The sequence below is a fragment of the Zingiber officinale genome, chromosome 9A, assembly GCF_018446385.1.
Source record: "Zingiber officinale cultivar Zhangliang chromosome 9A, Zo_v1.1, whole genome shotgun sequence".
NCBI lineage: Eukaryota > Viridiplantae > Streptophyta > Magnoliopsida > Zingiberales > Zingiberaceae > Zingiber > Zingiber officinale.
In genome coordinates this window covers 6036132-6102651 of record NC_056002.1, presented here as the reverse complement: position 1 = coordinate 6102651, position 66520 = coordinate 6036132, and the positions used below count along the sequence as shown (strand labels likewise).

The following is a 66520-nucleotide window of genomic DNA, read 5'->3' as shown; positions in this document are numbered from 1 at the left end:
ATGATTTTTTAAAGAATTTTTTAAATGATTTTAAAAGAATTTTTAAAGTTTTTAAAATGATTTTTAAAATAATTTATAAATGATTTTCAAAATAATTTTTAAAATGATTTTTCAAAGTTTTTTTTTCAAAAAATAATTTTTAAAAGAATTTTTAAAAGTTCTTAAAATAATTTTTAAAAGATTTTTTTTTAAAAAATAATTTTTAAATGTTTTTAAAATGATTTTTACAATAATTTTTAAAAATTTTAAAATAATTTTTAAAATGATTTTTAAAAGGAATTTTTAAAATGATTTTAAAATAATTTTTAAAAGTTTTTAAAATATTTTTAAAAGTTTTTAAAATAATTTTAAAAAGAATTTTTAAATTGATTTTTAAAGTTTTTAAAATAATTTTTAAAATGATGTTTAAAAGTTTTTTTAAAATAATTTTTTATATATTCTTTTAGTTAGGATAATTTTTATGTTAAAATAGTTTTTTAGATAATTTTTAAGTTAAAATAATTTTTAAATAATTTTTTAAATTAAGATAATTTTTAAGTTAAAATAGTTTTTAAAATAATTTTAAGTTAAAAAGATTTTTAAAATAATTTTAAGTTAAAAAGATTTTTAAAATAATTTTTAATTTCGTTTAGTTTAGTTTAATTTAATTTAGTTTGATTTAATTTTAATTTAGTTTTAATTTATTTTAAATTTAATTAATTTTAATTGGTTTAATTTAATTTAATTTAATTTTAATTTTAATCCTTAGTTATCTCACCTGATCTAAGTTTTCAATTAGGGAATCTTATAATTTTGTGAGATGAATTTGATTCAATTTTTGGGTTTGGTTTAACTTTGTATTAGATTTAGGTTTAACTTTGGGCTCAACAAATAGACATTTTTCGGATAAACTTTGGGCTATGGTGAGTCACCTGGACATTATTAGAGTAATCAAGCCTTCGAGGTTTTCCAAATAGTCCTATCCATGGAACTTAATACAAAACCTTGGTCTAACTAGTTAGGATCCGTAAGGGGTAGCTTTGGCTAGTTCCACTTAGCCAAATGCACCAGGTCGAAGCCATATCTTCCTAGACATGCATTGACTAAGCTTCCCTAACGTACTATCATCCAAAACTTCACCAGTACCGTAGGTCAAGTTAAACCTGGTCCCTTTTTAACTAGTCCTAATTTCCCTGTCGGGTAGGTTTGTTTGGATTACCCTGTCGGGTAGGTTAGTTTTGGAGGTGTCAGCTATTCTGGAGTCTCCCCCTGAATTATTGGCTTTTCTTATAAGATTTTTGTATCTTGAAGTTAGTTTCAGTTAAGATTTAATGTTTAATTTGTAATTTAAATTTAAGTTTTTAATTTTAAATTAATTAAATTGGTCAAATTATCTTTCTTTAGATAAGTATATTTAATATTTAAATTTTCTTTCAATTTTAATTTTATTAAGTTAATTGAATTATCTTTCTTTAATAGATTATTGTTAATGTTTAAGTTTTTATTAATTTTTAAATTTGAATTAATTAAATTATTTGAATTATATTTCCTTAAAGGTTTATCTTTTATCCTTTCATTAATTGTTAATTTTGAATTCTTTATTTAATATGCTATCTTTAACATTTAGTTTTAAGTCTGTTAAATTTAGCTTTGATTTTATCAAAATGTTTGATTTTATCTTTATATTTTCTTTTCCTTTTAAGGTGATATGATTAGTTGAATTTATCAGATAAGTCTTATCTTTAAAACTTAATTTTTTTGTTAATTAAATTATCTTGGGTTTGGATAGGATTTCCGGATTGATATTGTCTAGATTATTAAACAATTTATTAATTTCATCTAGATCATTATTGACCTTATCATCATTATCATTTGAATTTTCAGATAGGTTTAAATTTGAATTTTTAGGGTTATTAATTATTTTCAACTTTTCTGAATTTTCTAAATTAATTAAATTTGTTGTATCAGAAAATATCCTAGGAGTATTTTTACAAGTTTTGTCAGCTACACTATTTTCACAGATATTTTCAGAAATATCCAAATTAGCATGCATATTCTTTAAACTACTATTGGCAGGAGTATTTTGGTAAATATTACTAACCTTGAGCGCAACCCCTAATTCAGTAGGCTTTTCTATTGGATCTGACTCAAGTTTGGATTCGATTTCGACTTGATCCTCTAACTCCAACGACTCCTCGTGAATTTTGATCAACTGGGTCCAAAGCTCATATGCATTCTTGTATTGGAAAAGTCTGCATAAAACATTGTTAGGTAAAATATTACAAATAATTTTACTTACATTTTTGTTCAGTTCCGAGTCCTGAGAAGGTTTTCTCAATATTAGCACATTATCGAAATCTAGGCTTCCTAAGAAACATTCCATTAATCGCTTCCAGTAATTGAAATCTTCTTGATTGTATGGTGGTGGTTCGTGGGGGTTCCGTCCTTCAAGAAGAGTCATTGAATGCTGAAGATAGAAAACTAAAAAGTGGTGCCAAGACTTGGTCTTGGATTAGTAGTGCGGGAGGAAATAGAAATAATAGTAAATGAGTTAAATTGGTGTTGCACCAATTTAGATTAATTACAATGAAAAATATTTTCAAAAAGGTAATAGTACCAGTTTGGAATTATACAAAAAAATTGAAAGCCGAAAAAAATAAGAAAAATCACCCCCTTGTCTGATTGGTGGTTGCACCAAATCAGAGCGGTACCGGCTCTGATACCACTTGTTGGATCGTGACGCACGTGAGATGGGGGGGTGAATCACGTGGTTTAGAGAAACATTTCTTTTTGATATTTAAAACACGAGTGTATGCAGCGGAAAGTAAATACGAAAAGCAACACCAAAAATAACACAAGCGGTTTTTACTTAGTTCGGAGCCTTTGGCGACTCCTACTCCAAGGCCCAGGTCCCGCAGACCTACCGATGTGCAATCCACTAAAAACCTCTTCTGGTATCCCCGGAAGAGAGAATCGAGTACAATAAGAATGAAGCCAAGTGCAACACACTGCACTTGCCTTTTATAATAATTAAGTACAATAAAGGAAATTTTACCAACACTTTTAAGGATCAAAAGATGAAGCACTTCGTATTGATGTCTGTCTGCCGGGCGCGATCGGAACTCCTCGGAGCAGTCGTCGAGTGCAGCAGCTTCGTAGCAGGAGCCCAGAGCAGTCGGAAAGTCATTTGGATACGTTGAAGCATGTATGAGGGTTCTATGTTTGAAGTTTGCTCAACCCCTCCTTTTATAGCCCTTTGGAGGAGTCTCTAGATCTTATCAGATCCCAAAAATTCAGATCAGATGAGAAGAGTTTGAATCTGGCTGATCCCAGGCGCGTCCAACTACTTGTTTGACACAGTAATCTTCCGAGGGCCATAACTTTTAACTCCAAACTCAGAATCAAGCTTTGTCAGTTGCTATGCGTGAAGAATTCGAAGCTCTACATTTGTATCTACAACATAGAGTTATAAAAAATATATGCATAAACAGTTTATATAGATTTATGATTTAGGTCATGTCTTCCCGAGACCAGAATCTAGTCAGGGTCTCAATTTAGGGATCCAAAATGGATCTAAGCTGGACCGACGCCTACTGTCCCTTAACAAGGTGCGTCCTCGCAGTCACTCTCCTCCAGTGACTTACCTTTACTTACCTCTTGCCAGACATCCGGTCAGTCCGTCGACCTGTTTGGACTTCATGCCAGCTATCTAGTCGGTCCGTCGACCTAGCTGGACTTCGTGCCAAATGTCCGGTCAGCCCGTAGACCCATCTGGACTTCGTGCCAGCTATCTGGTTAGCCCGTCGACCTAGCTGGGCTTCGTGCCAAACATCCGATCAGCCCGTTGACCTGTCTGAACTTCTCCTGCACACTCGATCAGAGTGTTAGATAAACAACACAACTAACTTAACCTAATTTGTCATTCATCAAAACCTGAGTTAGACCGTTAGTGCTAATCGCACCAACACATACTAGGTGCTTTGAGTCTTTAGATTCAAAGTTCTCTGGTTGCACAATATATATAGACTCCTCTATATCTCAATTGAGGAATGCTATCTTTACATTCATTTGATATAGCTCCAAATCATAATGAGATACAAGTGATATGATTTCCCTAAGGGAGTTTTCCGTTAACACAGGTGAGAAAGTCTTCTTGTAATCAATGTCTTCTTTTTGAGTGAATCCCTTGGCAACAATGTGAGCCTTATACTTTTTGATATTGTCCCTTGAATTCCCTTGGTTTTAAATATCCATTTACAACCAATGAGCTCCTTTCCTTCAGGCAATTTGACAAGTTCTCAAACGTCATTGTCTGCCATAGACTTCAACTCTTATTGCATGGCGTTAATCCACCTTTCATGGTTAGAGCATTGTTTGACTTCTTAGAAAGATGTAGGATCACTTTCCAACCCTATGTCAAAATCATGCTCTTAGAGATAAACATGATCACGAGAATTCGTGGTTCTCCGTCCTCTTGTGAATCGGCTTAAAGATATTTGTGTTTGAGATGATTGAGGTACTTGCTTATCAATATGAGGCAATACTTCAATTTCGGTGGCAGATTCCTCCAATTGAAGGAATGTTAGGCCTAACTTTAGCTGGACAACCCCAGACGTGTGAATGCCTAATGTTAGGCTTTCTACTCATCCACATCTCGAATAATGTTTTAGTTAGTGTCTTATTAGGTATTCTATTGAGTAGGTAAACTACAGTCTTGAGTGCTTCACCTTACAAATAATCTGGTAGAGAAGTGAAAGCCATTATCCTTCTTACCATGTCTTTTAGAGTTCGATTGCGACGCTCAGTTACACTATTCTGACTGGGTGTACCAGACATGGTATTTTGAGGCACAATCTCACACTCAGTAAGGTAGTTCGCAAAATATCCTAGATGTTGTTCACCTGATTCATTATATTGATCGTAATATTCACCTCCACGGTTGAATCTGACGACTTTAATTTTCTTACCTAGTTGAAGTTCAACTTCTGTTTTGAAAATTTTGAACATGCTTAAAGATTTTGATTTCTCATGAATAAGGTACAGATAGCAAATCTGGAATAGTTGTCTATGAAACTAATAAAATATGTGTGTCCATTCCAAGATGCCTTAGGGAATGATCCATAAATGCCCGTATGTATTAGCTCCAAAACATCACTATAATGGCTAGCCTCATTTCTTTTGTTAGTGGTCTTCCCCTTGATACACTCTATGCAGATATCAAAGTCTCACATGTCAAGAGAATTGAGAATTCCATGTGACATTAACCTTTCTAGGCGTTGTTTGGATATATGTCTTAAACGCCTATGTCACAACATGGAAGAATTCTTGTTAATCAATTTACGTTTCGTACCTATACTATGTATTATCACGTTGTCAACTGTAGGAGTAAAGGTGTTCAATTTATAAAGCTTATCAACCAAGGAACCATTGTCAACTAACACTGAATTAAAGAAAATACTAAAAATTTCATTTCTAAATGAACAAGAATAACCTAATTTGTTTAAACAAGAAATTGAAATTAAATTCCGTCGAAAAGACGGTACAATAAATATATTTTCTAAATCCAGAAAGACATTGGTTCCTAAACAAAGTCTAAAAGGATCAATCGACTCGACTTTAACCTTCTTTCCATTTCCTGTATAGATGTATCTTGCACTATCAAGCAGAAGTCGGCTCCTGAAACAACCCTACATAGTGACACTTATGTGAGTAGTAACACCGGTATTAGTGAGTATAATAGCTAAATTGACTTCCAAACTAACAAAGTTAAGAAAACTCCTAGAATCTACAATTGATTTTCCTTTTCCTTTGTTATTGATCCTCTTTCATTTCTTGCTTGCACTTTAAAAACCAGATGCTAAGTGAGCACTTTCAGATGTTTCAATCTTTAGTCTCCCTTCCTCTTGCACACATTGAGCTATGAACTCATTCAATATCTACTTTTCTTTTGAGTATTATATAATATCTTAAAAGAAGTGAACTGTGCAGGCAGAGACATCAAGACGAAATGCACTAACATACCCTCAGATATATCGAGTTTTAGTGCTTTCAGACTTGTCGCTATATTGGACATCTCCACAATGTACTCCCATATGTTTCCTTTACCATTGTATCATATTCTTACTAAGTTCTTAAGAAGTGTGGTAGTCTCGACCTTTTCATTTGAGATGAATCGGTTTGTCAATTGGTTTAGAAAACTCCTAGCATTTTCTCCCTCAATTATCGACTCTTTAATTGGTACCGGTGTGGATAACCTCATGATACTTAGACTCATGCTATTTGATTTCTCTCATAGTTGAAATTCAGCCCTCTACTCTAAAGTGCTAGCATTGGCCAGAGGTGCGGGATGATCATTCCTTAATGCATAGTCTAAGTCCATACAGCCTAAGACTACGGTCACGTATTTTTTTTCATTCAGCAAAATTCGAACAAGTTAGTGTTGGGATATTATTAATGTGTGCAGCTACAGATTGCACTGAAATTAAAGAGAGAAATTTATTTAAGCTCACGATTTAATTAAAGCCAAGAACATATAACTAATATAAAATTATGCAAATAAAATAAAATTTTAAATGCATATAAATGAGCTCTTTATGAGATATCAAGTACAACATAATATGCTTTCCTTTGGACCGACACATTATTTGTTAGCGATACTGTATAATATAACTCAAACTTTAATTGATTACACAATGTGATTTCCTTTGTACCGACTCATTGTGGGCATAATATGATATTTTATATGAGTTATATTTTGGTCCATAGCTCACAACAACCTTAATTGACCATATAATATGTCTTCCTCTGGGCCGACATATTTTGTGCATGATTTGAACAAAATAATATCTTATTTCATAGTTGTAAGCTTCCATATATCTGGCATAAAAGTAACATTCCTTTGGGTTGATTACTTTTAGCATAGATATACATCTACCAATACAAAATGTGCTAAACCTACCTAAGGTGTCTTCCTTTGAGCCGACATAATAATTCAACTTAGTAGCACGTTGTGTAGATAGACTCAAGAAAATTGTAGGAACTCAATTCGAATAGAAATTACTCAATCAATCTTAACAATATAAAATTAAGATTATTAATTGAGTGATATCTTCTGATAATTGATTGGTATAATTTAATCGATTATTTCAATCGATCCGAAAGTTTATTATATGTGACTACATGATTATATATATATATATATATATATATATATATATAGAACTCTTCCTTAATAAATTAAAATTTCTTTTCAGTTATATAATTAAATAATATTATTTAATACTATTTAATGCTTTAATCATTACATCAAAATTATATATATATATATATATATATGAAACACTGTTTTATTGGAACAGGTTATTTTGAATGACATACTGTTTGACGTTAAAACACTAATGACAATTGTTTCACGAAGAAGAGATTGCATTAATCGAAAAAAAATAATCGACTAAAATAAAAATTTAATCGATTAAGAAAAATTGTTAATCAATTTAATTATATTGATTCGGTTCGATATTTTAGATTTGATAACTGATTGCTTGATCAAACCAATTAATTGAACCAATTTTATCTCAAATTAGGTTAAATAGTGACGATTTTTGTAGTTCGTATTCTCCACATAAACACGAAAAACTAAAAAAAATAAGTTTATCTTAATTTTCTCTTATATGATTTTCAATGATTAAAAATTTATATTAAATAGGAAAACTTGATATAGTATACAAACAATAAATCAACGAAAAACTTAAACTTTACTGCCAATGAAAATGACAAAACAGAAACCTGTGGCTCTGATACCAATTGATAGTTCTCATAAAACCTAAGCCACATGGATTCTAAGAACCGTATAAGAATTCATATATAGGAAATACAAAAACATATGAACATGGATCTTCGTTTCATCAATTAAACATGACATAAGAAAAATAAATATATAAACATAATAGAGAATTTGATTGAAGAGTCATATCTTTGTCTTTAGGATCGTCGGCTTGATTTATATGGAAGAAGATGTAGCGGAAAGGAAAGTGATGACGACGTCGTAAAGCTTCTTGTCAATGTGGAACAAAAAACTATGTCAAGATTCTTCCCTAAATCCTTGGGGACCAATTCTATATATAGTGAGCATCTATTATCAGCCCATAAATAATAATAGATGCGGGACTATAAGTCCATATATATACTGAACATCTATTATCAGTATATAGATGATAATAGATGCAGGACTATATGTTCTACATGTGAGATCCACATTAAATTAACCGAAACCCACTAAACATAAGTTAGATCACTTTAAAGGATTTAAATCTTATTTACATGTGCAACTTGTAAATAAACTCATCTAATAAAGATAATTATATCTAACAATAAATTGTCGAAGTTTCAAACCTTCGGGGAGAGTGAAATCTTGCTTTTCAAGGATCAAAGTATTAATAGCTTTTCAGTAAAATGTTTTTTTTTCACCCAGTGAAATCTTGCTTTTCAAGGATCAAAGTATTAATAGCTTTTCAGTAAAATGTTTTTTTTTCACCCACACATGTATAGTTGAGTTGATATTCAAGTGATAAATTTACATCACAAGATTAAGGGTCGATTCCTGTTGGATTCATTTCCAATAGGATTAAAATGACTCTTCCACCTAAGAGGTCAATCGGTACTATAATTTACCTTCCTTCATCTAATTATGGGTTAGTGATGAGAAACACGTAGGATGAGCATAATTAATTTTTTACACCACAAAGTGTTAATAAGCATATTCAAGACTCTTAAAGTCAAATAGCTTTAAGAGGCTAAAAATTTTGTGGTTGCATAGATCTTAATTTTTTTCGCCCAAGTCAAATAGCTATAGTTTCTTCAACCAGCATACGAGACATTTCTCATCTAATATATCGTTTTCCTCTTCTATCAAAAAAACTTAGGCATTTATGTATCCTTCGAAGCTTTATGTAAAGTCTAACTAATTCAGTAAAAAGAGATAACCAGAGAATAAAATAAGAACTTGTATCTCCTTTACGAAACATCTAAATCTAGATAAAATGAATTATGAAAAAGGCGACAAAATCTAATAAATTTATTAAAACTTGTAAAATTCACAACATTTTTTTTTCAACAAAGACATCCTTGAAAAAAATGTGCCAATTTACAAACTCGTATCATACAGTACCAGTGTCATGGTCTTCAGAAAACATATTAAAAGGATATAAAATTATAGGAGTCAGATCAACAAAATCTGATAAGAAAAGGAACCACTGCCGGGAAACATCCTCCTTATTTGCCCTCCCATTTGACTGTCTTGCAATCACATAATTCAATCATATAAAATAGAATTTTTCCCTTTTGTAGGATAAAATACCAAAAAAACAAAAGTGCTGAAGGTAGAGACTAGAAATCAATGGCCGTTACTTTTATAAATATGCCACAGCATATGCTAAAACGCATTAGAATATTACTTGTTCCAACTCTGAACAACCTTCCCTCTGACTCTCCCAAGAACAGAGAAGGAAGAAAGCCCCCTTCTTTTTTCCTCGAAAAGGATCTAACCTTCTTTGGACAAAAGCATGGCTGCTTGCGGTGAGATCATGAGCTTTTCCGAGACTTCATTCCTCACCATTAGTGGACCTCTTTTGCGCAGGGGGAATCACAACAAGCACTGTCTTGCCTTCCCTGTTCTCTATCCCGATGAACCAGGAAGGGGGAGCAGGCTAAGGCCTGCAAAGACCATGCCAACGCCAGTGAAAGCGGCAACCAATGAGGATGTGGTCAAGATGATGGCTGGGAAGCAGGCTAAGATGGATAAAGTCATGCTCAGGGCTGCGTTGACCGTGAGAAGGAAGCACAAAGAGGACATAAAGGAAGCGGTTGTTAACCAGCTTGATGCTCTTACAGATAGGATTGGCTGGAATGTGGCGTTGGAGCTCATCAGCACTGAGATCAATCCGAGTAAGCCTTGCGAAATCTTAAGATGCTTGTTCCTCAATCATAAACCACAGAGCTGCTTGATCTACTGCCTGATGATTTAACAAACAAAAAAAAAAGACAAAAAAAGTCAGCTCTTTTTCATAGAAAAAGTCAACTTTTTTCACAGTATAAATTTGATAGTAATAGAGATGTTCAGATAGAATTGTATCTCTAGAATAGTTCTTTTACAAACTAGAATATCATCCCTGTCCATAAGTTGTATATGCTTTGCTACCCCTCTAGAACAAACAACCATTCTCTGTATTCCAACCTCATAAATACGGAAGCCTTTTTCCTTTCTGCTTCCTCTTAACTGACAAATCTTGTTTCATGTCTCCCTTCAGATATTTGCTTATTGTCCTTGGACTTGCTTTTGTAACTTAGGAACTAAAAAGCCAAAGACAAGCAGAGAAACAGTGATCAAGGATTGGTATGAGAAGAAGAATGTCAAGGGAGAACGTGTAGTGTATACTGCACACTTCGAGGTGGACTCTGGTTTCGGTGAGCCCGGAGCAATCACAGTGATCAACCGCCACCAGAAAGAGTTCTTCTTGGAGAGCATAGTTGTTGAAGGGGAAGGCTTTGCATTTGGACCAGTTAATTTCCCCTGCAACTCTTGGGTTCAATCCAACAAGGACCTTCCCAGCAAGAGAATTTTCTTCAGCAATAAGGTCAGGAACAATTTTCTTGCTTGCTATTGACAGCCATTTGAAACAGCCTAGGCGTTGGCATGTATATCAACAATGACCTGTTCATATTTACCAGGATTCTCAAAATCACAACAAAATCTTAAAAAGCTATTTTGCCCCTATTTGCCAGGATTTTTCAGATCAGATTGAAGCGCAACTAAATCTTAAAAGCTATTTTTCTAGTGTAGAGCAATTGCTGACATCCATGATTTATAACAGGAAGTATTCTATGAAAATAACAGGAAAATGATAATTTAATAAGCATATCCTCCATGTTTTCCATGCCAAAAAAATGACTGATAAAAAGATGAGATAATGTTGTTAAAGTTCATTAGTACGATCACAATTAAGCAACTATAACTTTGAAATTGAAGAGATTAATCATAAAGAATTATCTTCTTGTGCAGCCATATCTACCGTCCGAGACACCGACAGGACTTAAGGAACTCAGGGAAATGGAACTCAATGAGCTAAGAGGGGATGGAAAAGGCATTCGGAAGTTATCAGACAGAGTATATGACTATGCAACATACAATGACTTGGGCAATCCTGACAGAGGATCTGAGTTTGCCAGGCCGACACTTGGAGGTGAGAAGATCCCATATCCAAGGCGATGCAGGACCGGCCGTTTGCCGACCGACACAAGTGAGTTCTCTCCTGTAACTTATTCTGCAATTTAACCAGAAATTATTCCACAAGACAGGAAAGGAATGACAGCTATTAGTGCTAGTATGATCCTACAATCATTGAGTGTGGTGATCGGTATGACAGAACAAATCGAGAATCCTTCAGGATATTTCTAGGAATGCTAGAGAAGCATATTGATCAATGGATTATTGACTTGATCCACCATGGATGAGTGACTAAATTATTGTCTTAGAAAGCAACCTTTTTATTAGCAAGTGCATATCATCTAGAAACAACCATCACTTTCAGATATGTGGTGGTGGAAGCAACTACTAATGTTGATGCCTAATTCAGCTAGTTTTATAACTTGAGATTCACAAAACCGGGTATTCAGTCACAATGATTTGATTCACTTCCTTCAGAATAAAATGTAGAGTCCAGGAAGAAAATTTCCTTAATATTTTTGCATGTACCAATACTTAGGAAACAACTTACAATGAATCATCTCATGGTCCAGACATGCTAGCTGAGAGTCGAGTTGAGAAGCCACATCCAATCTACGTGCCACGTGATGAGGCATTTGAGGAGCTAAAACAAGGAGCTTTCACTGCTGGAAGGCTAAAAGCCGTGCTGCACAACTTCATTCCATCACTTATTGCATCCATCTCTGCTGATAACCATGACTTCAAAGGATTCCACCACATTGACAACCTCTACAAGGAGGGCCTCATCCTGAAGCTTGGTCTCCAGGAACATCTCTTCAAGAAGCTCCCATTCGTTAAAAAGATACAAGAATCAAGTGAAGGTCTGCTCCGATATGACACCCCAAGCATCCTTACAAGTAAGTGAAATAGCATGCTACTTTTTCTGAACTGATCTCTTTTTGACAGTACTATACTTATAAGATCAAAGTAACTGTTAAATCAATTAAAAATAAGTGAATTGCAATCAATTATAGTAAAAAGATGATTACGTTAACCCCAGGCACCCCTCACAGCCTGTTCCTAGGTTACATAAAGAAGTGAATTGCAATCAAAAACAATCTAAGGATTGTTCATCAGTAGATTTAATGAATTAGAAAAATGATTTTGGTGCATGAATTAAAATTTTCAAATGCCAAACCAGTATGTTTGATCATGGAACAAGAACCAATTCTGATGCTCACTTGTGGTTTACTCTTTAGAGGACAAATTTGCATGGCTCCGAGATGATGAATTTGCTCGGCAGGCAGTTGCAGGGATCAACCCTGTCAGCATAGAAAGGCTTCAGGTAATCCCGTCACCCTCTTCAGTCTCACATAAGTAGGGTTTCTTCATCACTTGTATATTGAACTGAGTTGCAAACAATAACAAGGATCTTATGGCGCAGGCGTTCCCTCCAGTAAGCAAACTTGACCCTGCAGTTTATGGCCCACCTGGATCAGCAATCACAGAAGCCCACATAAGCGGTCAACTCGATGGGTTGACAGTTCAACAGGTGAAAAAACTCGATTACCTGTTTATCCTTCACAGCATTTTGCTCACAGTCGACCCTGTCTCGTTGTTGACGCAAAAAGGCCGTGGAGGAAGACAAGCTGTTCATGTTGGACTTCTACGACATATGCCTGCCATTCGTTGACAGAATCAACGTAATGGATGGCCGAAAAGCGTACGCGACGAGGACCCTCTTCTTTTTGACTCCGATCGGAACGCTTAAGCCGATCGCGATTGAGCTTGGACTCCCTCCCCAGCAACCAGGCGCATCCCGTCCCAGCGTGGTGCTGACGCCGCCTCGTGACGCTACTTCCAATTGGCTGTGGATGCTTGGGAAGGCCCACGTCTGCTCCAACGACGCCGGTGTTCATCAACTGGTCAACCACTGGTATGTCTGCCAACTTAATTATTCAAACAAGCAGCAGCGTCACATTTAACAGGAGTGATACCTGCTCCTGGTGCAGGCTGAGGACGCACGCCACCATGGAGCCTTTCATAATCGCAGCTCACCGACAGCTGAGCGTGATGCACCCGGTGTTCAAGCTTCTGCATCCGCACATGCGGTACACGTTGGAGATCAACGCGCTGGCGCGGCAGAACCTGATCAATGCCGACGGCGTCATAGAGTCCTGCTTCACTCCCGGCCCCATAGGCATGGAGATGAGCGCCGCCTTCTACAAGCACCTTTGGCGATTCGACCTCGAAGGGTTACCGGCTGATCTCATCCGAAGGCACATCCTCTACCTACTATTCTACATCGCCAGATTTTTTCCGATCGGACTTTTGACAAGCATTTGCGCGACATTTCAGGGGCATTGCAGTGGCCGACGCCACGCAGCCGCACGGCCTCCGCGTCATCCTCCCGGATTATCCCTACGCCGACGACGGTCTCCTCCTCTGGTCCGCCATCGCCCGCTTCGTCAGCTCCTACGTCCGGATCTACTACCCGGATTCGGAAGCCAGCCGAGTCCGCTCCGACTCGGAACTCCAGGCGTGGTACCATGAGTGCGTCAACGTGGGTCATGCGGACCACCGCCACGCCTCGTGGTGGCCGCGGCTAGACACCCCGGACGACCTCGTCGCCTTGCTCACCACCCTCATCTGGCTCGCATCTGCCCAGCACGCGGCCCTAAACTTCGGCCAGTATCCCCTCGGCGGCTACGTTCCGAGTCGACCTCCGCTGATGCGGCGACTCATCCCTGATCCCGAGCGCGACGCAGACGAATTCAGAGCCTTCGTCGCCGACCCGCACTGCTTCTTCCTCTCCGCCCTGCCCAGCGTACTGCAGGCGACCAAGTTCATGGCCGTGGTCGACACGCTTTCGACGCACTCGCCAGACGAGGAGTACCTTGGAGAGACAAGGGACGGCACCGCCCCATGGACGGTGGACGAAGAGGCCGCGGCGGCGTATAGGGCGTTCGCAGCGGAGGTGGCGGTCGCGCAGGATGAGATCGATCGACGGAACGCGGACACGAATCGGCGGAATCGGTGCGGGGCCGGAGTGCTGCCCTACGAGTTGATGGCACCGAGTTCAGGACCCGGCGTTACGGGACGTGGTGTACCCAATAGCGTGTCCATATAGTGGAAGGTAACAGTTACCGGCATGTGGCTGGAACATCGGTCTTTGTAATTTGTTGGACAAACCAGTGCGATCTGAGATCGTAAAGCACCGATGTGATCCTATACGTCGAATACCTATAAAAATAATTAAACTAATAAAATTTAATTATTATGAGAATAAATTAAAATCTAATTAATTACCACCTCCTCTGCTCCAGACAGCTCTTGAAGAAATTGTCAAGTTGCAAAAAGTATCATCTTCCAAGTTTATTGACTATTATTACGTGCGAATGGGAAGAGACGGAAGGGAAATAAGATTTTATTACGAATGAGATTTTAATTTTATATTAAAAGTTTTAAGGTATATGGTTAGTTTAAATTAATTTATATATATTGATGATGTTAATAAATATATAGGGAGAGATTTGTTCATCCATGCAAATATAAATATGCAAATTCAGAACTCGGATTATACTAAATTAAGTTAACTCGTGTGTTAGTATGATCTACGTGTGCTGAATACTAGATCGATCAGGGTAAAATTTATGAATAACAAATATTTTATCATATAAACTTTTTTATTATTTATTTAAGTGTGTAATGGATGTATTAAATATTATTACACAATATAAATAACCAAGTGAAACATTGACGTTTCACAACTCGACGAGTAATGATCATTAATCGATCATTAACGTTGACCATTCTGTGCTCACATATAAGGAGTCCATGATCATTAGCAAAAGAGGTTACACACACAGAAAAGAAGCAGTAGCTCTCCATCTCCGTCCCTCTCCTCTCTTGTCGTACAACTCTTGCTCGGTGAAGTGTTCGAGATAGCAGTCGGATACCATTCAGTTCGCTGTGACCATTAGTGTTGGGTGGGAATCACGGTTAACTGTTGTATCATGAGAAATAGACGACTCGAGTAAACCTTGAAGCACATCCAGAGATAGGGCGAATATATTTCAAGAAAACTGCAACCATCGCAGGATTCGATCCATTTGACCGCTCACTCGCACAGCTGCTTGTCTTTTTTGCTCGGTCGACCAATTCTCGCTCGGCCTCTTCACTCGCTCAGCTTCTTTGCCAGCCTGACCGCCTATTCGCTCATTTGTTCAGCCTCTTCCTCTGCTGCACGCCCGTCTGACCACTCGATTTTCTGCTCGACCGACCGAATACTCACTCGACCGCTCGCTCGCTTGACAACTCGGTCACTTGCTAGCTCGGCCGCTCACTCGCTCAGCAACTCAATCGCTCGCTCGCTTGGCCGCTCGCTTGACAACTCGACCGCACATTCGCTCGACCTCTTGGGTTGCTCAGCCCGCTCGACCGATTTACCCGTTCGATCTCTATCGATCTACCCGTTTGATCTCTTTGCCTGCTCAATCAGCCTGTACTCAATATTTGATAAAAATCAGTCTCCACTAATAATTTAAAATTATGCTACGATCATTTCGATAGATAAATTAAATTTATTAAATTTAATTGAATGTAGTTTAAATTGAACTAATTTTTATGTCCGACCTATATTGCATTCTCGAGAATCATCGAACAGATCACTTTTTCTGACAAAAGAAATTTATCTTTCTGGCACATTTTAAAGAAGGGAAAATCATGAAAAAGGCATCTACAGTCTGTAATCTAGCGAGCATGAACCTCCTGTGTCGCACATTCAACTTTTATCTCTGTGTCGACGATCGACTTCTCCCCCACGACGTTCTCTGTAACATGCACATTTGCTTTAATTTCGGCTTCCTTTCGTGTGGGAGATCGCAACGAAATGTGATGTAAGGACTCTTGTATCTTGTTGACACTCTTCTCTACTGGTTCCATTGCTTGCGATATGATTGATGCTACATCCTTCACCACCTGCACGGAAGCTAACATCTCATTTCTAGCTACAAAAGAGTCGAAAGCTACAGCAGTGAACGGATTCTCTTCAAGAAGAAACAATGGCAATCAGATAAAACTCCCTTGTTAGGATTGGAGAACTCACATGCTCACCGCCTCCTAGAACAACGTCCTGAACACTCTCGGCGATTCGTGTTCGAGGAGATACAGCCTGTGCTTCCTTCTGCTCAGCTGCAGATGATCCATTCTTATCTAACGTAACTTCAGTCTTAGAATCTACAGATGCGAATCTGCAATGTTCAGAAACTGGCAGGTATTTGTAAGTTTCTGCAGAGAAAACAAATACATGGGCAACTGCTGCGGTGGCCATCTGCCAAAAAGAAATTCGAACTTTTGTTTGAAGTTAATAAGCTCGAGGATCTTCATCTCATCAAGAAAATGAAAAAAAAAAAGAAACAATTTGCGACTTCAGAACTCACTTCAACACAAATAAGAAAATCCTGGATACCATTTTGAACTTTTCCTTGCTTTGGCAGAATGTCGAAGTCACATATCAAAGCTATGCCGATCCCTTGCCACCAAGTCGCAAACACAATGGCTTTAAAGCTTATGAACTTTGACAATGGTTTAATAGCTTGCAATCTATGATGTGTGACATTGTAGAACTTGATGAGGCAGTAAAGAGCCCACATCTGACTAAAATTGATTACGATTGCAATGTATGGGTACCTGCAAGCATATGAATTAGCAGGTGAAATGATGCATCATCCTGTTGGAGAACAAGTAAAAAACTTGATAAGTTGCTATGTATAGGCGGCGATTAGGCAAGGAAAAATAAGAAAGCTCTTCCAACATGAGCCATACCCATAGTACCACTTGAATTCTCCATCTCCATATGCTCCGAAAATCTCCAGAAGCAATGCCAAGAAGGCGCACAGAGTCTTCAGTATCATCTACAAGTACTTGCACATTTAGATGCCATCGTAAATAGGCAGAGCATGCAATTGCAGCAACTTACATATTGAACAACACCAAACTTTGCTATTGTGTATAAATATTTGCCATACACAGTTGGGCGAAACACAAAATCACCAAGTGAATGCTGGTGCTGAGCTTCTTTATCTTCTTCCTCAAGTAGTTTCTCAGAAATCTCTTTTCTAGCTGCATTGTCGAGTAGTTCAACCACCCTTTTTCCACCACCTACAATCATCACTTATTTAATATACATCTATACATGTATGATAGTGAGCAGAGAGAAATATGGCATGGAATTTCTAAAGTCTGGTCTGTTCAATTTGGTCCAGTTTGCAGAGCCAAATCCAATTTCAGATTTGGCAATATTCCAGTGATGATCCAATGAGGATTTGTCTTCTCGCCTCGCGATGAATATTTGAAGATGTTCTGACCATGATGGTCAATATTCTATCACAGCAGAAAATTGTGAACCAAAAATGCAAGAATACAAAACATTTGGAATAACTAAAATATTAGAATAACAGAGGATCGTATCTTTTCATGTTCTTGTAATCACTCTGCATTTTAAAATCGAGGGTAATTTCGGTGGTTTATAACTTTTTTGGCTGAATAAGCTAATTAAGAATCAGAAAATAACAAAGTAGAAGAAACCTTACCAAGACATGCAACCAAGTAGTGCCAGAAAGAATACAAGGCAAAGGCTTCATAGCAATTCCTCAAGATGTCACAAACTATTGAAAACCTAGAATTCCAAAGTGATATTATCTGGAAAACAGACAGTGTTTCTATGTTATGTAAGAAAGTGAAGCAGCAGAGATGACATAAAGCTCTTTGATGTCTGTAAAATGGACAAACTGCTTGTAAACACATCACCTTGCAGCTTGATAAGCAACAAAAGTGAAATGTACTAGTAATGGCATACTATTCTCAAATGAGTAACTTGGCTTTATTAATTTGATTGACCTAAACCACTAGAGAAAAAAAAACTGAACCCCATGTTATCGAATTTAGCCTTATACCATCCTTTAATTAGCTTGCAACATCAAATGAGGGACTAAATTGGATTGTCTTAATTTCCACCATTGAAGACTAAATATCCTGTGTCAAAGCTAGATGTATAAATCTTTGACAAGAATCAACCTTACAATGTAAGGCTCAATAGTGGCCTTGCCATCACAAATAATCCCCTCTAATTGGATGAACTCTGCAAGCTTAGGATCTATGCTACTCGGACGTGAATGAAAGAGAGGAAAGACAAGTCACACAGGTATGAGAGTGAGGAAAGATGAGTCCAAATAACACAACTTAGGACTAGGCTTATTGGATTCATGCACTTTCCTAAATGTTTTAACTTAACAACAATTCTCTTTTAGTGAGATTAAACTAGCATCACAAGACAAAATAATTGTTTGATCAAGTAATCAACCCATTAACTTATTAAACTTAATCATCGGGCAAAAATATGTTTTAAATCTAAATTAATAGTGACTAATCATTTAAACTTAATCATCAAGCAAAAATATGTTTTTAAATCTATTAGCCCATAACTAACCATGTGCAACTAAATTAAGGTGTTACATTGGTAGTCATTTATATTTTCCATTTGGAACATCAATTTGGTGTCCTAAAAATAAGAGACAGAGACTGCAAGACAAGCCGAATAATAGTGATTTCGAGGACAAGCCAACTGTGCATGAAGATTACCAGTATAAAAACTACGACTTGTTGCAATGGTCAAGTCACCTATTTATTTTAAGTGTTTTGTTCTTCTGTGTTGAACAAGATGCTTAAAACGAGAATTTGTATATTCTTCATTACATGCTACTGCAAGTTGCCACCATTCTTTCTCTGTATACTCAGTGATTCAATAGAATACATGTTGACGAACAGAGGAGTCTATAGAGCAGGTGGATGATAAAATGTTTGATTGAAGATCAGATAACAGGCAAAACAAACATATAGCCACATAAGATCAGGCAATGCACTTGAACAGACCAGAGATATGCGAAGAGAAACACTTACAGATTCAGTGGCATATACAGGAACCATGAACAAGATACCAATGATCCATTTCTGTTCCTAGAAATATCAAATGTAAAAACATAGGCTAATTTGTTTTTTTTTTTGGGAAAAAAGGCTTTGACTAAAGTACAAACGTAAAGGGATAAAACCTTGGCAATTCTAAACGTACATTTGAATTAAAAACAGAATTCAATTACGCTAAATGTCAAGAAAGAGAAAGCATTCAATTGCATGAAATAAATTCTTGAACATACGTAATGAAACATTGATCTCAAATGTCTTGAAGGAAAACATTCATTCTTTAAGGCACTTAACAATTTTAATATACTCCACAACCAATTGTTAATCAAATCTTTCTTGAAAATTTTAGCCCGTCAAAAAAAAAAAAAATTATGCACAAACATATAACTACAAGCCTGAAAGCTTCATTACTACTAATGGGATCAAACAATTTTATGTGTAGGACTGGACTGAAATTTATTAGGCTATTAGTTATGTCAAGTGTTACTAAGAAGAGGGGGAAAAAGAATAGCATTTTCAAGAAAATGAAAATTTGAAACCTGAAACAAAGAAAAGTGTAACTATTTCTTGGGCCAACAATGTGACAACTTACTCTCATATGGTACATATTGTGGGATAGTGATGAGAATTTATAAGCTTACATGGGTGATATACAGTTAACATTGGCTTAATATTTCTATTAACTATTCATTTGCAGTCAATTCCTTGTATACAAAATTATTATCATCTCTGCTCCTTTCTAGCTTGGATTGATTGCTTATTGCTAAAAAATTGATATCTTTCGAGGAGTGACTTTTGCATATGTTCTGATTCTGTCCAAAAACGGTGAAAACAGCTAGCTGGGGATGTGACTCTGTGGTTGAACGTGTGAAGACTCCACTTCATCCTGCAAAACCAAAAACGTCAGTGCCCAGTCAGGAAGGAGTCTCAGCGTAGGTCCTCCGACGCTCAAGTCAGTCATCGACAACAGTAAAGAGTAAAGAAAACTGTAGTGACAATAAGAACATAATCACAAATAATGCATACCTCCGCTGGTACATGGATCCCCCTTTATATAGTGCTCTAGTAGCGGATGTGCACACTTCCCAAAGCACGTGCACACTTTCCCAATTATCCTATAAAAAGACAAGTCAGAAAAGTGTCCTTGACACTTTTCCTTAATAGGGCGTGCAAATCCCTGATATAATAGTAGAAGCTTCCGCCGTACGATATGCCCGCTGACCATGACATGTTGTCAGCTGATACGGATGTGGTCCTCATGGCATGAGAGTAATTAGGGAATGAGTGAAGGACATTTTGGTCTTTGAGGAGGGGGGGTTTAGGTTTTAAGAGGGGAGAAAAGAGGAAGCCGAGGAGTAGTTTTTTTTTCGGACCGCCGCCAGCCAAGGAGGGAGCTGCTCCTTGCGTACTTCGCCGGCGCCTGACGCAGCCACCGGCGCTGCTTTTCTTCTCTCCCCTACCTCCTTTCAGCGCCAGCGCCGACGCTGATCGTCGACCGCCACATATCGCTGGTCTCCATCTCTTCTCCCCTCCACAGAGGGGTGGTTTTTGGTTGAGCATCGCCGTCAAGCACAGGAGGCACTTGGTGTTCTTCAGGTCGCGACCGCCGCGAAACAGCACCGACTTCTTCTCTACCGCGCTCCACAGCGCCGGCGACTCCTTCCTAGCGCTGAGTCCAGCGATCACCGCTGAGTCCAGCAGTCAGCACCGCCGCCTATAGCGGCCGTCGCTGCCCCTTACAGCATCTCCGGCACCCAGCGTCTCAAGGGGTCCAGCACCGTCCCCTCCAGTGGCCGACACATCTGCCGGCCGCTGCCTTAGCCTCCCGTAGCCATCGTCGTTATAGCCATTTCCGGCGAGCCTATAGCAGACTCCGGCACTCCCACAGTTGACTCTGTTGGCTGTATAGTAGTTGTCTCCACTGCTTTTGGCATAGATCCGACCCTCCGCGGTGTCTCCGGACTTCCGTCGTGTTTTCCGGCCATCGAGCCGCGATGCTCTGCTATTTGTATTGTTGCTATGAGGGTGAGACATTTTATCAGCTGGTCTATGAGCAGTCAGTGTGTGTCGTGGCCCAACCTACAAGCCGAGGATATGTTTTGACTTAGAGGCCTCTTTGTGGATACACTGCATACCGGATTCCCCCTCGCTGCTCCTAGATCCAGCTCCGTTGCTGACTCATATCCATCCATCCGACAGGGCCGCTACGACTCGATCAGTGGTCCGACCAGCTCATCTATCCATCCGAGGGCGCCCCCGGGCCAGGGTACGTCATTGCACTCGTTTTATGCTTATTTTATTATCATGTTATTATGCGGCTGCTTATGCATTTGGGGGATCCGCCTCGAGCACCGAGGTACCAGAGACCGGGGCAACCCGGTCACTGGCTGCAGGTACAGTTGCCCGGAGGACTTCAGACGACTCGGTCAACGCAGTGGACAGATCATCAACCGGGTCATGGGGGTGCGGTCAACCTTCCAGATATGTCATATCGACAGGTCCGTTTTCTCAGCTTCCCGACAGGATCAAATTGGCGCCGTCTGTGGGAACGCGCCTGATCTGGAACGTGAAGATGGACGATGCCGGAGAGTTCTGCCATTCTCATGACCCCGGTCAGTTTTCCCGTTATTTATTCTGTCAGTTATATGATTTGCATTAGTTCCTCGGGAGAAGACCCCCGAGCCGATCGGCCGGGCGGATTATATACGAACCACACGCTCGCTGGTGAAGACCCCCGAGCCGATCGGCCGGGCGGATTATATACGAGCCACAGGCTCGATGGCGAAGACCCCCGAGCTGATCGACCGGGCGGATTATATACGAGCCACACGCTCGATGGTGAAGACCCCCGAGCCGATCGGCCGGGCGGATTATATACGAGCCACAGGCTCGATGGCGAAGACCCCCGGGCCGATCGGCCAGGCGGATTATATACGAGCCACACGCTCGATGGTGAAGACCCCCGAGCCGATCGGCCGAGTGGATTATATACGAGCCACACGCTCGATAGCGAAGACCCCCGAGCCGATCGGCCGGGCGGATTATATACGAGCCACACATTCGATAGTGAAGACCCCCGAGTCGATCGGCCGGGCGGATTATATACGAGCCACACGCTCGATGGTGAAGACCCCCGAGCCGATAGGCCAGGCGGATTATATACGAGCCACACGCTCGATGGTGAAGACCCCCGAGCCGATCGACCGGGTGGATTATATACGAGCCACACGCTCGATAGTGAAGACCCATGAGCCGATCGGCCGGACAGATTATATACGAGCCACACGTACGATGCTGAAGACCCCCGAGCCGATCGGCCGGGCGGATTATATACGAGCCACACGCTCGATGGTGAAGACCCCCGAGCCGATCGGCCGGACGGATTATATACGAGCCACAGGCTCGATGGCGAAGACCCCCGAGCCGATCGGCCAGGTGGATTATATACGAGCCACACGCTCGATGGTGAAGACCCCCGAGCCGATCGGCCGGGTGGATTATATACGAGCCACACGCTCGATAGCGAAGACCCCCGAGCCGATCGGCCGGGCGGATTATATACGAGCCACACGTTCGATGGTTGATCCGGCGGTTAGAACAGGGGACCACCATTTTGAAGGGTCAACGCCACATGGAGGTCAAAAGGCCAGGTGGCCCGTCGAAGAAGGGTGAGCCGACCGGACTCATCAGAAAAGGGCAAGCCGATCGGTCTGCCAGTAAACATCTGATAGTAAAAGGCGCCCTGACAGGGATCGGGGTTCCGACGCTCAATGGAACAGTAGCAAAGAGCCGAGCGGAAGGCCTAAGAGAAGGTGATGTACTGCTAACAGTTCTTACATAGCACCCTACCGAAGTTCTCCCCAGCATATCGCTGCAAACGGCAGTCCGGACGTAAGGAGAGTGCCGCCCGGACTGCGCATGAGAGGAGATCCGTCCGGCAGGCGCGTGAACTCCCCGTTCAGCCGGACGGACAGACGTCCCGACCGGCGGTGGGTAAAGGAGAACAAGAACATCCTCTGACAGCCGTCAAGTCCTATGGCTAGGCCATACTCCAAGTCTGACAACAAGGTGTTCTGCTGTCCCATCGAAGACGTGATTGGACTGTAGCAGTATGGCGTCAGGTAAGCATTCTGACAAATACATACCGAGGTATGGGCTGCGGACACGTACGCGCCTCGGTGGGCGTGTAGAGGCTCTTTCACCGCTCTATATAAAGAGCCGCAGACTTCGCCGGAGGTACGCGAAAACAGGCCTTTGGAGCTACTTTTTCCACCATCTGCTTGCCTGACTTGAGCGTCGGAGGGTCGTCGCCGGGGACCCCTCCTCGGCCCGGCTTCTTTGCAGGTTCGCCGGAGCGTCGTCCGACCGGCCTGAGATCCACGTCAGCGACTCAGAGAGCGCCACGTCCCCAGCGTCCGTCGATTCAGCATTCGGACAGGATCAATGGTGAAGACCCCCGAGCCGATCGGCCGGGCGGATTATATACGAGCCACAGGCTCGATGGCGAAGACCCCCCGAGCCGATCGGCCAGGCGGATTATATACGAGCCACACGCTCAATGGTGAAGACCCCCGAGCCGATCGGCCGGGTGGATTATATACGAGCCACACGCTCGATGGTGAAGACCCCCGAGCCGATCGGCCGGGTTTGAATTAGCCCTCAGGGCCGTCTAACCCAGACGTTAAACCGTAGAGTCGAACCGGCGACTATAAAAACCCCGGCTTGAAGACCGTCTAGCTCAGACGTTAAACCGTAGAGTCGAACCGGCGACTATAAAAACCCCGGCTTGAAGACCGTCTAGCCCAGACGTTAAACCGTAGAGTCGAACCGGCGACTATAAAAACCCCGGCTTGAAGACCGCTGCATGGACTAGTTATCAGATATTCTATCTCCCCCGTTCGGGGTCGAGCGGTCGCCACTGGTCTCGGACCAGCTTCAGATATTCTATCTCCCCCGTTCGGGGTTGAACGATTATCACTGGCCTCGGGCCAGCTTATCAGCATATCGTATTTCTTATCTCCCCCGATCGGGGTCGAGCTATCTCCGATGGTCGCGAACAGAGAGTATCTCTATTGGTTTCAAACCAGAATATAGGTTATGCGCCCGTTCGGCTCGTGACTTTCGCCTCCATGAGCCTTCGATTCACGGGCTACACTTCCGATCGACTCACGAGTGATGCGGTCACTTGGCATCATTCCATTTAGTTCACTCGATTGCTGGGTGGCACCTTACGATCACCTGTGGACTATTCTTGAGGCTGCGCAGTCAGCACTTTCATAGCCATCCGATCGGCATCATTTCGATCGCTCGCACGACAGCGTCCGTCTAGCATATATCCATCCGATCGGCATCATTTCGATCGCTCGCACGACAGCGTCCGTCTAGCACCTATCCATCCGATCAGCATCATTTCGATCGCTCGCACGACAGCATCCGTCTAGCATATATCCATCCAATCGGCATCATTTCGATCGCTCGCACGACAGCGTCCATCTAGCACCTATCCATTCGATCGACATCATTTTGATCGCTCGCACGACAACGTCTGTCTAGCATCTATCCATCCGATCGATAGCACTTCGATCGTCCGGTCGGTATCTTCGCGTCTGCGCACTCGGCATTGGTCCAGTTTCTGACTTGGTCTGCTCGGTATCGTTACCATCTCCTGCGACACCATTATTATAGCGACCGCTCGAGGGACATTATATTATCGGTTCAGCGATTTGGCTTTGACATCGAGAGCGGTTCAGCTCTTTGCGATTGACTGTCCAGTCAGTCGGACTAACGCCTCCTTCGACTAGACTTGAAGGGGAGGCTTGTGATACGGATGTGGTCCTCATGGCATGAGAGTAATTAGGGAATGAGTGAAGGACATTTTGGTCTTTGAGGAGGGGGGGTTTAGGTTTTAAGAGGGGAGAAAAGAGGAAGCCGAGGAGTAGTTTTTTTTTCGGACCGCCGCCAGCCAAGGAGGGAGCTGCTCCTTGCGTACTTCGCCGGCGCCGGACGCAGCCGCCGGCGCTGCTTTTCTTCTCTCCCCTACCTCCTTTCAGCGCCAGCGCCGACGCTGATCGTCGACCGCCACATATCGCTGGTCTCCATCTCTTCTCCCCTCCACAGAGGGGTGGTTTTTGGTTGAGCATCGCCGTCAAGCACAGGAGGCACTTAGTGTTCTTCAGGTCGCGACCGCTGCGAAACAGCACCGACTTCTTCTCTACCGCGCTCCACAGCGCCGGCGACTCCTTCCTAGCGCTGAGTCCAGCGATCACCGCTGAGTCCAGCAGTCAGCACCGCCGCCGCTGCCCCTTACAGCATCTCCGACACCCAGCATCTCAAGGGGTCCAGCACCGTCCCCTCCAGTGGCCGACACATCTGCCGGCCGCTGCCTTAGCCTCCCGTAGCCATCGTCGTTATAGCCATTTCCGGCGAGCCTATAGCAGACTCCGGCACTCCCACAGTTGACTTTGTTGGCTGTATAGTAGTTGTCTCCACTGCTTTTGGCATAGATCCGACCCTCCGCGGTGTCTCCGGACTTCCGTCGTGTTTTCCGGCCATCGAGCCGCGATGCTCTGCTATTTGTATTGTTGCTATGAGGGTGAGACATTTTATCAGCTGGTCTATGAGCAGTCAGTGTGTGTCGTGGCCCAACCTACAAGCCGAGGATATGTTTTGACTTAGAGGCCTCTTTGTGGATACACTGCATACCGGATTCCCCCTCGCTGCTCCTAGATCCAGCTCCGTTGCTGACTCATATTCATCCATCCGACAGGGCCGCTACGACTCGATCAGTGGTCCGACCAGCTTATCTATCCATCCGAGGGCGCCCCCTTGGGCCAGGGTACGTCATTGCACTCGTTTTATGCTTATTTTATTATCATGTTATTATGCGGCTGCTTATGCATTTGGGGGATCCGCCTCGAGCACCGAGGTACCAGAGACCGGGGCAACCCGGTCACTGGCTGCAGGTACAGTTGCCCGGAGGACTTCTAACGACTCGGTCAACGCAGTGGACAGATCATCAACCGGGTCATGGGGGTGCGGTCAACCTTCCAGACACGTCATATCGACAGGTCCGTTTTCTCAGCTTCCCGACAGGATCATCAGCGATACTAACTCCCAGAAGGATACGATGAGATAAACGAAGGGGTTCCACTATTTGGCTGAGCGGGTGAGTAGCTCGGGCAGGATTCCTCGCCAAGTCGCTCTAGGCTATTCTTCTTCATGGTCACTCGGCTCAGTCGGTTGTTCCTTGTTCGGCCAGACAGGCGGTCCGGTCGAACTAGCCTTCAGTCGTCTCAGTTGTTCATCTAAACTCCTCGCTTTAGTCGTCCAGCTATCGGGGCGGCCGAGTGGGAGAGCCGTTTGGCTGGAATTCCTCGCTCGACCGGATGAGCGATCCAGTCGACCCGTTGCCACCCGCAAGACCAACTTTGATGACCTAGCGATTCCTTGTCTTTGATCGTCTTGACTTTGACTTCCACGTCGATCGTTCATCCTATCCTTGACCAGCACTTGGTGGGCCCCTCTTTACCGCCGTATCATGCTCCAAAATCCATCCATAAGCTATCCATTTGTAATTACTCACATCCATGTCTGCTTCTTTGTTAGTGCCTTGTTATTGCTAAAAGATTGATATTTGAGGTGATCATGCTCCATCCAAACCCTCAGTGCATAAGTATGATTATGAAATGTTCAACCTCCCAACTAAACTTACATGATGCTATATACATTCTTTAAAGAATATATATATATATATATATATATATATATATATATATATATATATATATATATATATATATATATATATATAATGGAGGACAAATGCACAATGGATCTCATTATCATCATCAAAAAAACAAGGGCGTATATAAACCTGCAAAATGGCATAAAAACATACACATAACTTACTGCAGGTTTTGAATACGATTGCAGGTGTTGCAGGATGAGTATTGTGGACAGCACCAATGCAATAAGAACGCAAACTCCGCCAATAATGACTGCCGGAGTGTGCAGATTTGCATACACTCCTTCGAAGTTGGAGATGCGATCAAATGCCATGCGCCACTAACAAGTAACCTAGCTGAGGCTCCAATATCTATTACCGAATGCCGTCTCTTGAAGAGACAGTCTCCTGCAAAAATCAACACTTATTTTTTCGTTAGCGTGGTGGATTAATACGTGCTTGGTTTTGAGAAAAACATCGATCTTATCAACGTAAAATTTCGACAGGAATGAAATGGGGACGAAAAATACTCACTGCAACAGGGTGTTCATCTGCAGATTAAATAACTCAGAGAGAGAAAATTGCGACTTATGAGGACACTTGTTCTTAAATAGAAACGGGCTCCCCCGCTGTTAACACGTGGAAAAATTGTGGGCTACGTGTCAAGATATGAATGGTGGAGTATAATATGTGCCGCAGGAACCTTGTGCTTAGCGTATTTCAACAGTCGCGACTAACCGTCCATTGTTGTTCTTCCTGGCTCAAATCGACGGTTCTGATCACCTTTCAATTAGACTTCCCATTCGACAGATGCTGTCCCGTGATTCGCATCCAATCAGGACTGATCCCGCGATCTTGCTTATGTATTGGTGGGGGTGGGTCAACTCTCAAACTCGGCTTCCGCTACTCTCGATGGGGCGTCAAATCTCCGTCTTTTACTCGGATCGCAGTGCCAGATCCGCCGATTAGGAGAGTTCAATCAAGGAGCGGCCTAATCCGCCGTCGTTGCGTGCAGTGCCACTTTCCTGTCTCAATTCGATCGATCTCTTCTTTCGAGAGATAAAGAAGCCTCCGTAGCCCCGGCTAGGGTTCTGATTTCTTGGTTGTTGGGAATTGCGATTTGGCTGAAGTTGCGATTGCGGCCGTTGGGTTTCGGAAGGGAAGTGGCGAGCGAGGCTGTTGAGAATACGGGCTGCCGATGCTATTTGCGGAAGTTTTTGAGCGAGCCGGAAGGGTTGGGGCGCAATGTCGTGGGCGGGGCCAGAAGATATCTTCCTCTCTACATCTCTCGCAAGCTATCTTGACAGTGAGTCGTCTTTTATTGCTTCATTGTTGTCTACAAACTGTTTTTAGGGTTTCTCCATTGTGAAATAGTGTCATTCTTCACAAAAGTGTGAGTGCTTAGGCTTCCATAGCTATTTTTCTAAAGAAAAAAAAATGACATTTGGAATATTTAGCTTTGATTGATTTTGGTTGGAATCATTTTACGAAGCAAAACTTTATTCCGGATGATCTAATGAAGACACTGATATGTAAACTCTGCTCTGCATGATTGTATATCGAGGCATCTTATGAAAGTTGTATCCATGAGGCTATGTTCGATGTGTTTTTTTTATATTTCGTATAACTTTCCATTCTGAGGATCCATGTGGTAGTTTTGTTCTCGTTAAATGGATTTGCAAATAATCTTTTCAATGAACAAACTCTTTTGAATTTCAACTCGAAGAGTGAACTTGATCATTCAGTGGATTAACTGCTCAACTAGTGCACTTTAGGATGAGAAGTTGGCATAGAAATTGTCGGGTGAATAATTGGAAAATGGCACATGATGTGGGATGAAGATGAAGCCATGTGGATAAGGGGGTTTGGGGATTTCATTGCTTTGGCTTTTTGAGGGTTTTCTGCCGAAGGAGGTTTTTCTTTTTCCTTTTCTCTCTCACAAGCGCCGCCTCCCTCCTTTTCATTGGGGCTCTCGGGCCTCTCGTCATCTCCTCCAACGGACCACCACCCTCGCTGTTGGCTAGCCCTCCGCCGACCAGTCTACCAGAGCCGACCGACCAGTCTCCCAAGGCTAACCCGCCAGAGCTGACTGACTAGTCCCCAAGGCCAATTTGCCGGAGCCGACCGACTAGTCTCCAAGGCTGACCCGCCAAAGCCGACCGACCAGTCTACCAGAGTCGACCTACCAGTCTTCCAAGGCCGATCCTTTAGAGCCGACCAACCAGTCTTACAAGGCCTATTGGCTACTCTTCCAAGGTTGACTAAACAACACATGGGCCCCATATAGATTGTCAGAACATGTAGGTTGTTAGGACACATGGGTTGTTAGAACACTTGGGTTGTCCAAACACGTGGAGTGGTATGAGTGATATATCGTGATCCCCACAAGATCTACAAGACATGAGCGACATGACGCTTTTGACATATGTGACATGACATTTTCTCTATTACAAATGTGACATCTAATTAATGCGGGGATTACAAAGTGTTATAAAAGGTCTCTCCCCCACAAGTATAGGTATATTGATCATCCACACACAAACTCAACACTCGTCCATTGGCCATTTTTCATTTTTCTCCTCTATTGCACTACCTTGAGTGTTGGAGTGTATGTGCCACGCCCCCCGGCTTGCTTATTGATGTTATTCTTCCTCTCTTCTTTGTGTGTTTGTAGGCGCTTCTTGTTCGAGGTCTTCCTCCAATCAACACACCACCAACACCTCACCGGTAGCCCAGCTTTCACCAATTTCATACAGGATTAAATTTTTTCCATCTATTGGAATGTACGCCTGATCTGAAACGTGAGAATGGATGACATTGGAAGACTCGTTACCATTACCTTATCATGAAAAGACTTTGATATGTTGGTAGCAGCTAAAGTACAAGAGATTATGCAAAAACAACAAGTGACAAATACTTCATCTTTAAAGTGCTCGTGACCTCAACCGAGGAGGCCCAATTCGCCAGAAAAGAATGCACCGACTCCTGTCATCACTTGGACATGACACAAGGCTCTCTGTCCACCCTTGCGAGATGCAAATTGGCATCCGAATCGCCCACATGAGCCAACACGAAGGGAGAAGAGAGCAGTGCAAGAAGTGAAAGGCGTCCTAGATCGGCTGTTGTGCCAAATTGACAACTTCCTGAAGAGCACCAACGTTTTTGTGATTACCATCACTCCCATCATCATTCTACCAATGAATGTCATTAGTATGCTAAGAGGCTCCGTCAAATGACAGAGTTAGGAGAAATGAATAAATGATCACCCTAGCTCCCTTCCCGAAGGTCTCCTTCAAGAACATAGCAGGAAGATCCTAGCTGACGCTTCAGCGAACAAGGAAATTCCAATTAGAAGGAGCATTTTTAGGTGGCTTTAGTTGCGAAACTTTCCAATAAAATTTTGAGTGCCCAAATCTGATCGGCAATGCCCAATCGACAATTCCAACGGAAATGCCAATTAGCATCAATTGGAAAAATCCCAGGAGCAGAAGTCAATCAGTTGACAACGACTTCAAATAGAAAATTTGAATTTGAAACAGCAACTTAGCTTCAATTGGCTGCTCGACATCAATCAAGTACTTAGAAAGCTTCTCAGCAATTTGAAACTCCATTTGGCTGCTCGGCTTCCATCTCCCATTTCCAATGGGAAATGCCAATTGGCAGGAATAATTGGAAAATTCAATTGGCAATGAATTCCAATTCAAAGAGGCAAATTTCGAAGTCAAATGGACAAAATCCGCTCAGCAATTCGAATCCCTCCAAGTGACCAAATTCAACTTGGGCAAAAATTCTAAGTGACCAAATTATTATGGCTTCAAAGTGGTCCAATTCCAATCACATCTAGAATCCGATTGGTTGCAATCCAATTCAAATGTGGCAAAAGATACATTCCATTCGTCACTTTCAAGATTGGCGTCCGATTAGCAACTCAAAGGATTGACTATTCAAGACTGGTCAATTTCAATTGGCAGTCGGGCATGACAGCTTCACTCGGCAGCTAATTGCCAAGTCCAATTGATAAATTCCATTCGGCTAATCCAATCAACAATAGCTGATCGACAATTAAATTCTGAGTGGCAAATTCAATTGGCCGTCTTCAAATTTAATTGGCAACTCTCTATTTGACATCTCCAATTGGACAAATCTAATGGAATTCCAATCTGCTTCAATTGAAAAAGTCAATCTCCATTCGACAATCAGCATTGGCAAATGAAACAACGCTCCAAATTGGTAGCTCCGATCGGCCGTCCAATCGGCAACTCCAATAGGCAGCTCAACCATCCCAAGTAGCTCATTCGTCCCTGCTTGGCAACTTGAAATTATCAGCTCAAGTCATTTCAACAGATAAGTCTAAACTTGACTTTTACAATTTCAATTCAGAATATCTCTCTTTTATCAATGTAGAAAGTTCAGATCATGTCAGCCTTCAGGTCAAATACCATATCGTCCAACTCCAAGGCATTCGCCATGCCTCCAAGCATCGATAGACATTCGGGTTATACACTATGCTTCCACACTCCAAGGTGCCTCCAAGCTTCAAGGCATTTGGGCCATACATCATGCCTCCAAGCTCTAATGCATTCAGATCATACATTGTACCTCCAAGCTCCAACGCATTCGGGCCATACACCTTGTCTCCAAGCACCAAGGTATTTAGGTCATATACCATGACTCCAAACTCCAAGACATTTGGATCATACACCGTGCCTCCAAACTTCCAGGCTCTACTCCCACTGACTCCGAGCTAAGCTCCCACTAACTTCAAGGCTTAGTTCCATTGACTTCAGGGCTTAGCTCCCACTGACTTCAGGTCTTTGCTCCCTTTTTACAGTCGCTCGCTTGGCATTGACATAGTTGCTCGCTCGACATCGACATAGTTGCTCCCTCACGCTATCCTCCCCAGGCCTCTCGTTATCTCCTCCGACGGACCACCACCCTCATTGTTGGCTAACCCTTCGTCGACTAGTCTGCTAGAGCTGACCGATCAGTTTTCCATGGATGGAACTGGCAGGTAGTCTTCCAATGCCAATCCGCTAGAGCTGACCGGCCAGTCAACCAAAGCCAACCCGCCAGTCTCCTATGGTCGGCCTGCCAGAGCCTACTAGCCAAACTAGCCAGTCTTCCAAGGTTGATCCGCCAGAGCCAACCGATCAGCCTCCCAAGGTCGACCCGCCAAAGTTGACCAACCAATCTTCCAAGGCCAACCTACCAAAGCGACCAGTCTTCCCGCCATAGCCGATCGGCCAGTCTTCCAAAGCCGACTCGTAGGTCTGACTAAACAGCACATGGGCCCCATATGGATTGTCAGAGCATGTGGGTTGTTGAGACATGGGTTGTTAAAACACGTGGAGGGTATGAGTGACATAGCGTGATCCCCACAAGATCTCTACAGTACAAGACATGGGTGACATAATCCTTTGACATCTGTGATGTGACATATTCTTTATTACAGATGTGACATCTAATTAATGCAGGGATTGTAAAGTGTTATAAAAGGTCCATCCCCCATAGACACAGGTATGTTGTCCATCCACACAAACTCAACACTCCTCCACTACTCATTTGCCATTTTTCTCCTTTATGTACTGACTTGAGCGTCGGAGTGTTATGCCAAGGGCCCTGGCTTGCTTACTGACGTTCTTCTTCCTCCCTTCTTCGTGTGCTCGCAAGTGTTTCTTGTTTGAGGTATTCTTCTAGTCAACACACCACCAACACCTCACCGGTAGTCCAGCTTTCACCGATTTCAGACGGGATCAGCACTGTTGTATGATTGTTCAGTAGTCAACCAACCTAAGTTGCAACTAAGCAGTTAAATATTTGTTAAACTTGAATGTTACTGCTTTGCCAAAAAAATAAAAGAAGAAAACCCCAAAAGGGAGATGTAATCATTCATTCTATACAATTGAAAGAATTCTTTATTGGGCAGCATACTAGTCCAAATGAACTCTCTAGTTTTGGCAATGATAAGGAGTAATGCAGTTTCTCCAGTAGATTGACAGTTAAAACATTTGTTGAAGATGTTATAATAATACGTTTAGGGGGCTCCAGTTTACATTTGCAACCATGTAGTATTAAGACCACGTCAAGTTCCTTGATACAATTCTATGGCTTGCTTGGCTGATTGAGTTCCTACTTGGATGCCAAATTTGTTGTGTGCTTATTGCTATTGAATGTCATAGGAGCTGACTTAAGCAAAGCTTTCTTATTTCAGATGACAAGAAAAAAAATGATTGTTATGTAGTGCCTAGTCTGTGACTTTGACTGTTACCTGATGGAAGATAATGGTTTTTGTGTTCTTTTAATCTTAGTTTAAACCATTGGGGCACTAAACTAAATATAAATTTCTGATTTTTTTTTTTTTGCAGAAAAACTCCTTGTATTGTTAAGAGATGGGAGAAAACTTCTGGGTATCCTTCGTTCTTTTGACCAATTTGGTATCCATCTATCCTTTGTTGATAAGTATGTGCTAAATTAGCATTCACAAGCTGCAATAATATGCTGATTAATGACTATCTTCATGTTTGCAGCGAATGTAGTTCTTGAAGGTGCTTGTGAACGAGTAATTGTTGGAGACCTATATTGTGATATTCCGCTTGGACTCTATGTGATTCGCGGAGAGAATGTTGTTTTAATAGGAGAGCTGGTAGTGATTTATTTGATTCCTAATTATTTTAACATGTTTGGCCATTGAATGTTGATCCCATTTTGTTTGCTTTTGAACAAGGACTCAGAGAAGGAGGAGCTTCCAACTCATATGGTTTGTGTTTCAGTACCAGAAATTAGAAGGGTAAGAACAAACTTATACCTCATTTCATTCAAAACTCGTGATTCATGAATCCACCATGCACGTATTCAATTCTCATTATCTTTAAATTGTAATATGTGTTGTTTCTAGGTGCTTCTGCATATGTTATTACTCTATTTTTATGGTTTCATGCATTGCTTGTTTTTTTTCTGCTGTTTACTGTCTTTTAGTTGTCGCAGTAGCATAGTTGGGTTAAATACTTCAAATTCCATATTCTTATGTGGTTGTTTCCTCGACAGCTAATTATTGTAGTATTCTCCATTTTCAGACACTTTTCTCATGGCAATGATGCTAATTAACTGACATTAGTTAGGAAAAGAATCTCAAAAAAGGTCATTGCAAGTTCAGATTTCAAATATGTACTATATATTTCTATTTATGCAAGTACGTATTTTGATGAAGAAATTTTTAGTTTTTTATTTGAAAATTTCTCTTTTGGCTCTTGATTCGAATGAAGTTCCCTTATTGCTGGGCAATAACTTGGAGAAGTAAGAATTCGTACTGACAGTTATAAATGACTGCTTACTTTTTTGAATTGCTGTAACTCTCTGTTACTTTTTTGACAGTTATGTTTATTATGAAAATATTTGTGTTCTTTCCTCGAGGTAGATCTTGTGTGCTGGGTGCGCGGAGGCTTTAGATGACATGAGCTCTAGAGTACTCTTGTTGGTCTTAGGAGTTTCTATGATCGTGAATTTATAGTAATTTTTTGTTTCCTACATCTTTTGCTTATATATGTAGTTTAAAATTACTCTAGATGGTTAATGCCAACATCATAGTTATAGCGATCAGGATAACTTTACTTTACTCAAATAACTTGTGCTTTAGGGATTAGGGAAATCATTGTCTTTAAAAGTTAAAACTTTAAAAATGCGAGTTCTTTGGCTAAAATTTATCAGGGATCACAAGTTTTGCCAAAGCTGTAGCTCTTGTATTATCTATCCTATTCCAGTATTGGAGTTACAAAATAGTTTACTTCCCATCTGACTATAAAAAATGTAACTATTTGATAATAAAAAAGCAAACTTGTATAATCAAATTCGATCCTTGAAAATGGTTATAATTGATCTCAGTTCAATTCCTAAAGCTTGGCGACTGTTAGATCAGAACTCATGCCCCATGAGATTAATTTTTGTGACAATGTCTGTGCTGTTGTAAAATGAGTTTTCTCCCAGGTTATTATTTTTGCCATTGTTGTTGTCCATTATTGATGTAAATTGTAGCGAACTTTGCTAGAATAACCACTAAACCTCTTGTTGATGACAAGTTTTTTGCACTTTTTGCAGGCTCAAAGGGCAGAACGGGATGCTACTGATCTGAAAGGCTCCATGAGAAAGAGAATGGAGTTCCTTGATCTGGATTGATAGGGTTGTTTGCCCACCCATATAATCATCGTCATTTATTGTGGTTAGTTTATCTCGCCTGGTACTGACTTGGAGACAACCTTTTTCTCATCCTTCATTTCTTTATTTCTGCTGATAAAATTGAAAACAGGTCTGTAGTACTTTTTTGTTCTCCTCCATTGTTTCTGATCAATGACTAAAGTTTCATTTTCCACCGATCTCTCTCGGATTATATTCCACATTGAAGTTTATAAAAAAAAAAAATTACAAGACAAAAGGATTTCTAAAGGTTACATGCATTTGATTTGGATGATATCAAACATAAGTTATCTCAAAATTCTAAATGGAAATTGATTTAAATAACTGCGAGCTTGCATACTATTTCGTTAGTGCCTGAACGGCCCCATTGATTTAATAAAAGCTGGAATAGTGGATCGACAACTATGATGAGCATGGCCGTTCTGACTCACTGAATTTCTTCAAAGAGCCCACCCACCATAATTAAATACTATTCATGTTTCATTTATGCATTTAACAGATCTTGTCTTTAAAAGTGATACAAGTGGTCCAATTTCATATGCACACAAGTGGCGGTGAAAGAATGGAAGATGGAAAGAACCAAACGAGTCTGTGCCAAGACTGTCAGTCTCGTGGATGCTGATCTTCTTGTTCTGCTCGGCCTTCAACCAAAGGAAAAGGGAAAAAATCTAGCAACTTTTGTGTAGATAAAATTTAAGTCACTGATTGGAAAACAAAATAAAAAATTATTAAGTGGTGGGAGATGATACAGTCTCGATCCAGTTCGGTGTGGTCTGGTTCTCGGTTCCTTTTGGAACTCTAAAATGTTAATCTAGTTCAAAACTGATAAGTGAAAATTTTGAAAACTTTCTCTACAGCTCTCGACGTATTAATTGATGCCGATCTCGCCGCCTGTGTATGATTCTCTTGTGGAGGCGCAGTGTTTGCGCATATAATTTATGTGACGACGATGCCGGTGAAGAAGAGTTGGCCGCCGGAGCAGGGGGAGCTGGCGATCTCCGGCGATCGTTTGCGGGCTTTTGCGCCGTGTTGTTCCTGGTACTCATCGCTCGCCATCTTCTCGTAACGACACTCCATGCTGCAGAATGCCTTCTCTCTGCTCCAAGATCAGATTTTGCATCTCAATTAGTACGAAAATGATGTGCGATGATATGATTTGTCGGAAAAAACACAGTTTTTTGAGTTAATTTTCTCAACCTGTACATGAAGATATCTTTCCCGTGAAGTTTCTTCCTGCAGAGGTAGCAGTTGCTGAGGAAATCAGCAGCGCATGCGCCTCCCGCCGGCAAGTCGCGGCCTTGAGCCCTCGATTCACCGCAGAACCCCACAATGAACCCCGCGCGGCCCGTAGAATGAGAAGAGACGCCGCTCACTCTCGTGGAACAGATAGCAATCGGCGCCGTAGCGTGGAGCTTCCTAGGGCTGGGGACGTCGTCGTTGAGGGCGACGGCGATTCCGAGGCCGACGCGGCCGCGGTCGCGATCCTGCCACCTCCGGCCGATCGGCTCGGGCTGATGCACCATCGCGATCGATCGGGCGACCAAAGGATGGGACGGATTGGGGGGAGGAGGAGGAAGGGGAGGAATTGGGGAGTTGCCTCTCTGCTTCTTTAAAGTCTTCCACTTTGTTGTCGACTGACGTTGTCTTTTTCCCATCCCATCATTTGAGTACCCATTTTTTTACTGTCCACGGGAATCAAAACGGCTGCAACCTGTATTATTGTAAAATAAAAAAATAAAAAATAAAGAAATAATGAATCAGGTAACCTCCGAATTGAGTTCAATTCTATAATTTTTTTTTTATCGAGAATAAATCAGAAAACATGTATATAGAGATTCATCTTCACTATCAATATTTTTAGATTCACTGTCTATGAAAAAAAAATATTAATAATATATCATAGCAATCTCAAACTTTATAATTTTGATATATGACCTAACCATCACACCTAGCCCGTGGGACCGCAACATGCATTATAACGAGTCTATGATTGGGTGCGCAAAACCAGGGTCTTAGCAAAAAATAATGTGGGCGATAGTGTTGGAAAATCTAGGCCGTCAAAGCACCCGATCGACGGTCAAGAATGAAACTGGGTATGGGAAAGCGACGAGGGGGCGTGCCGAGTCATCTCGATGGCGACCGGGTAATGGCGAGATGCTTCGGTGCCGGAAGATCATTGGTGGAGAGGTGGGTCCGCCGTATAGTGACGGACACGCGTCCATCTCACGGCGCTGGAGTGGAATGTGGGGGGCTTTTATGAAAAGTAGCGTGACTAAGTTGCCCTCTATCGAGATGATTGATTTTAATCATTGAAGCTTGATTGAGAAGCAAGAAATGGAGGGCGTTTTGGTCATTTACAAGGGCTCCTTAAGCTAATAATACGAGGACAGGACCAAAACTGTCGTAGTGACGTGTGAGGTTGGAACCACCGGCGTAACACGTGCCGGTCTCTTGGGTCTAGCCCTGCGAAAGCCACGTGACAGTGGTGGGACCAGTGTTCTTCGATGGAGACGCACTATCTGTGGGCCCAGCGACGTCGACCGCTGCGGACCGCGGTTGGGCCCACTCAGTTCATAAATAATCTATTTTAAGATCGAAAAAATATTAAAGCAAAAATTAGAATGGTGCTCACGCTCTTTTTTATTTTATTATAAAAAAATACCTCATCTCTGATTTAGACGCCTCTCCCTAATTTTCTATTTATCCAGGTTTGAGTTGTTTGTAGACCCATGTAAGGCGGGTCCGGATGGGCGGACTGGGAAAAAAATCAATACATTTAAGTTTTGATGACGATTCCGAGAGACGAAAAGTTGGAGCGGAAGCCTATTCGAGAAGATCAAAATTGGATTCGAGTGAGCCTTATTTCGGTTGGTTGAAATCACCCAAACGAGCCAGAGCGGAAGATCTGGACCGAGGCAAACGGAACCGGAGCAGAGGGTCCAGACCAAAGAAAGTCAACTCTGTTGACTTTCTTGGTCCGGGCGTCCGGAGCCATTCCGGGCGCCCGGACCTGGAGTTTATCAAAATCGTGGTCAAATATGATCTATGCGAGAAGGGATAAAGTTTTATCTCCTCCCAGGTGCCTGGAACCCTTCCAGACACCCCGACCAAGGCTATAAATATAACCTTGGTCTAAGAAGCTGTATCAACTCAAGCAATTAGCATTTCCAACACTTGTATGCTTTCTTTAGAGTTTAACTTCTATTTTTCCGTGTGTCATTGCTGTAAAAGGCTTCTTCGCCTGAAGGAGATACTAGTGTGACATATTCCTTGGATTAACAACCTCCCCGGTTGTAACCAAGTAAACCCTTTGTCTCCTCTTTTAGTTTATTGCTTTTATTTACTTTATGCAAGTGTTATTCTGAGAGTTCGAGAATGGTAGTTTTCTTTTACTTTTGCAGGGTTATTCAACCTCCCTTCTAGCCGGCCAACGCGATCCAACAAGTGGTAGTAGAGCAAGGACGCTTCAGGAGGACTAATCGCCGAACGAAGCACCGAATCAATGACTGGACCAAGCATCTACCCGCCAAAATTCGAAGGAGAATTCGCTAGCTAGAAAAAGCGAATACAAGTATTTTTCAAGACAGACTTTGATTTACTTTTAATTATGGAATTCGGTTTTGTAGCACCGGAGGACACAGAAAAATACCAGTGGACGAAAAAAGAGCAGGTCGACTACGTGGCAAATGGCAAGACAGAATTCCATCTGCTGAGCGTTCTTCCGCCACAAGAAGTCAACCGGATCGGCAACTACGACTCAGCAAAGGAATTGTGGGAAAAGTTCCTTGAGTTGTACGAAGGAACGCCCGAAGTCAAACTCGCAAGATGGGATTTACTTCGCAACCAACTCACCAACCTGTGACTTGAAGAAAATGAAACAGTCGCACATCTGCACTCGAAGATTAAGGAAATCATCATCGGACTTTCGAATCTCGAAGAAAAGGTAAGTAACCGAGATTCGACACTCAATTCATTTCCTAGAAATTCAAAATGAGCATCATTAGTAAATGTCTTTTATATTTCGAAAGACTTAGAAAAAATTACATTAGAAGAATTATTTTCCACATTTGAAGTGCATGAATCAAGATGTGCAGGTACGAAGGAGCCCAAGCATATCATCGCCCTCAAAGTATCGAGAGACGAACCTGAGTCAGAGTCTTCTCTCGACGACGAGGAAATGGTTATGATGGTAAGACGCTTTAAGAAGTTATGCAATTCTAGAAAAACTAACAATCTGCAGGATAGAAAGAAAAGGACGATCCGCTGTTACCACTGCAACGAAGAAGGGCACATCAAGGACAACTGTCCCAAGCTAAAGAACAAGGACAAAGACAAAGGCAAGAAGTTGATGTGCGTAAATATTATGATGGTTTATGTATGTTTTTACACACATTCACTTGCTTTATACGTACATATTTTTTGTATGATCACCTCTTTTATCATGTACTCATCATATATACCCTTTTGTATGGATATCTGCTCGCTGTTTAGTTTTGTGTTGACAGGGACAACTTTCGGAGCAAAAACAGTGTTTGTCGATGCACCGGGGCGAGCTAGAGAACACCGTCGTGCAAACCTTGCACGACCGTGTGGCCACACAGAAGAGGAGAAGTGCATGGCCATGCGACCAACCCAGAGGCGGATCAGAACACGGCCGTGTGACCCTGCACGGTCGTGCCCCCCATGACCGAGACCAAGCAGCACACGACTATGCAACCCTGCACGACTGTGCCATCCTTGCACGGCCATGCCACCGCGCCGCATCCTAGCTTATAAAAGGGGGGTTAATCTTTTTTCCGAGGGGGAGAGCCGAGAGGCGAGCCGTCAAGAGGAGAATCATTTTGGTGTCGTTCCACGCCGTCCAGGACATCGATCCAGTGACTTTTCATCACCACATTAACTCCAGAAGCAAAGGATTGGATCCGAAAATCACTCATCGTCGTTGGATAAGCATACTTCTTCTTTCTCTCTTTGTTTTTGAGGATTGTATGTTTAGATTCACTATGTCTTCGGATTTTTCTCCGGCGTCTATAGAGTAGAGTCCTTGTTCTAGGATGAGGGAGTAATTGTGGATTGGATTTGATATAAGACTCATGTTATGCTTATATTCATTGATGATTTCGCTTGCCTTATTTTGACTACTCGATCTCTTTGTCGTGTTGATTGATTGTGTAGGAATTATCAATCTAGTAGAGGGAATGCCTTAGATCGTACACCTGAGGGGCCCTACTGACAGGGGTAACCCGTTCACGGACATCTAGGATATTCCCTTGAAAGGAGAGGTGACTCCTCCACAAGGAAGTAAGAGACCAAACTAAGCTTCTTAATTCTATCCTTGATAATATCAATAAGAGTCGTGTCCTTGTGATCTACCGAGGTGCCCTAGTGACAGGGGTTAACCGTAATAGGATTTCATAGGGATTGTCTTTGTTTGGTGCTCAAGGATAGTTGCTTTAGCTTCCGGCAAATGCATGCTGATGGACAATGAGTATAGGATAGTATGAGACACATCAATACCACCACAATGAAACCGAACTCCTAAAACTCTTCATTAACCAGGTTGATTTCTTCTCGTTGCTAGTTCTCATTCCCCGCTTTCTAATATCTTTTCTTAGATTACTTACAACCATCGGTAGTCTAGTTAATCCTATGTGTGCCATCACTAGTGCTTATAACCAGTCCTTGTGGGTTCGACAATCTTTTATATTACTGACGACGAATCGGTGCACTTACAGAATCGTAATAAGTTTTTGGCACTATTACCGGGGACTGTGTTTATAATATTGGTGATAGTCATATTAGATTAGACTAGACTTTGTTTTCTTTTCCTTTATCTTTCCTTTAATTTGCATTTAGAGATAAATAATTTTATTTTTGTTTTTCTTTATCTTCTGCATTTTTTTTTACATTTTGCATTTTATTCCATGTATTGTTTTTGCATTCAAAGCTAACCTTGCAGGAGATTCAATTACCCTGCACGTCTATTTACTTCGCGCTCCCGGTCTATTCGGATAGGACATGATGTTAAAACCCTTAAAAGATTATGGAGCACCGAAGTCTGCTAAAGAGGTGGGACCCATTGTGTTTCCAGAAATCCCGGCAAAGAATTTTATGCTCAGACCATCATTCATCTCTAAAGTGTAGGAAAATCAGTTTGGGGGATTAGATTCAGAGAATCCTTACTTGCATCTCCTAGATTTCCACAACTATTGCAACACACTGAGAGTTGAGGGGGTTCCGGCTGAATCAATACAACTTATAATTTTTCCATTCAGTCTCAGAAGTAATGCAAAGGTTTGGTTTAATACTTTGCAGCCGAGAAGCATCAGGGCGTGAGATGAATTAGAGAGAAAATTTCTAAACAGATACTTTCCTCCAAAAAGAACTGCTCAGTTAAGAGAACAGATTCTGCACTTCAAGCAACGTGACGAAGAAGCATTGCATCAAGCTTGGGATAAGTACCTGTCAATTCTATATCAGTGCCCACATCACGATATTGAGAGTTGGTTGGTTCTTCACATATTTTACATTGGACTTTCGTTCCAGAACAAGAGCCTTCTAGACATAGTAGCTGGGGGGGGGGGGGGGGGACTCATGAAAATAAGTTTCGATGAAGCACAAGAAATAATCCATATGATGATGTCAAATCTTAGCGAATGGTCAAGACAAGACATGCTAAACTTATCTCTACACCCGATCAAAGCAGAAGAGGATAAGGAAGTGTTGATGGATGAAAATAAATCAAGACACACAGAGAACGAGGTTCAGGTTGAATTAGAGGAGTCCATCAGTGTGTAGTCCAAGGATGTATAAAAATGTTTCCTTGGTGTGGAGAGATCTTACTAAAATCGCCGGGAAGTTTGATATCTACCTCAACATCATGTGTAGAGGAGGACTTGGATGATAACGATGATATTGAGGGAATGACTCAAGAAATTGAGGGAGCGCCAGAAGAAGTCATGGTAAACGAAGAAATACGGCTACTAGAACAGGAACTAGCATTGCCTGAGATTGCACCACCTTAAGTGGAGTTAAAACCTCTGCCGCCTAACCTTAAATGTGTTCCTTGGTCCAGATTCCACCTTCTCAGTAATAATTAATGCAAATTTGACTGAGATGGAGACACAAAGATTGATCAAGGAGCTGAGAACACACAAAAAAGCAATCGGATACACCATTGATGACATAAAAGGGATCAACCCTTCAATCTGCATGCACAGAATTCTGCTCGAAGAAGGATATAAAAATTCAATTGAGCATCAAAGAAGGTTAAATCCAAATTTGAAAGAGGTGGTGAAGAAAGAAGTATTGAAACTTCTTGATACTGGGATCATTTATCCTATATCGGACAGTGAATGGGTGAGTCCAGTCCATGTGGTCCCCAAGAGGGGGGGGGGAATGACTGTGGTTAGAAATGAAAATAACGAATTAATTCCGACAAGGACAGTCACAGGATGGCGGATGTGTATTGATTATAGGAAGCTAAACAAGGAGACTAGGAAAGATCCTTTTCCCCTACCATTCATTGATGAGATGCTGGAAAGATTGGCAAAGCATTTCTATTTTTGTTATCTGGATGGATATTCTGAGTTTTTTCAAATTCCAATACATCCCCTAGATCAAGAAAAGACCACTTTCACATGCCCTTTTGGTACCTATGCTTATTGACGAATGTCGTTTGGACTCTGTAACGCACCAGCTACATTTCAACGATGTATGATGGCAATATTCTCAGATTTCACGGAAAAGATTATGGAAGTATTCATGGATGATTTCTCAGTTTATGGGAATGACTTCGATTCTTGTCTTCAGAACCTTTCCAAAGTTCTTCAAAGATATGAAGATGTGAATTTAGTTCTGAACTGAGAGAAATGTCACTTCATGGTCAAAGAGGAAATTGTTTTAGGACACAAAATTTCAGAACGGGGAATTGAGGTAGATAAAGTCAAAATAGAGACGATTGAGAAACTACCTCCACCTCTTAACGTAAAAGGGGTTATGAGCTTTTTAGGGCACGCTGGATTTTACAGGCGTTTCATCAGGGACTTCTTAAAAATTTCCAAGCCACTAACTAACCTATTGATTAAAGATGCTGAATTCTATTTTGATGATGACTGCAATGAGGATTTTAAGAAAATCAAGAGTGCTCTCATCTCAACTCTCGTAATTCAAGATCCAGACTGAGAACTCCCATTCGAAATCATGTGCGACGCTAGTGATTTTGCAGTAGGTACCGTTTTAGGACAAAGAAAGGATAAAGTACTACACGCAATCTACTATGCGAGCAAGACATTGGATGCAGCCCAAATGAATTATTCTACCACCGAAAAGGAATTGTTGGCCATAGTATTTGCAATCGATAAGTTCAGGTCCTATCTAGTAGGTTCAAAAGTGATAGTGTATTCTGATTATGCTACCATAAGATATCTGCTTAATAAGAAAGATGCCAAACCCCGGTTGATCAGGTGGATCTTGCTTCTTCAAGAATTTAATTTGGAAATTAGAAACAAAAAAGGGGCTGAGAATGTTGTGGCAGATCATCTACCCCGAGTATGAATGGATGGGCAAAAAGATGTAGATTTTGATCCGCCCATAAATGATGTTTTCCCTAACGATCATTTGTTGGCAGTAAGTTATGAGAGAGTTCCTTGGTACGCGAATTTTGTTAATTACCTTGCAAGTGGAGTACTTCCCCCAAATTTCACCTGGAAGTAGAGGAAAAAGTTTTTTTCGGACGTCAAACACTACATATGGGACAAACCACTATATTTTAGGAAATGCGGAGATACAATCTACCGAAGGTATGTGTCGGAAGACAAAATCAAGGACATTTTATTTCACTGTCACTCATCATCTTACAGTAGACATTTGGGCGTGTCAAAAACAGTTGCAAAAATTTTACAAGAAGGATTTTTTTTGTCCAAGTCTATTTAAAGACACGAAGAATTTTGTGCAGTCCTACGACCAATGTCAGAAGACTGGGAACATCACTAGAAGAAATTGTAGGACCGATGCGGCCGGGTAGAAGGGGGGGTTGAATAGCCCTGAAAAATCAAACACAACCCTTTCTCGTACGATTAAGCTAACACATAAAAAATAGATTAAACAGAAAATAAAGCATAAAAACGAGGCACCGAATTTGACTTGGTTACAACCGGGGAGGTTGTTAATCCAAGGATGAAGATCGCACTAAGAGCCTCGTTTACAGCAGTGTAAGCACAGAAAGACAGAAGCTAATCTAAACAGTGGAAGCTCACAAGTGTTGTTTACAATTTCTGAACTAATGCAGAGCTTCTAGACCAAGGCTATATTTATAGCCTTGGTCGGGGCGCCTAGAAGGGTTCCGGGCGCCCTGGGGGGGATAAAATTTATCCCCCAACGTTCGGATCGAGATAATTCTCGATCTGGTCAAGATTACTGTTCCGGGCGCCCCGGAGGGGTCCGGCCCCGGACCCGAAAGTCAACACAGTTGACTTTTTACGGACCGCTTCCTTTCAATTCCGCCTCGGTCCGGTTCTTCCGCTCGGATCCGCTTGATTGGGTGATCTCGACATCCGGAATAGGGCTCACCCAACCCATCTTCCGGTCTTCTCGAGCGTGCTTCCTCCGCTCGTCCCACCGCGCGTGTCCTTCTCGCCCACCAGCGTACTCATCCGCAGACTTCGTCCCTCGATCGCACCCCGTGCCGACCTTCGCTCAGTTGCGTCTCTTGCTCCCCGAGCAATCTTCCGCCTCAGCTTCTCATCCCCATCGCATGCTTCCTTCTCGTGTACTCTTCCGCAGCGCCTCGTCCCTCGGACGCACCGCGTGCCGTCCTTCTCGCTAGCTGCATCTTCCGCTCGAGTACCTGTGCTCCTAAGCTCCTGCACACTTAGACACAAGGTTAGAAAACAACAGAACCTAATTTAACTTGTTGATCACACCAAAACCAACCTTGGGGTTTCAACAATCTCCCCCTTTTTGGTGTGATCAACCCAAGTTAAGCTAGGGTTAACTAGACAAAAAATAAAATTTAGTGCTCAAAGATAGAAAAAAAATAGTTTTAGGCTACCTCCCCCTAGACTTATACTTATCCTTCTCCCCCTTTGATCACAAAAAAAATGGGGTTCCAAAAAAAATCTAAGGGTTAAAGACTTAGAAAATTTTGAAAAGCTACCTTAAAAAAAATTTCTAAGTAAAACTTAATTTTTGCAATCAATAAAACTTAAATAAATATTTTGAAAAATATTTTTGAATCAATAAAAGCAGAAAAAACTCTAAGTAAAATTTTAACTTAGGGAAAAATAATTTTTGAAAATTTTTCAAAAAAATAATTTTTGAAAATAGAAATTTAAAAGACATTAATTATTTAAGAAAATATATGTCAAAATTTTGAAACATGTTTGAATAACTTTTTAAAGCATTAAATAATTCTAGTATTAATGCTTTATTAATTAAACATTTATTTCAATATTTGGCTTCCAGGCAGTGGCGAGGCACTAGGCCTTCTTGGTTATTGGAGCAACAACCACTTTCTAGTCAAAGCCCATAAAGAAATTTTTGTTTAATTTTCTCACTTAAAGCGCTAAATTTGATTTTACAATTTACACTAAGCAAGATTTAGGAACCCAATAAAGGTTCCAACCTACTGGATTAACTAAAAATTTCTTAGGGATATATTTTCTAGAGATATTTTTAATTTGTCCCTGGTGATATCTATAATGCCAATTCAAATTATTGAACCTTCTAAAATTGGTTTTAGATGAGCAAGCAGAGTTTTTCAAGTTTTCTACTTGAATTTTTAAATTTTGAATTTCTAATTTTAATTTTTCATTTTCTAAATTTGATTTATCTAGCATTTCTAACGGACAAGATGTAGCTAATATTACTTTTAAATCTTTATTTTCATTTTCTAATTTGCAGCAATCTTTTGTTAAAATTTTAATGAATTTAAACATTTTATCAGGAGGAAGAGATCGTACCTCACTTACCTTGTCGATCTCGTTGTCAGTTTCTCCCCCTGAACTTCTGCTCTCTTCGTACGTGGCTCCCCCTTCATCGATGCTTTCGATGCTCATTTCGGAAGAGCTTGACTCGCAGTCGTCGTCTTGATGACTCGCCATTAACGCGAGCCCGGAGAACTCCTCGACTTCCGATTCCGACGACGTATCGCCCCACGTCGCTTTTAGGGCCTTGCGCTTTTGGATAGGCTTCTTACCCTTGTCCTTGCCTTTGTTCTTCAGTTTAGGGCAATTGTCCTTGACATGCCCTTCTTCATCGCAATGGTAGCAGCGGATGGTTCTTTTCTTTCTTCCCTGCGGATGGTTAGATTTCCTAGATTTACAAATATTTTTAAATCGCCTTACCATCATTACCATTTCCTCGTCGTCGAGAGAAGATTCTGACTCAGGTTCGTCTCTCGAAGCTTTAAGAGCGACATTATTCTTGGGCTCCTTCGGACCTGCACATCTTGACTCATGCACTTCAAAAGTTGAAAAGAATTCGTCTAATGAAATTTTTTCCAGATCTTTTGAAATGTAAAAGGCATCTACTAGTGATGCCCATTTTGAGTTTCTAGGAAAGGAATTTAGGCATACCTTAGCGAATCTCGATTACTTACCTTTTCTCCGAGATTTGTAAGTCTAGTGATGAGTTCCTGAATCCTCGAGTGTAGATGTGCAATTGTTTTACCTTCTTCAAATCGGAGGTTTGTAAGCTGGTTACGAAGTAAATCCCGTCTTGCAAGTTTGGCTTCGGATGTTCCTTCGTGTAACTCCAGGAATTTCTCCCAAAGCTCCTTTGCCCAGTTGTAGGTACCGACTCGATTGACTTCTTGTGTTGGAAGTACACTTAGTAGATGGAATTCTGCTTTCTTGTTTGCCACGTGGTCAGCCTGCTCCTTCTTTGACCATTGATTTCTTGCTTTGCCCTCTGGTGCTTCATAGCCAAATTCCATTGTTAGTAACAAATCATAATCTGTTTCAAGAAATACCTCCATTCGATTTTTCCAGCTAGCGAAGTCCCCTTCGAATTTTGGTGCGTGGATGTTGGATCCGGCCATCTTGTTGCTTCGTTCGGCGGTTAGTTCTCCTGCTCTGATACCACTTGTAGGACCGATGCGGCGGGTAGAAGGGGGTTGAATAGCCCTGAAAATCAAACACAACCCTTTCTCGTACGATTAAGCTAACACATAAAAAATAGATTAAACAGAAAATAAAGCATAAAAACGAGGCACCGAATTTGACTTGGTTACAACCGGGGAGGTTGTTAATCCAAGGATGAAGATCGCACTAAGAGCTCCTTCAGGCGGAGAAGCCTCAGTGTAAGCACAGAAAGAAGGAAAGCTAATCTAACAAAGGAAGCTCACAAGTGTTGTTTACAATTTCAAACTAATGGAGCTTCGGACCAAGGCTATATTTATAGCCTTGGTGGGCGCCTGGAAGGGTTCCGGCACTGGGGATAAAATTTATCCCCAACGCTCGGATCGAGATAATTCTCGATCTGGTCAAGATTATCGCCCGGCGCCGCCCGGCGCCCGGACCGAAAGTCAACACGCTTGACTTTTTATCCGGACCGCTTCTGGTTCAATCCTCGGTCCGGTTCTTCCGCTCGGATCCGCTTGATTGGGTGATCTCGACATCCGGAATAGGGCTCACCCAACCCATCTTCTGGTCTTCTCGAGCGTGCTTCCTCCCGGCTTCCCTCTGAATTGCCGCGTGTCCCTTCTCGCCCACCAGCGTACTCAGTCTTCGCCCCTCGATCGCACCCCGTGCCGACCTTCGCTCTTGCGCCTCTTGCTCCCCGAGCAATCTTCCGCCTCAGCTTCTCGTCCCTCATCGCCCACCGGTGTACTCTTCCGCAGCGCCTCGTCCCTCGGACGCATCGCGTGTCGTCCTTCTCGCTAGCTGCGTCTTCCGCTCGAGTACCTGTGCTCCTAAGCTCCTGCACACTTAGACACAAGGTTAGAAAACAACAGAACCTAACTTAACTTGTTGATCACACCAAAACCAACCTTGGGGTTCCAACAGAAATGAGATGTCACTGAATTGCATCCTCGAAGTAGAACTGTTCGATGTATGGGGAGTAGATTTTATGAGGCCCTTTCCTTCATCATGCGGAAAGAATTATATCTTGGTGGCAGTGGACTATATGTCGAAATGGGTAGAAGCCATAGCTTCTCCTACTAGTGACGCCAAAACAGTAATTAAACTGTTTAAAAAGGTGATTTTTCCACGATTCGGTGTACCTAGGACAGTTATTATTAACTAGGGTTTGCACTTCATTGAAAGACAGTTTGAAAATTTACTAAAGAAATACGAAGTTAGCCACAAAGTAGCAACACCCTACCATCCCCAGACCAATGGACAAGCAGAGATTTCCAACCGGGAGATCAAAACAATATTAGAAAAGACAGTGTCCAATTCCTGCAAAGATTGGTCATTGAAGTTGGATGATGCTTTGTGGGCATACCGTACTGCTTTCAAGACTCCAATTGGTATGACCCCATTCTGATTTGTATATGGAAAGTCGTGTCATCTTCTAGTAGAATTAGAACACAAGACTTATTGGGTGATAAAGCAACTTAACATGGACCTGAAGCTAGCAGGAGATAGAAGGAAACTCCAATTAAATGAGCTTGATGAATTGAGGATGGATGCCTACGAACATGCCAAATCCTACAAAGAAAGGACAAAGAGATGACATGATCAACATATCATGTGAAGAGAATTCAAGGAAGAGGACTCAGTGCTGCTATTTAATTCAAGGTTGAAACTTTTTCCTGGGAAGTTAAAATCGAGATGGATAGGACCATTCTAAGTCAAAAAGGTTTACCCGTTTGGAGTTGTTGACATTTGGAGCAAGGAGCATGGGGAATTTAAAGTAAACGGGCAGCGTTTAAAAAAAAATACCTCCATGATGTGTCGGCAAAGGAAGATATGCTAATATACTTCTCAGATCCACGTCCACCAGAATGAGTTAAAACAGGGTTGAGTTAAAGACCTAAAACAAGTACTTCTTGGGAGGCAATCCAAGGGGTTTCTTTCATTTTAGTTCATCATTCCTTTTGTCGTCTTATTTCTCTAATAAGTTTAAGTCGAGCACTTTTATTATTTCTTTATTTCTGGGTATTCGCTTTCAGGATGTGTAGAGCCTCCACAAGTTGGCCATGAGCATTTCGACGTTGGAGGTGTTGGTGCAACCTTAGGTCAAGGTTGACCTGGGTGACCCGACTCGAGTTGACCTGACTCGAGGTATATTTTGATGTTTGACAAGAATGGAGAAGTTATATTTTGATGTTTGACAAGAATAAGAACTTGGGGGATTGTGGGTGCAACCTTTGGTCAAGGTTGACCTGGTTGACCCGACTTGAGTTGACCTGATTAAGGAAAAGTCCAAGTATGGAGACTTGGCACGGAAAAGTCCAAGCAGGGAGCTTGGCACAGGAAAAGTCCAAGTATGGAGACTTGGCACGGAAAAGTCCAAGCAGGGAGCTTGGCACGGGAAAAGTCCAAGTATGGAGACTTGGCACGGAAAAGTCCAAGCAGGGAGCTTGGCACGGGAAAAGTCCAAGCAGGGAGCTTGGCACGGGAAAAGTCCAAGTATAGAAGCTTGGCATGGGAGGTCGGAGAGGGCTCGATAGCTCGTTCTCCGGACTAGGTCAGAGAGGGCTCGGTAGCTCGTTCTCTGGACTGGATGGAGTCGGAGAGGGCTCGGTAGCTCGTTCTCCGGACTAGGTCAGAGAGGGCTCGGTAGCTCGTTCTCTGGACCGGACGAAGTTGGAGAGGGCTCGGTAGCTCGTTCTCTGGACCGGACGTGGAAGTCGGAGAGGGCTCGGTAGCTCGTTCTCCAGACTAGGTCAAAGAGGGCTCGGTAGCTCGTTCTCTAGATCAAGAAGGCTTTAGGATTTAAGGCTGGGAGATTGGATCGGTCTGCTGGCCGATCCAGTGATACTATGGGTATCTGGATCGGTCTGCTGACCGATCCAGTGATGCACTGATTCTCACTGTGTTGGGTTCTTCGAGCCGCGAAAACCGTTTTTTCGCGTCGCGGAAACCCCGAAGGACCCAAAGCTGTAGATCCGTGCAAAGATTCGTATAAAAATTCGAAAAACTATTTCTTGTACGAGTTCAAAAACTGATCTACTACTTAGATCTATGAGGGAAAAGTGTTTACCCTTGATGCGATGCCCTTCGCGTTCCCACTCGTCCAAATGATGCCGGATCTCAAGACCGTCAAGCGCCGGTCCTCTAGAAGTATCCACACGGACACACTAGATGGAGATGACCAAAAACCAAGGTGTGCTAGCACCTATGTGGTTCGGCCAAGGGAGGAGAGGGAGAGGGAGAGCTTGAGAGGGAGAAGGAGGAAGATGCACACAAGTGAATGAAAAATGAATTTTTCCACCCAAAAACCAAGTGACCGGCCACATTTCAAAATTCACATTAATTGCATTAATTGCAATTAATATGAAACCATAAAATCACATTAAATGCATTAATTGCAATTAATATGAAACCATTAAGAGAGTGACTTTATTACTTCCATGAGGTGGCACCCATGATGATGTGGAACATCATTATTGGTCCACCTAATGCCAACTCACCAATGAGGTGGCAAAAAGGTCAAGTCAAAATTGACCTTTGGTCTTCCTTCTCAAGTCAAGTCAAACTTGACTCAATCTCTACCATGGTGGATCTAATCCAACCATTTGATTCGAGCCAACTTAATATAATGAATCTAATTCATTAAATTAAATTGATTCAATGAGTCAAAATCTAAATTAGACTCATTTAACACATGAATCAACTTGAGTCGAACTCAAGTTAGCCCAATTAGGATTACTCTTAATCCAATTTGATTCATCAAATGAATCTAATCCTCTTGGTTCATCATATGAACCTAATCTCCACCTAATTGTCCTAAGTGTGTGACCCTATAGGTTCTTGTAACGTTGGCAATGCCCTAAACCCATTTAGGAGCATAAGTAATGAGCGGTATCTAGCAACACATCATTACTACCCAAGTTACAAGAATGTCGAGATCCGACATCACCTTGTGACTACCAATTGTGACTACTCACAAAATAATGACAAGTGTCCTTCTATCCTAGACATCTAGATTGATCAATGTGAGGCATAGACCGTGTCATCCTCTAATCAATCTAAATCTTGAACTCCAAGTAGACTCACTCGATCAAATGAGCTCAACATCTAATGTTGACTCATTTGGGCATGGCCATGCACTTAGTGGTCTCACTCTATCAAGAATACCGATGTCGCTCCCGTCATATGGGAGGGATAGATCCCATCTACATCACTCACATCCCTCTACATAATTCGTTATATACCCAGTAATCGCCTTTATAGTCCACCCAGTTACGGGTGACGTTTGACGAAACCAAAGTACATAACTCCTTATGTAGGGATCCATGGTGACTTCAGGTCTAAGGACTAATAGTCATACTAATAGCCACATGAGAAAGTATATGACACTCATATAACAATCCATGATATTTTCTCATGGCGGGTTATTCAGTATACATTCTCTAATGCATACCCATGTGTCAGCTTGATATCTCTATATCCATGACTTGTGAGATCAAGTCATCGAGCTGACCTACATGCTAGTCTTATTGTATTAACATTGTCCCTGAATGCTAATACTCGACTAGGAATGATTTAGAGTAGTGTTCCCTATATCATCTCACTATCGATTCAACTAATCGATTGATATAGGTATGAACCTTCTACTCAAGGACGCTATTATACTTAGTCTATTTGGCACTAATATAAATAAGTATAATAACCAAACAAATGCCTTTATTAATATACAAGAATATGATATACATGAGTCCGTACAATCATCAAATGATTGGCTCTAGGGCTCTAACTAACACACTGTGGGTCATCTGATCGGTCTGGTGATCGATCAGTAACCAAACAGATTGGAGAAGGAATAGGAGGGATCGGTCTGTGGACCGATCCACCTATGGCCTGATCGGTCCACAGACCGATCAGGGCTCTGCAACCAATTCTCTGTGAGAGTTGGGATCGGTCTGGGGACCGATCAACCTAGGGTCTGATCGGTCCACAGACCGATCAGGGATTTCCTGGACCGATCAGGCCATAGCCTGATCGGTCCAGGCCTAGCCGTTGAGTCACAACGGCTAGATTTCTGTGTCTTCTTTGTCTTCTTCGCAGGTTCAGGTTATAAATCGAGGTTGAAGGCCTCTACAAAAAAGGGAAGTAGACTTCTCCTTGCTCCTGCGATCTGAGCTTTGTTGAGCTCTCCACTGCTGAAGCTTCGTGTGAGCTTCCCTCGGCTGGACTCCAACTGATCAGTTGCTGCTGTTGTTGGCATCCATGAAGTTGCTGCTTCATCAACAGTCGACGAGAAGGCAAGCAAACTAGTGTTTTTACATTCATATTGTTCTTGGCTCCTTGCTGTATTTCTTGTACTCTGATCTTGCTGTTGCAAGAGAGATTGTGGTGAGGTTTCTCCACCCAGAAGGAGTTTTTATTAGCCGGTTTTCCAGGGTCTCATCCACCGACGGATTGATAGGATTCGTCCACCTTACGGGCACGCCGAGGAGTAGGAGTATCATCTCCGAACCTCGTTATATCGTCGTGTTTGAGGTTTGATATTCTCCTGTTTCATTTCTATCTTTTATTTCCGCTGCGCTAACTAAAATTATAGGAAGAAACGTGAATTTGGTCGGCTATTCACACCCCCCCTCTCTAGTCGCTTCCGAAGATCCTAACAAGTGGTATCAGAGCGAGGTCGCTCTTCGTCGGATTAACACCCGGGGGAGCACGAGCTAGAGAATGGATCAACTTGGAGAAGACGTCACGATTCCACCCTTCTACGATCGCGACGACTTCGCGTATTGGAAGGTAAGAATGAAGTATTTTCTTATGACTAACCTAGTAAATTGGAATTGTGTACAAGTAGGTTTTATTCCTCCGGTGGATAAAAAAGGAGAACCTCTCGAGAAGAAGAAGTGGACGAAGGAACAAATCCACCAATCCATAATCAACGACGAGGTAACGAAAATCTTTGAATTTTCATTACCTAATGATATCTTGTGTAAGATAAGTGAATACAACAATGCCAAGGAGTTGTGGAACAACTTGGCTAAGTTCCATGAGGAGAGCTCCAATTCAAGTCATGAAGAGGAGTCAAGTGAGCCAAGTAGCTCACATCATGGAGGTATGGAATTAGAAGTTGAGGGCTACTCAACATCTAAGGAAGAAGAGGAGGAGAGTTCTTCTTCAAGACTGGAGCAAGAAGAAGAAGCCTCTACCTCCGGAAGGGATGAAGGAGAAATCTTATATCCATCCTCAACCCTAGGTAACTCAAGCAACTTAATTTCAAGTAAATTACATATAATGTGCTTTGAGTGTAGGGAATATGGGCATTACAAAAGTAAATGTCCAAAGAGGATTAGGAAGACTCCACCGGCACCAAAAGTCAAGGAAGCCGGAGTCCCGATACGCAAGGGCAAGGAGCACGTGGTGTGCTTCCAATACAAGCAAAGGGGACATTATAGGAGTCAATGTCCAAGGAGGAGGCAACCTCACAAGGACAAGAGACCAAGCACATCTATAGGGGGAGCTAAGGCAAACCCTAAGGTATCCTTTAAGGCACATTCTTGCAATTCTAATAAGACACATGCTAGTAGTTTTATTACAATTGTCAATAGTGATAAGCATGATAACCATAGAAACCGATACATGTGCTTAGGTGCCAAACATGTTAGCCTAGATAAGGACAATGCTAGAAATGTCAACCCTAGAGTTAACTCATCTAAGGTTAAGGAAAACCTAGATAGGAATCCCAAAACAACTAGACATATGCCTAGGAATACCTCAAAGAAACATGGAAAATTAAAGCTTGAGGTATTAAAGAAGGAAAATCAAGTCTTGAGGTCAAGACTTGACACTTTAGAAAAGGCTCTTAAGAATTTGGAGAAGTCAACTCTAGGGTCTAAGGGTCAAAAATCAAAGCCCAAGGACATGAGAGGTTTGTGTCACAAACCTAAGTCTCAAGTGGTCAAGCCCGCTTACCATAATGTTCCATTTGATTATGGAACAAGACCTAGGGCTAAGAAGACCATCACCAAGGTCACAAGGGGAGTCACCCCTAGAGTTGATCTTAATGAGTCCCAAATGACCAAGGCTTTAAAGCCTAGGAGGGTCATTAGGAGGGTTGCTAGGGAAGTCATCCCTAGTGAATATTTAGTGGACCCAATGAGCTCAAATAGGTATTGGGTTCCTATGAGCGTGATCCCTTCACGCTAGATGGTTTAGGGTGTGCCAACCTTAATTGGATAGGTAGTTAACCTACTCATGGCAAAAGGTGGCATTTTAGGAATTTTCAAGGTGTGTTCAAGCCTTGAAAATGAAATTAAAAATTATTCCTAAGGTGATTAGGATGTGCCAACCACATTTAAGGAGTTTTCTAGAATCAATCTAATTGGCACATAGTGATCTAAAAATCTTTAGTATATGATTTTAGGTCTATTACACTTAGGAATATAGAATTTATGGTAAAATGATCAAAATTATCAAAAATGACAACTAAGGCTAGAATTAGGTATTTTCTATACCTTTATATGTTATTTGCCATACATTGTTTGTCATATGCCATGTCATGACATCATCTTTATTTTATTATCATTTGAAATGCCATGATAATGCTTAGGTTAGTTATATGTCATGCCTTATTTAAGTTTCATACTTGATGACATGACATCATGACATTGGCACATGTTTCCACTTATGATATTATTTTATGCCATGTCATCATCTTTTGCATTTATGATCAATTAATATGATTTAAGGATAGAAACACAATTTGATATGGAGATCAAATTGTTGTTTAGAAAATGCATGAGAACTTAGCTTAAGATGACCTAAACCCATATCTCACATCAAAATTGACTTGGATGTGTTTGATACACCTTAGATGTGTGTGAGATATTAGGATTATGAGTTAGGATCAAGGTGCATAGTTCTTGTACCTAGATGAGTTTAATTCGAATTTGAGGATCATAGGGAAAACTTGTGTACAAGTCATGTACATTTAGCCCTAAGATTGTGGTCCTAAATTGAATAGTTTAAGATCATTTCAAAATTGATTTGAAAAACCTTGATGAAGCTTTTCTAGTGATAGCATTCATCATTGAGCAAGTTGATACAAAGATGGATTAACCTTGAGCTATTTCAAAGTATTTCGAACTTTGTATCAAGATTAAAAAATGGGAGTTATTTTCATAGAAAACTATTTTTTCATGATAATATATATTATGAGGAATGTATCCTCAAAATTTTACAATTTTTGAAATTTTCTGTAATTTTTTAGGGGGTTCTGAATTTCGGGAGAAAAATAAAAAATTCTTATCAGAGAATTGTGGACCGATCAGAGAAGATTCTGATCGGTCGAGGGAAGTCTGGATCGGTCACTGGACCGATCCAGGGCAGTGTGGATCGGTCTGGTGACCGATCAGAGCGTGCCAAAATGCTGATTTTCGACTGTTGTCTGAAATTTCAGCTATGGAAGTTGGTGCTTTAGATTTCTAAAAGGTTGAAACTCTCCAAGACATTGTTGGTGCAATGGTCAAGAAGGAGTTGACCTTTAGGGGGAGTTTTACCTAATGGTCAAGGGGGAGTTGACTTTTAGGGGGAATTTTTGCTCGTCAAGTTTTTTTAATAAGTGATTATCACTAAGTTGATTGTTGGTTTTAGTGTCAATGGGGAAATTAAGGGTTTCAATGAAAGGTATGAGACTTTCATTAGAAAGAAACTCTTGACCTTGATTCACCTCTTTTGATGTGTGTCAAAAAGGGGGAGAATGTCCATAGAAAGTTCAAGGAAAAACATTGGAGTTTGGGGAGATGTTCAGAGAATGTTCAAGGAAGAACATTGGAGAACTATTGGAAAACCTAAGTTAGGTTATCGGGTTAACCTAACTTGATTATGGTTTTTGTCAAACATCAAAAAGGGGGAGATTGTTGGTGCAACCTTAGGTCAAGGTTGACCTGGGTGACCCGACTCGAGTTGACCTGACTCGAGGTATATTTTGATGTTTGACAAGAATGGAGAAGTTATATTTTGATGTTTGACAAGAATAGGAACTTGGGGGATTGTGGGTGCAACCTTTGGTCAAGGTTGACCTGGTTGACCCGACTTGAGTTGACCTGATTAAGGAAAAGTCCAAGTATGGAGACTTGACACTGAAAAGTCCAAGCAGGGAGCTTGGCACGGGAAAAGTCCAAGTATGGAGACTTGGCACGGAAAAGTCAAAGCAGGGAGCTTGGCACGGGAAAAGTCCAAGCAGGGAGCTTGGCACGGGAAAAGTCCAAGTATGGGAACTTGGTAAGTGGAAGTCGGAGAGGGCTCGGTAGCTCGTTCTCCGGACTATGGTCAGAGAGGGCTCGGTAGCTCGTTTTCTGGACCGGATGTGGAAGTCGGAGAGGGCTCGGTAGCTCGTTCTCCGACCAGGTCGAGAGGGCCTGTGAGCTCGCCTCCGGACCGACGGTTGGAGAGGGCCTGAGCTCGCTCGACTAGGTCGAGAGGGCTCGATAGCTCGTTCTGACCCGACGTGGAAGTCGGAGAGGGCTCGATAGCTCGCTCGGACCGGACGTGGAAGTCGGAGAGGCTCGGTAGCTCTCTAGATCGGGAAGGCTTTAGGTTTAAGGTCGGGAGATTGATCGTCTACTCACCGATCCGGATATTGATAGTGCACGGATCGGTCGGCCGACCGATCCAGATGCATGATTCTCACTGTATCATGATCGGCCTGGTGACCGATCAGTAACCAAACAGATTGGAGAAGGAATAGGAGGGATCGGTCTGTGGACCGATCCACCTATGGCCTGATCGGTCCACAGACCGATCAGGGCTCTGCAACCAACTCTCTGTGAGAGTTGGGATCGGTCTGAGGACTGATCAGCCTAGGGTCTGATCGGTCCAGGCCTAGCCGTTGAGTCACAATGGTTAGATTTCTGTGTCTTCTTTGTCTTCTTCGCAGGTTCAGGTTATAAATCGAGGTTGAAGGCCTCTAAAAAAAGGGAAGTAGACTTCTTCTTGCTCCTGCGATCTGAGCTTTGTTGAGCTCTCCACTGCTGAAGCTTCGTGTGAGCTTCCCTCGGCTAGACTCCAACTGATCAGTTGCTATTGTTGTTGGCATCCGTGAAGTTGCTGCTTCATCAACAGTCGACGAGAAGACAAGCAAACTAGTGTTTTTACATTCATATTGTTCTTGGCTTCTTGCTGTATTTCTTGTACTCTGATCTTGCTGTTGCAAGAGAGATTATGGCGAGATTTCTCCACCCAGAAGGAGTTTTTATTAGCCGGTTTTCCGGGGTCTCATCCACCGACGGATTGATAGGATTCGTCCACCTTACGGACACGCCGAGGAGTAGGAGTATCATCTCCGAACCTCGTTATATCGTCGCGTTTGAGGTTTGATATTCTCCTGTTTCGTTTCTATCTTTTATTTCCGCTGCGCTAACTAAAATTATAGGAAGAAACGTGAATTTGGGGTCGGCTATTCACACCCCCCCTCTCTAGCCGCTTCCGAAGATCCTAACAGGAGGAACCGAAAGAGCGAAAGGTGAGTCACCGTGAGCCTAAAGGAGTCGGCCGTGTGATCCCACACGGCCATGCGAAGCCAACAGAAGGATGAAGGCCACAGGCCGTGCAACCCTGCACGGTCGTGTGGCCTGTGCAGAGAGAGGAAGGACACAGGTCGTGCAACCCTTGCACGACCGTGTGAGACTGCCAGAGAAAGGGATGACTCAGGCAGTGCCAATTGGCATGACCGTGAGACTTATTCAGAGAAGAGGAAGGGTTGGGCCGTGCCAATTGGCACAGCTGTGCGACCTTGGTCGAAGGGAGAATAGAGGAGGCTATGTCAATAGGCATGACCGTGCAGAGCCCCACCTAACCCGGCCGTGTCTATAAGACACGTTCTTGCCCCTGCCCGTGTGCGTCGCCCATCTCTCTAAAAAACCCTATTTCCATCTCCTTCTCTCCCAAAAGCCTTCTCCTCCCTACTACACCTCATCAAACCATAATTTCCCACCTTTAGAGCTCATTTTTGCTTAGATCTACCTCTAAAACTGATACTTCTTCAGCCCACAAATCCGAAAAGAGAGGAGAAACTTCCCTATTTTTCCTTCCTTCTCCTCCTCTTCCACTGGGAGGCGACAAAGGCAAAAGGAAGACTTCTACTTCAAAAGGCAAAGGAAAAAGGATGACACATGACGAAGGTAACGAAAACGAGTTCAATATTATTTTTAGAAATCATGAACAAAAAACTAGATATGATATCCTTGTCGCTAGGAAAATTACAAACACTAAATATATGGATTCCATCACTATGGACATGCTAGGAATTAGGGATGATGTAGATTGGATGATAAGCTCTTTAGATTGGAATGATATTATGTATGCTCATGCACTGACTTACCCCTGCCACTGTATTGATTTCATCGGGACGATGAAAAGTCTAAGTCGGGGGGGGAGGGGTGTTGTGTCTGTCTGCATAACCTGAGTCGAATTTTCGAGTTTTCTTTTCTTTTTGCATTTCCTTTCTTCTTTGTATATTTTTATTTTTAATCTGTTTTGTTTATCTGTATTTTTCTAGTTTCATGTTTTTATTTGCATCCCATTTGCACTTTGCTTTGTTTATTCACATTTTTAGTTTTGAGACATATTTGAGAACATCAAACCTTCTACTTTTTCTGCTACTTGTCCGATAGCAAAATGACTAGCATTTTTTTAGTTTATGAGTTGTCAAGATAGTGTTAGTATGTTTGGTGTATCTCCTTTCTATATCTCTAGTAGCATGAAATAAGCTAAGTATTGTACGGAGTTTGGTATAAGTTTTGGCATAATCTTAAGGATCTTATTCACACTACACCTAAGTACTTAAACTTGAATAGTCGAAATATTTTTGGAATAGTTATGATTCATCCAAATTGTTTAGTACTTGTGTTCCCATGGGGATTTCTTATTTACATTTTGGTTACTGGATGACCTCAGATCATGGAAGCTCATTTGGAAAAATCTAAATCCTAACATATGCATCTTACATGTGTGATTAGTGCTACATAGCACCAAAATAAAAAAAATAAAAAATAAATAAAAAATAAAAATAAAAATAATAAAAAAAATAAGGGATAAAAAATAGTTGTCGTGAGTGAAAACTAGCAATTCACCCCTTTGAGATCGGGTTAGGTTACTGGGGAAATGAATGTTATATTTCTCTTGATTTTGAGAAGTATCCTTTAAGACCTTGTGTAACTTAAGAAAAACGAACCAAGTGTGTGGCAGGTAAGTTCTATTACCGAAAATATTAGGAACTCAATTGTATGACGACTTAACTAGGACAAAGAATTGAAACTTGAAGAGTTTGAGCTACTGATTACACCAAGCACAAAGAACTTATGCTTAGGTCATACTTAGGTAACTCCACAATCATGCTTGTCAATGAAATTAGTTGATAGAGTTAGGCGAATGCACTAAGGATTATGAAACTCTGTCATGCGCTCATGAACATAGTTCATAGCGTTTTGCTTGAGGACAAGCAAAAGTTCAAGTTTGGGGGTGTGATGTGCGTAAATATTATGATGGTTTATGTATGTTTTTACGCATATTCATTTGCTTTATATGTACATATTCTTTGTATGATCGCCTCTTTTATCATGTACTCATCATATATACTCTTTTGTACGGATATTTGCTCGTTATTTGATTTTGTGTTGACAGAGATAACTTTCGGAGCAAAAACAGCATTTGTCGACGCACTAGAGCGAGCCAGAGAACACGGTCGTGCAAACCTTACACGACCATGTGGCCACACAAAAGAGGAGAAGTGCACGACCATGCGACCAACCCAGAGGCGGATCAGAACACGACCGTGCGACCCTGCACAACCGTGCCCCCCATGACCGAGACCAAGCAGCACACGACCGTGCAACTCTGCACGGCCGTGTCCCCAGAAGCCGAGTCCCAGCATCACATAGCCGTGCCAATTGGCACGACCATGCGGCGCATCTAGAGCCAAGAAATGGCATGGCCGTGCCATCCTTGCACGATCGTGCCACTAAAAGAGATTTTAACCTTTTTCCGAGGGGGAGAGCCGAGAGGTGAGCCATCAAGAGGAGAATCACTTTGGTACCGTTCCACGTCGTCCAAGACATCGATCCAGCGACCTTTCATCACCACATCAACTCCAGAAGCAAAGGATTGGATCCGAAGATCACTCATCGTCATTGGATAAGCATACTTCTTCTTTCTCTCTTTGTTTTTGAGGATTGTATGTTTAGATTCACTATGTCTTCGGGTTTGTTGGAGTGTATACTGAAAGCCTAAGCTTTTGTAAACATTTGTTTTGAATAAAGAATCACATTTGGTCAAATCATCTACATTTGTTTGTAGTTGTTCAATTAATTTATATTGTAGAAAACATAGTTTGTGGTGTCACATGCAGAAGATAATGTTATCAGTACCTTATAAATTATAAACAGTAGCTCACGACCAAAATGGAAAGGAACAAACCATTAGAAGGTCGTAGTGTAATTAGGTATTAGTTTATCTTGACTATATAATTACACTAGTACACTCAGAGTGTATTGAGTAGGACCATTTGAGGTCGTTTCTTTTATATTGACTTTATAAAGCAACAAAGACCTCAGTTATTATGGAAGTGTGTGCTATTAATCATAATATAATAACAAACACATATATTTGATATTTATTTCTTTAATTTATCAATGGGTGAGATTTAGTTCGATAAATCAATAAGCCCGATAAGTTAGGAAATGATATCACTTATAGTGTGTGTTGTTGATTATAGAAGGAAACTGTGTCCTAGAGATACTAGGTTGATAATGTCCCCAAGAGGAGCTCATAAGGATTGTCATGTTAAACCCTGCAGGTGGACTTAGTCCGACATGATGATAAGGTTGAGTGGTACTACTCTTGGACTAAGATATTAATTAAATGAGTTGTCAGTAACTCACTTAATTAGTGGACATTCGATATCTTAAACACAGGGAGACTAACACACTCATAATAAGAAGGAGCCCAAAAAATATAATTTGAGATTGATGCGGTAGTTCAATAATAGTTCTCTAGTGGAATGAATTATTATTGATAAAATTAAGTTGTGTGTTCGGGGTGAACACGGGATGCTTAATTTTATCGGGAGACCAAAACCAATTCTTCCTCTCGGTCCCTATCGTAGCCTCTTATTTATAAAGTACTATACCCACCTATACCCACCTTCTATACCCACCTAAAGGGGGCCGACCAAGCTAGCTTGGGAATCAAGCTAGGGCCGGCCTAAGCTTGGTTTATGGGTGGCCGGCCCTAGCTTGAACCCAAGCTAGAGGGGGCCGGCCATAATAAAATTAAAAGAATTTTAATTTTAATTTTTATTATGTGGAAGATATAATTTATTAAAGAGAATTAAATTAAAATATCTCTCTTAAAAGGATCTACAAAAGATTAAAGAAAGAGATTAGATCGTTTTCCTTATTTGTAGATTGGAAAGATATTTTATTTTTTCTCTTTGAAAATTATTCACATGTTGAAAAATTAAAATTATAGAAATTTCTTTTTATCAACCATGAAGGGATTATAAAGGGAAATTTTATTTTTTAAAATTTCCAAAGACAAATAAGGAAGTTTTAATTGTTGATTGAAACTCTCCTAATTTTCTCTCTATGATGTGGCCGGCCATGATTAATTGATTAATAAATTTTATTAATTTTTTCTTAATTAATTGTTGTCAAGGAAAGTTAAGGAAATTTTATTATAAATAAATTTCCTTATTTGCCAAAGCCAAGGAATATAAAAGAAGGGGTAGGGGTGCCTTCATGGGTGACAACTTCTATTGTTCTCTCCCTCTTTTCCTTGGTGTTGTGGCCGGCCATCCTCTCTTTCTTTCTTCCTCTTTGTGGTGGCCGAATTCTTCATCTCCCTTGGAGCTCTTGTGGTGGCCGGATACTACTTGGAGAAGAAGAAGAAGAAGGAGAGAAAGCTTGCATCCCTTGGAGCTTGGTTGGTGTTTTTTTCTTCTTCCTTGGTGAAGCTTTCTTGTTTTGGCCGAACCTAGCTAGGAGGAGAAGAAGGTGTTTGGTGGTTTCTCATCTTGGAAGATCGTTGCCCACACAACGTCCGAGGTTAGAAGAGGAATACGGTAGAAGATCAAGAGGTCTTTCTAAAAGGTATAACTAGTAATTTTTCTTTCCGCATCATACTAGTTATTTTTGGAAATAATACCAAATACAAGAGGCTGACGATTCTAGTATTTCGAATATGTTTTTCGATGTTGTGTTCTTTTGATTTATTTTTCCTTGTGATTTGATTGTTCCTTTCGGTTAACCTAAAGTTATTTTAGGAAATTAAATATTAGCTTTCCATAAAAGGTTTTGTCTAGTCGGTGGTGGTTGCTCCCATATCCAAGAAGGCCATGTGCCTCGCCACGTCAGTACTGGGAACCAATTATGGAAATTAATATTTAATGGAATTAATAACTTAAGGTGATTTGGATCGAACGTGTTAAGTTCCGTAGGAGATCCAAGTCTAAACCTAAAAGAACAAATAAATTAAGTTTTGGATCAAACGTGTTAAGTTCCGCAGGCGATCCAAAATTTAATTTAAAAGAACACATGGTAGCTAGGAAAAAGGTTCAGACCTTTGTACAAAATTTTTGTACAGTGGAACCTCTAGGTTTTCCGAGTTGCAACCAACAATTGGTATCAGAGCTAGGGTTTTGCCTCTGTGTATTTGGTATTAGTTTAAATTATGCACATGTCATACATAATTTAGGCAGGTTAATAGTAGGATGTGCTAACTTTGTGGATGCAGGATCCAACTATTATGGCTTATAGTTTTTATGTGTGTGATTGGACCCTTGGACATGTCAAGGGCAATTATATGTGTGTGCATGATTGTATTATAAAATACAGCAGGAGCTGTATTTAGTTTTATTAGGATTTTATTTTTGATCTAGTTACATGTACATTCCTTTTATGGAATATAGGATCGATGGATGTAAATTTTTTATTTTATGTTCGATCTAGTTTACATGTACATTCCTTCGAGGAATATAGGATCGAAAAATGTAAAATTCTATTTATGTCGCGGATCGAATCTTGCAAGGCGTGGAACCTTTTGAGGACCACATGCATAGCGGAACAAGGAGCAAGATGGATGCGACATCTAGACCCGGTGGCGGTGGCCAAATATGGCAGCAGCTTGGGATGACAACACACGGAGGACAACCATAGATAAAAGCCATAATAGTTGAAAATTAGATTTTCTATTTATTGCTTTTATATTGTGCTGTGTGTGTATGTTAGTATACAGTTTTAGTAGTCTTGCATAGTTAAAATTCCTCATTTATAAATAACTAAGTGGGAGAGGGATTTTAAATAAATTCCACTGTCTCCATTACTGGTTTGTAAGTGATGCAAACAAGTTTGCGCGTTGGCTCTGAGTGCCTTCCTCCATATCGGATGAGCTTGTTTGTGGATCACTAGAACAAACTTCCATTTTTGATGACTATAGGAAGTTAATTAAAAGTGTGTGATCTTCCCCATCGGAAGGGGCACAATCTTATTAATGGACTTAGTGTCAAGTAATGGTATACACTTAGGCACGTTTAATAGTATCCGCCCCATCGGAGTCACTGCTATTATTCGTGTGACCAAAGGATACCAACTATTAATTTTATTTGTCAAAAAGTTAGGTTGACAAGATAATAAAATTAATGGGTTAAAACCCTCCTTTTACAAATGTTGAATTTGTATACGTCCACACTATCGTGGCATACAAAATTCACGGTGTTTCGAGGTGTTGGTTAATTTAAAATAGTATTGTTTGAGGAATCAATATTATTCTAAATTTAGAGTTCTGACCAAAAGTTATTTGTGATTCTTAGGATGACTTTCAACCCACTGTCCATCATACTACAACAGAATAGACTTACTGGTCCTAACTACATAGATTGGAAAAGGAACCTGGACATTGTTCTTACTGCTGAAAGCTATAAGCTTGTACTGACTGAGCCTTGTCCTGATGCACTCACTGGTGAATCTACCCAAGAGGAGATTGAATATTATAGGAAATGGGTAAAAGCAGATGAGATGACGCGGTGTTACATTTTGGCTTCAATGTCAAATGTATTGTAACATCAGCATCAAGATTTACCAACAACCTATGATATTATGAACAATCTCAAGGAACTCTTTGGTCATCAGGATCGGGCTTCTAGGCAAGAAGCCATGAGAAAGATAATGACAGCCACCATGCAAGAGGGTACTCCTGTAAGGGATCATATCCTAAAGATGATGGCTTATCTGAACGAGATACAGATCCTTGGAGGAGAAATTGATGGGGAAACCCAGATCGATATGATCCTCCAAACACTACCTAGAAGTTTTGAGCAATTCCGCCTGAATTACAATATAAACAAAAGGGTATATTCATTGGCGGAACTACTGACAGAACTTCAGGCAGCAGAAGGTTTGTTGCGTCACAATTCTCATATTCACTATGCTGAAAATGGTTTTACTTCTAAACCGAAAGGAAAGAAGAAGAAGAAACAAGTTGGTTCAGCAAAGAAAGTGAATAAATCTCAGAGTACGGGACCTAAAGCTGGAATGAAGAAGTCGAAGGGCAAGTGCTTCATCTGCAAGCAGTCAGGGCATTGGAAGGCGGACTGTCCTCGTAGGAATCAAAACAACAAAGGTATATCTCATACTCTAGTTGTTGAAACATGTTTAGCGGTGTTATCTACCAGCACCTGGTGTGTTGATACAGGAGCCACTGATCATGTCTGCAATTCCTTGCAGGGGTTCCACGAAACCCGACGACTAACTGAAGGAGAGATTATCGTCTACATGGGCAATGCTACTAAGGTGGCGGCTGTTGCAGTGGGAGACGTCTACTTATCTTTTAGTAGAAATAAAAATTTGGTTTTAAGAAATTGTCTTTATGTACCCAGTTTTAGAAATAATTTAATTTCAGTTTCTAAACTGTTTTTAGATGGATATTCAGTTTCCTTTAGTAACGATGTAGTTATTAAAAGAAATAAAGTGATTGTCTGTTCTGGTGCATTAGTTGGCAATTTGTATACTTTAAATCCAATTTCTCCCACAAAGCAAAACATAGAAATTTATAACTCATCTTCTAACTCAAATAAGAGAAAAGAACCTTCAGAAATGAACCAAACATATCTTTGGCATCTAAGGCTTGGTCATATTAACTTAAGTAGAATTCAGAGGCTTATAGCCGATGGACTTTTGGGTTCATTAGAGTTGGAAAATTTTCCAACTTGTGAATCTTGCTTGGAAGGTAAAATGACCAAAAGGCCTTTCAAGGCCAAGGGGTATAGAGCCAAAGAAGTGTTAGAATTGGTTCACTCTGATTTGTGTGGTCCTATGTCTGTCCAGGCAAGAGGAGGTTTTGAATATTTTGTCTCTTTCATAGACAATTATTCAAGATATGGATACATTTACCTAATGCGCCGCAAGTCCGAGTGCTTTGATATAAGTTCAAAGAATACAAGGCTGATGTGGAGAAACGACTAGGTAAAAGTATCAAGACACTACGGTCTGATCGTGGTGGTGAATACCTCTTAGGAGAGTTTAGGAATTACTTATCAGAGGTCGGGATTCAATCCCAACTGTCTGCACCTAGAACACCCCAACAGAATGGTGTGGCAGAACGAAGGAATAGGACTCTTATGGAGATGGTTAGATCGATGATGAGTTATTCAGAATTACCAAATTCATTTTTGGGATATGCTCTGGAAACAACAGTATACGTTCTGAACTTAGTACCTTCTAAATCAGTTTCTTCTACTCCCACAGAATTGTGGAATGGGCGAAAATCCAGTCTAAGACATATTCGGATTTGGGGTAGTCCAGCACATGTGCTGAAACCAGATGCTGATAAGTTAGAATCTCATACAGAAATTCGCGTGTTTGTGGGATATCCCAAAGGAACGAAAGGAGGTTTATTTTATAGTCCTAAAGACCAGAAGGTCATTGTTAGCACCAATGCCCAGTTTTTAGAAGAAGACTATATAATGGATCACAAGCCCAGTAGTAAAGTTATTTTAGAAGAACTAAGAGAGGACACGTCTACTTTAGTACCAACAGTACAAGATGAAGTACCACAAGAGACTGCAACACGTGTCACACATGATACACAACCACAGCCAGTACCTCGTCGTAGTGGGAGGGTTGTAAGGCAGCCTGAGAGATTCATGTTTTTGGGAGAGTCTTCGGACTTGATCCCGGGTAAACATGAACCTGATCCCCAGACATATGACGAAGCACTCCAAGATATAGATGCAACATCTTGGCAAAAGGCGATGAATTCTGAAATAGAGTCTATGTACTCTAATAAGGTCTGGGAGCTTGTAGAACCACCTGATGGTGTAAAAGC

At 41.4% G+C, this 66520-nt stretch overlaps 4 protein-coding genes and 1 long non-coding RNA gene across 12 annotated transcripts; 2 read left to right on the top strand and 3 right to left on the bottom strand.

Annotated features, from left to right (window-relative positions):
* Positions 1-9539: 9539 nt before the first annotated feature.
* LOC122018938 (probable lipoxygenase 6) lies at positions 9540-14469 on the top strand. The gene is made up of 9 exons (XM_042576416.1): positions 9540-9921; positions 10324-10610; positions 11036-11273; positions 11773-12096; positions 12439-12524; positions 12624-12731; positions 12811-13115; positions 13192-13458; positions 13538-14469. Exons 1-9 carry the CDS (start codon positions 9540-9542, stop codon positions 14307-14309), a joined length of 2769 nt encoding a protein of 922 aa, XP_042432350.1. The 3' UTR covers positions 14310-14469.
* On the bottom strand, positions 9624-13315 carry LOC122018939. Of its 5 annotated transcripts, none has more exons than XR_006121952.1 (7): positions 13177-13315; positions 12750-13112; positions 11751-12669; positions 10419-10687; positions 10211-10326; positions 9866-9989; positions 9624-9765 (listed from the first exon to the last, which is right to left on the bottom strand). It is a non-coding gene; the product is annotated as an uncharacterized LOC122018939 (long non-coding RNA). The 5 variants fall into 5 exon arrangements; XR_006121955.1 differs by lacking the exon at positions 9624-9765 and having other exon boundaries at positions 11751-12170; positions 12421-12669; XR_006121954.1 differs by lacking the exon at positions 9624-9765 and having other exon boundaries at positions 10412-10687.
* Positions 14470-15857: 1388 nt separating the features above from the next.
* Positions 15858-27217, bottom strand: LOC122021162 (protein LAZ1 homolog 2-like). Its single transcript, XM_042579243.1, has 8 exons — positions 27068-27217; positions 19139-19195; positions 17773-17881; positions 17160-17341; positions 17006-17094; positions 16621-16870; positions 16287-16511; positions 15858-16159 (listed from the first exon to the last, which is right to left on the bottom strand). Exons 1-8 carry the CDS (start codon positions 27215-27217, stop codon positions 15932-15934), a joined length of 1290 nt encoding a protein of 429 aa, XP_042435177.1. The 3' UTR covers positions 15858-15931.
* Positions 27218-27766: 549 nt separating this feature from the next.
* On the top strand, positions 27767-35925 carry LOC122019823 (sm-like protein LSM1B). 4 transcript variants are annotated; one of them, XR_006122045.1, is made up of 6 exons: positions 27767-28188; positions 33248-33316; positions 33410-33525; positions 33614-33669; positions 34974-35094; positions 35569-35925. XR_006122045.1 is itself a non-coding variant. In XM_042577368.1 (6 exons), exons 1-5 carry the CDS (start codon positions 28128-28130, stop codon positions 35049-35051), a joined length of 387 nt encoding a protein of 128 aa, XP_042433302.1. In that variant the 5' UTR covers positions 27767-28127; the 3' UTR covers positions 35052-35094; positions 35569-35925. The 4 variants fall into 4 exon arrangements, 3 of the variants coding, with proteins under 3 accessions (XP_042433302.1, XP_042433303.1, XP_042433301.1); XM_042577368.1 differs by having other exon boundaries at positions 33607-33669; XM_042577369.1 differs by lacking the exon at positions 35569-35925 and having other exon boundaries at positions 34974-35248.
* Positions 35775-36681, bottom strand: LOC122019822. Its single transcript, XM_042577365.1, has 2 exons — positions 36267-36681; positions 35775-36165 (listed from the first exon to the last, which is right to left on the bottom strand). The coding sequence occupies exons 1-2, from the start codon at positions 36590-36592 to the stop codon at positions 36006-36008; spliced, it is 486 nt and encodes a 161-aa protein (XP_042433299.1). The 5' UTR covers positions 36593-36681; the 3' UTR covers positions 35775-36005.
* Positions 36682-66520: the final 29839 nt, after the last annotated feature.

Coding starts and splice junctions, on each gene's coding strand:
- LOC122019822 (XM_042577365.1), bottom strand. CDS start 36,592: ATGGTGCATCAGCCCGAGCCGATCGGCCGGAGGTGGCAGGATCGCGAC. Junction 36,166..36,266: donor AAAGATATCTTCATGTACAG/GTTGAGAAAATT, acceptor ATCTTGGAGCAG/AGAGAAGGCATTCTGCAGCA.
- LOC122021162 (XM_042579243.1), bottom strand. CDS start 27,217: ATGGCATTTGATCGCATCTCCAACTTCGAAGGAGTGTATGCAAATCTG. Junction 19,196..27,067: donor AATCGTATTCAAAACCTGCA/GTAAGTTATGTG, acceptor TGATATTTCTAG/GAACAGAAATGGATCATTGG. Junction 17,882..19,138: donor CTGTATATGCCACTGAATCT/GTAAGTGTTTCT, acceptor TCTGTTTTCCAG/ATAATATCACTTTGGAATTC.
- LOC122019823 (XM_042577368.1), top strand. CDS start 28,128: ATGTCGTGGGCGGGGCCAGAAGATATCTTCCTCTCTACATCTCTCGCA. Junction 28,189..33,247: donor TCTCGCAAGCTATCTTGACA/GTGAGTCGTCTT, acceptor TTTTTTTTGCAG/AAAAACTCCTTGTATTGTTA. Junction 33,317..33,409: donor TCGTTCTTTTGACCAATTTG/GTATCCATCTAT, acceptor TCATGTTTGCAG/CGAATGTAGTTCTTGAAGGT.
- LOC122018938 (XM_042576416.1), top strand. CDS start 9,540: ATGGCTGCTTGCGGTGAGATCATGAGCTTTTCCGAGACTTCATTCCTC. Junction 10,611..11,035: donor GAATTTTCTTCAGCAATAAG/GTCAGGAACAAT, acceptor CTTCTTGTGCAG/CCATATCTACCGTCCGAGAC. Junction 13,116..13,191: donor CATCAACTGGTCAACCACTG/GTATGTCTGCCA, acceptor CTCCTGGTGCAG/GCTGAGGACGCACGCCACCA.